Raw genomic sequence first — 72,089 nt, 5'->3', positions numbered from 1 at the left:
TGTCTTTGAGCATAAAGAGGTCATTTATATAGATGATGAAAATAAGGTAAACCCATGTTAAGAGTTCTTGTGATTGATCTTGTCCCTTGACTTTAAATGGAGTTCAGAAGCCCTGAATCTACTTTCTCCTCATGTCTGTCAAGTATCTCCAATAGACAACAAGGGCAAGGTTAGAAAACATTTTCATCTTTCAACCTCTAGTTCTGATCTTCTAACTAAAGCTTTACTAAAGGGCCAAAAAGTCTTCCTCAATAAACTTTCTATTTTCTGGAAAAGACAGAGACTCTTGGGTTAGGTCTTTTAAACTCTATTCCCATCATTCTTTCATTACAATGTTCACTGCCCTGCTTGAGGTCATGATCACAGGAATTGTTGGTACTTATGTCACCATGCAATTCAGAACAATCCAGGTGCAGATAGCATTCAGAATGTTCTTAGGCCCTCAATCACCTCCCTGTTCCTACATCCAGGAAAAATCGGATCAGAAACTTACCGCCATGCTTCCAGACTTGTCAAGAACTAAGCACACAATTCTTTGACTGATCTTCAGCAATGAGAAGACAGGTGGAGGGGGTGGTGCCACCATAGATGTTGTGTTTTTAAAATCCTCAGAATTGCTGATCACCTCCCATGTGCTTCTGAAATCGCACATTTTGTTTTGTAGGCTTGGAGCCTCTCGGTTATGGTTGTTTTCCTTACAGAATTCAACGACCTAAGGGGTTGATAAAATTTAAAAAATGTTTCTATATGATGCCTTCAGAAATCAAGTACAAATCTGAAAAAAGTTAAAAATCTATTCTCCAAATATGTTGTTTAGTGAATGAAATTGATTCACCGAGGAGTCATATAATAGTAAAGTGGATTTTCAATAATAAGTAATGCTACTTGAGTGCTTACTATGTACTAGTCAGCGTTCAAAGAACTCTATACTAACACATCTAATTTCTCACATCACCTGCACAGATCTTTTATAAACATGATAACATGTCCTTTGATTATAAATATACAGTCTGAAGCAATGATTGGTATACTTACAGAATCAATCCCTTGCATGAACATTATGGATGCTTTTTCAGTTTGATCTTGATCAGGGAAGAATTGACAATCTTTTTCATACAGTTTTGTCTTAGAATCAATTCTGCATCCTCTGGTTATACAGCTGTCTCCTTGACATGTATAAACTCTATTTATACCAGTAATGCCCGTGGAACACCTGAAAGTATATGACAGTTAGTCTTTGAGGCAACCTAACAATTCAAATTTTTAAAAATATCTTGTGTCTTTATATCAAGGTTTTTTAATAATGACTTTTATATCAAGGTTTTTATTCTTATTTATGTACCACACACATCCTGTTTTGACAGCAAAGTTTCAGGGTTCCTACCAGAGCAGTTATCTGTTTTTCAAGAAGTGGCAGAGGGAAATGTTAAGTGGGATCTCCGGTGTAGGCAATGGCTGAGTTCCCTGCTGGGATTCAAGCTCCTGCTGTCCTGCTCACACTAATGGCTGGAGGCTCCCCTTTTCCAAACACCTGTCCTGGTGGCCTTGTGATGGTAAATGCACTGCAGGAGTCTGGACAAGGTGACTTGTGAAACAGTTGCTCTTGGTACCACCTTAGCTTAAGGTTCTTTGTAGATTTCTGTTCAAGAAGATATCCCCAAAGAATGGGATGAGGCATGACTACAAGTGTTTGATTATTCAAGGAGCATTTGTATCCAAGGTGAAATGTGGCTTGAAGGAAAGACTGAGGTACTGCCCAGGAGAGCAGAGTAAAGAATGGTGGAGGCATTTTATGTGTATGTTTTACTGCATGGAATTGGCCACAGTGGCAGTGATTACAACAAGTATGCTGGGATGTGAATATATCCCATCTTTTCAATGTTTCTCCAGTTTTAATCCCAGAAGGAATGACTAGATTTTATTCAGTCATTTAGGGAGACTCCTACATATGTGTATGCTTCTATTGCCCCAAACTCAGTGAACATAACGATGTTATCTATTAACAATCGTGTGAATATGCTGCAGCAGAGACTAGACATTTAGGAAGAGTATGATGTGAACAAATGTAGTCAGAAGCGCCTTTGCTGAAATTATATATTTTTCAGTTTGTACAATTTTTTCTTTTAAAGATTAGCCCTGAGCTAACATCTGCAGCCAGTTTTTTTTTTCTTTTTCTCTCCAAAGCCCCCCAGTACATATTCTGGTTGTAGATCCTTCTAGTTCTGCTATGTGGGAGGCCACCTCAGCGTGGCTTGATGAGGGGTGCAAGGTCCGCACCATGGATCCGAACCAGCAAAACCCTGGGCCACCGAAGCAGGGCACACGAACTTAACCACTTGGCTGGGGGGCCAGCCCCCAGTTTGTACATTTTTGATAAGTCCTCAGCCCCGGCAAGGCAGCTCAGATTGACTAAGCTGAAGGTACCTAATTTTAGATCAGCTCTTTCCAAACATTCTGCTTTCTTTATCTCAGAAGCAAAAGGATTGTCTATTATTAAATGTGATGTTAGGTTGGTATTTTAAGTGATCTTTATAAATCCCAAGAAATTCCTGTTTGGTCCCTTGAAGCTGATTGATTTCTTACTTAGCCCACATTTACCGCTACTTCTAACCATTGTTTTTTTCATTCTTGTGTAGTGTAAATAATTTTGATCTGCTCTTATAGTACAAGCTTTTACACAGAGAACAACTTCGGTGTGAATGAGTCTGGAAGCTGTCGTAGAGAGAGATAAAAACATGTCAAATTGGCAACCAAATGCTCTTGACCTTATCTGTATTTTAAAAGGGCAATTAGCTAATTTAAGGTACATTTTCTAAAAAAAAGCACTGTTTTGTGATATAGCATCCACTACCTGCATTGGGACAAAAATGAATGACTGGCTTTTGAAAGAAATCAAACTAAGGAAAATAAGAAGTTACAGCCTGAGGTAATTTAAGAAAATTTAAATGGTCATGCCTTGTTGCTTCAATTTTTTTTGATGTGGCGCTGTAGTAAGGCTCATCTTCGTTGTATTCGTCAAACACTCCCCAGCGGAGAAGGGCCCACTGGTGGACAAACAACCTCCCTGTGGGAAAATATTCCAAAAATGTCATCATAATTCAAGTGACAAACTTTGCCCTGCAATTATTTTAAGCAACTTTTTTCCAATCAAAAATATTCATATTTAGGTTGTAAATAACTGCCAACATTTATATTTTTCTTTATACAAAAGTATATTTCATTGCTTTGTATTATATTATGTTACATGATATAGTGTATAATCTTTTTATTCCACAGCATGTTAAATCAGCAAAATATTTATGACGTATACGCTATGGGCAGAATAGACTGGGATTTGGCTTTTCATTCTTGGGAGGCAAAAACTCTTAGATATTACAGTAGTTTTTGGCTTTTTGGCTCTACAGTGTTCACTCCTACCAACAACATAAACAGATGTGTAACAAATCTGTGGCATTAAAACTTCATGAGGATGTGATTAGTTAAAAAGTGTCTATAAAATGCTCCCTAGGAGGTTGATAACGAAAAAAAGATTGAAAAACACTGTGATAGACTGTACATAATCTTGTGGGTGTCTAAGTGAACTGATTAATGTATAGTACTTAGCATATATAAGCATTAATTATATGAAAAAATTTTTATTGATTATACATATTCAGCACTGTAGTAGGTATTGGAAATATAAAGATGAGTAAGATATAGTCCTTGACTAGGATAAGCATGGAGATAAAGAATCAGAATAAAAAGGTTTTCCTAAGAATTTTAGAGTGAATGTAAGAATAAAGGTAAATCCAAGCTTGATATGCGGGAAGAAAAAACAAATGGAATTTTTGTTTTAGGAATATTAGTAAAAACTTCAGAGGAAATAGAAGTGGAGGAGAAGTTGGAAATATGGCCTATTCTGCTACAATGTGTGTTTCTCTAACTCAGATTAACTCATGAGACCTGAAAAATGGGGGAAAATTCAGTCTTATGCAAAAGTCACGTTTCTTCTTCAAATCCCTGCTTCTCAAAGTGTGTTCCTGGGACCAGCAGCATCAGCATCCCCTGGGAGCTAACAAGATCTGCAGAATCTTGAGCCCACTCTAGATTACTGAGTCAGAATCTGCTTATTTACAAGATCCCTAAGTTATTCCTCTACACTTTAAACTTTAGGAACTCTGGTTTCAGGCTTCCTAGGCAAATGGAGGCAGATTAGTGAGCCTGGAAACCTTCAGTATGGGAGGAAAAAGCCCTCATATTAGCTATTGCTATAGAATTTGGAGAATTTTTAGAAAACTTAAAACTGCCTACACAAGTGGCTCACTTTTTACAGAGCTGTGCTTCCTTCTTAGGTCATGGCAGTTTGTCCTGCCCCCAGTGCCCACCTTGCTAAAGGGGTAGATTTCAGGATCTCTCACCACACACACATACACAAAGGTAACTATGTAAGGCGATGAAATGTTAATTAGCTTGACGTTAGCAATCATTTCACTACGTAGATGAATATAAATCATCGTGATGTAGACCTTACAGCTCTACAGTTTTTGTTAAAAACAAAGCAGCCCCTCTGACTTAGAATTCCATTCCCATGTATATCGTCTCAGTTCCCACAAATCCTATTTTCATTTCTAAAAGCATTTCCTTCGTGCGTGTGTGTGTGTGCGCATGTGTGTGTACTTTTAATATCTGCTATGATGGCCGCATCTGGCCAGGCTGAGCTGTTGCCCAGGGTGATCTAAATGATCTTCCCAGGTATCTATTATTATTATTGTTATCATTTTTATTACAAATTGCATAGATTTTAGAACTGTCTTCTTAACCTTAATTTACCAAAAGCCTTGTTGTTATTAGGGCATTGTTTTGCAGAATGTGAGTTTTTTCAAAAACACATGGATCCCATTATGGCAGAAAGACCTGTGTAAGAGGGAAGGGTGAAACTGTCAGTTATGGGCTTGGGTTGAGGTTGAGGGATATGGGAAAACAACAAGAGCTCAGGAGGGGACCTTGGCTTTAAAAACTGTAGAACATCCTCCTCTTCTAAGACAGCTGGAGGTGGGGAGAGATGAAGGTGGACACGAGTTTGAAAGTAAAGAGGAAGAAGGTAAGGGCCTTTATTTTCTCAGTCAAAGCATCTGTTGCTTGATGGGATTGACAAGAGTGACTAGAGATCTTGAGAAAACTGGTAGAAGTTTTACAACAGCTGCTGTGGGGAATGAGAGAGAGAGCTGAGAAGAGGCAAGTAAAAATACTGTTGAGTAACTTTGAGTGCTTCCCTGAGCTTGGAAGATGTGTTTTTGTAATGATACCAATTAGTTTTGTAATTTTGTTTTACATCTTTGAAACATATTAACAGGAGCCAAAGGAAACTAGCCGGAAACTCAGTGCAGAGAACTTGGCAAGTCAAATGAAACTTAAGGATAAGAGTGTTGAGCTATTTATACTTGTAGTTGAATTGACTTTCTGGACATGCCAGATAGGAAAGAAAGTATAGCTAGAAGGGCACAAGGCATTAGAGGTGCCAAGGAGAACAAACATGGTCAGGCTAAAGTGTGGGGGAAATGTAAGATTGGGATGGGGTGACATGATGTAGCTTTCAAGATTGCAGTGGGGAACAGGCCCAGGTAATGATGAGGACCAGGGCCAGCTGAGTGTTTAACAGAGACAAGAGACTTCATGTGTGCTCGTTGAAGGGCAACAGAAGAGGGAGATTCTGGAGTATGCAGATTCAGGAGGTTTCACTGAGTAGTGACATGTGCGTTGGGCCCTCCTTTAACAATGATTTGCATTTTAAATGAAAAATAATATGCTTTAGTTCATTTGAACCAATAATGTTAACTTTTAGATGGAAGTAGATGAAACTGTCACTTTTATAGGTGAAAATGATGACTTAATGACAAGTTCATCTGGTTCAACCAAATAAGTTGAATAAGAGTATCAGCAACTAACAGCCTGTGAGTGTTTTCTCTTGGCCAGAAACTGGCATCTTGGCTCTTTCCAGCTTGCCAGGCATCTGCCTTCCATGGAAGCAGCACGTGATTGATTAATATCTGGCTGTGAAGAACTGAAAAATTAAAACCTAAAAATATGCCAAAAGAAAACGTTTATTACCGTTGTCCTGTGTTCAAATTTCTGTAGACACTGTACTGAGCATAGTTAAGTGGATTATCTAATTTAACGTTCACAACAATTGTATAAAGGAGAAACTCCTCTAATCACCATTTTACAGGAAATAGGCACAGAGAGGCTAGGTCACTTGTCCAAGGTCACACACAGCTGATAATTAGGGGAGTCAGGATTTGAACCGAGGGACTCTGGCTCCAAGGCTTGGACGCTTAAGCTGGATACAAAACTGCTTGTTGGAAGCACTGCAAAATATGTGTTTTAACCAAAATTCCTACCTGATGGTCCATACTGACTTTGGTTTTTTCCAAGTACAAAGTTGGGGGTGAGATGAATGTATTCTCCTTTCTCTCCACAGGCAGTGAACTGCTTGGTGTATGGTTCATCTCTACCTGGGAGGGTAGGTGGTGCAACTAAAACATCAGCCTGAGAATGTTTAAAAAGATTTTTAAAAGATCAGAAATAGAAATGACAGCATTTAGTCAGAACAAGTCTGAAACGATCGGTTTGCTGTAAAACTGAGGAGCAGCAAAAACTAATTTTTAAGAGAAACTTTTTGACTCACGTGTTCATAGCTTTCATGTTTCAGCCTCTTATATTCAGAGTTTTCTTTCCAATTCTCAGGAATTAATATTGAAACATTTTTGAAAAAGAATCTTTTTTCTGTGGCTTCAAACAGGTAAGTAGAAGCTGTAGTCACCATGTCCTATTGTTAAAGGAAACACATGTGAGGATGGCGAAGTGACAGTGGATTAAATGAGCAAGGGTTCAGCACAAGCATTTCCCAACTTAAGAGTGGATAGAGGGGTCGGCTCCATGGCCGGTGGTTAAGTTCACGCGCTCTGCTGTGGCGGCCCAGGGTTCGGATCCTGAGCGCAAACATGGCACCGCTTGTCAGGCCACGTTGAGGTGGCGCCCCACATCCCACAACCAGAAGGACATGCAACTAAGATATACAACTGTGTATGGGGTGGGTTGGGGAGATAACGCAGAAAAAAAAAAAATTGGCAACAGTTGTTAGCCCAGGTGTGAATCTTTAAAAAAAAAAAGAAAAAAGAAAAGGACCTTTAACCCAGTGTTGATGATGGTTATCATTAAAAAAAAAAAGAGTGGATAGAAAAAACAACTTACTGATGAGCAGGGTCTCTGCCTCACAATTCCAACTCTACCACCTGTCAATCCAAATTATAGCTTCATCCTGCCCATTAAAGGTTGAATCTTCCAAAATCCTTCATCAAAAGGCAAATGCTTGTGTTTGGTGTTAAGAGAAATTGTATAAAATGGTAAAGGCATAGACCTTAGCATCATCTGCTTGGTTCCAATACTGGCATCAGCACTTTCTGGCTGATAGGGCTTCGCCAGTTTACGTAACGCTCTGAAGCCCAGTTCCCTCATCTCTTAAATGGAGTATTGCAACCTATCTTTAAGGTTGGCATAAATATGAAATGAGTTGTATAGTACTCTACACATAGGCAGTCACAAACTGGTTGATATCATTACTGTTTATAAGTCGTAGTAGAGAATAGCCTTAGCTGATGCAAGCTAAGGAGAATATTCTGTAGGGACTGGTCATATACTCCCACTGCACAGGAGAGGCAGCTGGGTTGGGATCCTAGAAGGTGGGGGTGACGGAAAATTCATAGGAGAGGCAGAGCTTTTTGATCCTAGGCAGAGCTTATTGCTCTGCCAACAAGCTGAAAATAATATCACCTTATATTGTTCCATATCCTGAATCCAAAGATGCAACGATTATTAAGAGAAATAGTCCTTCCCTAGAGCTTACTATGTAGTGGGAGAAATAAATGGGTGAAAAAGTCCTATGGTAGATGATCAAACCCACTGAATATTTGGGGGATCCTGGATGCTAGATGACGGTGTTACCCTCTTCATCTCACTGGCAACGTCCCAGTCAAGAGTGTTGTTTTCTTCAAGGCAGGCTCCAGTCCTCCAGGGTGCTTCCTGACCTAACATAAGCCCATCGTAGAGCTGTTCTATTTCAGGAGTTCCAGAGCTCTCTACCCTGTGTTCTTGAAGAGAGTTCAGCGTGCTGACTGTAATGTACTGAGGAGATCAGCAAACTGATTGGGTTCAGAGCCATGGGATCAATCAGAAGCCAGAGTGCAGAGAACTGAAGGCCCAGAGGACTGGCTAGGAGTCAGGAAAAGGCCTTCAGAGAGCTCCTAATCTAGATAGGAGGTTACTTCATCACTGGCCTAGAGCAGATGAAAGAATTCTCTACCTGTTCCCTAAGGAGGCCTCTCTCTTTTATTGTTGTGGGATATTTAGGTCTCAACCAGTTACCTTCTGCTTGAAGTGATGGCTCTCTCTGTGGTTACGATATGAAAGCATATGTGGTGGTTTGAATTGTGCTACTGATTGGAAAATAGTGTTGCTGCATACAGTTGTGTTGTACATTGTACAACTCCAAGGGATTCCATTTTCTTTGTAGTCTCCATAGCTCTGTGCAGCTCCCTTGGTTAATGGAATGTTCTCGGTTCAAGGAGGGATTTCACAGACCCTATATCACATGGCCGATACCCTGGGATATACTAAGGGGCCTAATAAGGGTTCTCACAGTCTTTCTCAGCAGAATTCCTGTAATATTCCTTCGAAATTCCTTCCCAGAATTCCTCTAATATCCTAGTTGGATCAAAGAAGATTAAGACATCAATGTTTCCATAAACAAGTACTCTCAAACCAAAAAGACATTAATAAAGTGAATAATGAAAGTTGACAATTGACATCTTAGGTCATGAATTATGAGTCAATTCAACAAAAATTCTTATTATGGTCAGAGAGTATCCCAACAGTAAGGTTATCTCCACAAGTTGGTCCACCAGTTACAAAATACAGTGATTTTCGTCACATTATATAAGCCAGAACTCAAACCCAGGTCTGTCAGCCTTCAAAGTCGCTATGTTGGATCACAGCTCTGACTGTGCTATTTAATGGAACATTGGGAAAATTATTTACTTCTTCAAATACCAATTTTCTCCTCTGTATAATGTGGATGAGAGTATTTCACAAGGTTGCCTGAAGATATAAATGCAAGGACGTTGCAGAGGGCTAGGAGACTGTCAGGAAACTTTGTGTAATCTAGGCATTTCCACTAAAAATCAATCTTTTACTTGTAGTGTTCAAGAGAGGATCATTTCACAAATTTTTGCCCCTACAAATAATTCTTCCAAATATTAATTTCAGAGGTTCAGAAAAGTTTGAATCTGATTGGCTGTCCCTGGATACTAAGAAACCCATCAATCAGAATCAGCTATATTAATTGCTATTCAAGCCTGTGTTTTTCAGTATAGGGAATCTTTATCTTCCCCTGGAATTCAAAAGGTATCAATAAATGAACCCTGTTATGCTGCCAGAGTTTATATAGAATGAGTGACAAATGGTAGCCACAGAATCACCTGCTCACCACTGAGGTCATGCCCATCAGCTTCTGGTGGATAATAACACCCATGAGAGGGCTAAAGCAGTGAGTATAAGGACACAGTAGTGGAGGAATTGAATATAAGGAAGTAGTAAATGTCAGGGACGGGGGACCTAATTCACATGTCTGTAACACCAATCTCTTTCTTACATGGAATGTGAGAGGTGGAAGAAACTGCAGAAATGGAGTCCTTGGTTCAGTCCTGGAGACTCACTCTTCTCCATCTGCACTTCCTAGTGAACTTTATTCTCATGGCTTCCAATCTCGCCCACACACTGATGACTCCCAAATTTTCATCTCCCCCCAGATTTTCCCCCTGAATTCTGATTCCTGTCTCTATCCACGTGGGTGTCTAATAAGCATCTCAAATTCAAAATGTCCAAAAGTAACTGCTGATCTCTCAACTGCCAAATTTTCTCCTCTTCTCAATTGCTGATAATTCCCTCCTTCCAAGTGTTCAGTCCAAAACCCTTGAAGTCTTCTGTGACTTCTATCTTTCCCTCCTTCCACCTCTACCCCCCGCACATCTAAACCATCAGCAAATTCGTCTATGCTACCCTCAGAATATGCTCAGAATCACCCTCTTTAATGATCTCTACCACAATAGCCCTGTTGCTAGTCACCATCACTTCTGACCTGCGACAGCTTCCTACCCAGTGTCCTTCTGCACCTCTCTGCTGCAACAGATCCTATACAGGATGAGCAGAAGTGGAAACCCTCTCCAGAGTTTCCTCAATACTGCCTTCAGAGTGATCCCCGAATATGCAGGAGACAGCACACCCCTCCTCTGCTCAGAATCCTTTCATGGATTCCCATGGCACTCAGAGTAAAAGCCCCAAAAGTCTTTCCAGTGCTCTGGGCCCTGCCACCTCTCCAACTTCAGCCCACTCCGCCCTTCCTCCTGCTCATTCGCAGTTGTGTCCTTGGTCGCATCAAGCATGCTCTCACCTCCATGCCTTTGCGCCTGCCGTTCCCTCCCCAGAGTTTTCAGTGGGCTCTTCCCTCACTCATCTCAGGTCTCTGCTCAGATGTCACAGCAACAGTGAGGCCTTCCCTGAGTACCCGACATGAAACAGTAACCCACATTCTCCCCTACCCCAGCCCCACCAACACTCCCTATCCCCCTGGGCTGATTTATTTTACTCCACAGCAACTTACTACCGTCTGACCTGCTACACAGTTACATGTTTCTATTATCTACAGCGGCTGAAAAGAGTGTACACTGCACGAGGGCAGGGGCTTTTTGTTCACTCTTGTCTCCCCCTGACATGCTATAAACATTCAATAAATAATTGCTTAAAAATGGACAAGTCCAACTGCTTATTTACTGATAAAGACACTGAGGATCAGAGAGGCCCTGTGACTTGTCTTTGGGTTATGCTGAGACAGGGTAGAACCCCATCTAGAACCTTCAATTCCCACTGACATTGTAGCATTGTCTTCACTGCAGCCCACTGCTTTTAAGCCCCCTGAACCATTCAGAACTTTCTATAATAATTAACTTTTAACTTCTTGTCTTTTCCACAGTTTTAACGGAAGTAATCCCATTTCTTCCTTACCTTTATCTGTTCTATTATTTTTCCATCTTCTGGCACAGCAGGGTCTATAGCAATGATAACACCTTCGTAGCCATTGTTATTCAGCTGAACGAGGGAAGTATCAGACCCCTGCAGAAGGTGCAGCACTAAGAGGAAGAGAAAACTTCTGAATACCCTCATCGTTCCTCTGAGTTGTCCTGAGCCCAATGTCGGTTTGTTCCAGAGGCTTTTCTTTCACCACCTCTCTCTCTATATATATATGTACACTCCAAACCATTATCTTTGTTTACTACTGTGGGATGTTGAGTGTATAAAGGTCAATGTTACATGTATGGGAAAATATTTGACTTTAGTTTACAGAACGGTTTTATTGTATGTTACTGTGAAAGTGGATAAAATATAGAAGATATGAGATCCTTTTATAAAATACATTGCACGTTTTTATTTGGGAATTCTTTTCTATTCTTGCTAATTTCCTAAAGGTAGACATCTTCTTTTATTTTCTATAGAGTGTAAAGTGAAAATTAATAAAATTTCATAGTGAAACTAACAGAAACAGTAATGTTAATGTTGTTCTTCAGTATTACAAAGAAATTTAACTATTATTTAGATTATTTACCAAGGATTTAAATAATGGAAGAGGATGTAAGATTATTAAATATAAGTAACACCGAATTAGGTAAGATGGCTTTGAAACCTAAATTAAAATTTTAAATACTTTGAGAAAAGAAGATTTCATAAAGTTATTAGAGTAAATTAAAAAAAGTCCTGCCCAATAAAGAATGTTTTTATACATATATGCTGCTTGTTTTTATACAAACATATCAAAAATGTCTGGGAGTATGTTGGTTACTATTGAGGCAGAGTGAATAATATTAATAGTGAACATTTACTCAGTGCTTACCAGGGCAAAGATTCTCTCACTTAATCCTCACTGCAACTGTTAAGGTAAGATTGAATAGTATCTTCATTTTATGCATGGGGAAACTGAGGCACACAGTTTCAGTATCTTGTCAAGATCACATAGTTAGTAAAAGTCAGAGTGAGGATATGAACCCTACTTCTTACCCTGAGCCCACGTATTTACGTGGGAGTGGGAGTATTGTTTTAAAAGGCAAATAATGTAATAATATTTAAAAGAAAAGAGAACAGGGGCTGGGTTAGGAGTTTTGATGATAAATCAAGAGTGTCTAGTCCTAAAGCAAAAGGAGCCAGTACCCAAAATCCCAAAAAAGAACTGAAAATAGAATAGAACAACTTGTCCCATTCTAAGATAGAGGCTTTATGATACCTGCCCAGACTCTGCCTTCTTAGGCTGCATCCCACACCTTCCTTCCAGCCCTCAAATACATTATGGGATAATTGTACATTCATGGAATTAATATGTTTTTAAAGATACAGCATGGAGCTGTTACACTGGCAAACCCAGCAGGACCGTGATTACCTGGAGTGGGTGGGCATGGGTATTATCAAATACATCCTGGGCAGTCTTGTCCTGGTTGCCTCACTGACCTTGCTTCCTATGCCCTCTGCCTCTCCCTAAATTCCAGCTTGGGGGCTTCAAGCAAACCAAGAGTGCTCCCATCCCATAGACTTGGTGCTCAAGAAAGTGGTTTTGACTGAGGGACTGACTGAGTTAGCGAATGATTATCATTTTAACGACCTATCACAACCCCTAAACAGAAACTTGTCCAAGGCCTTTGAAATGTTGGAGAAACCTGGGGACTCAGATCCTCTCCATTGCCTGGGGGGTATCTAGGTTATTTTGAGGAGATGCCATTGCTCCCTCAGTAAAATCAGGAAGCTCATGGTTGTGAGGTTAGAAGAGAGATCTTTCCTCTTTGCCAGAGGAGTTAGAAAAAGCTCCCTTCAAGCACTGGGCACATGCAGCCCCATGAAAATAGACGAATATTTATAACAGTCCCCATCTACTTGTTCCTGGGGGCACAGAAAGGAGTGATGCTTCGTGGAACCTGAAAAAGGACCTTTGGAATTGGTGACAAATGTATGCCCTTGGCTGGTTTTCCATCTATCTCCCTTGCTGAGCGTGTAATACTCTTCCTAAAGAGAGAAGTGGGAGCTGCCGTGGTGTCTCAGAGCCATCCCTGTCCATAACTAGTCTGCCTCTTACAAGGACCACTGTCTCCATCACCTCAACCTCAGGTAGACAGTCTGGACAGACACTGGCTGGTCACAAATCAGAAAGGACTGTGCTAAGTGGGTCCAAATCGAATCCTGCTCATGGAAACAGGCTCATGCAGCGCACTCAAAACCCAACTGTAGGTTGTTTTTTGGGACAAGGGACAAGGAGGGGCTTTGAAAAAATTTAGTTGTTATCCAACATATCAAACTTATGATTTCACTAATGTTACTGTTATAACAATACCACGGTTGTTTTTTCTTTTTTCAATGAGTTGAGTTAAGATATATAAAGAAAATAGTAGACTGAGTCGATGAACATGGCAACAATCCTGAAGTTGGTATGTGCATGCATGAGGTTAGGAAATCATGTGTATGGTAGCTCATATAATTATCCAATTCACCTTAAATAGTAAATATAATTTTATAATATAGATTAACAATAATTTAAGAGTTCCCTAATTGATGAACATTTATAAGTATTTAGATTTCCAGTTTGGGGATTTCACAATGTAAGACAAAGTGTACTCCCTATACCTTCACTAGCCCTGGAAATTAGACATTTAAAACTTATTTCTGCTGCTTTGGGTTATTCTTGTTGGTGGTGCTCATTATTTCATTACTTCTTCTCTTATCATTAGTCATTGCTTTCATTACTTTTAGATTTATAATGTAACTCTTTTTCTAGCTTCTCAAGTTGATTTATAGCTAATTTATTTTATTTTATTGTTGTTTAAGAATAAATGCTCAAACAAGTGCACTGAGTACTGTTTTGGCCATGTCCTGTAAGTTTCACTAAATCATGTTCCAGTCCTGACAGTCTGTGTTGTTCCACTGATGTGTTTGACATTTATTACCTCATACTTGTAATTTTAATTTTGATATATATATATTTTTTTTGGCGAGGAAGATTTGCCCTGAGCTAACATCTGTTGCCAATCTTCCTCTTCTCTTGCTTGAGAAAGGTCAACCCTGAGCTAATATCTGTGCCGGTCTTCCTCCATTTTGCGTGAGGGTCGCTGGCTCAGCATGGCTGATGACTGATGTAGGTCTGCGCCCAGGATCTGAACCTGTGAACCTGGGTCGCTGAGGCAGAGTGCGCCAAACTCAATCAATATGCCACTGGGTCAGCCCCTGAGTTTTGATTTTGATTTCCTCTTTATTTGTACACCAGATTGGGGATATCTGGAACATTTAATGCTGAACCTGTTTTCTTAAATTCTCCCAATGTCCTTAAATATCTTACAGTAATTTCAGATTTGATTGTTAATTTTTATTTCACTTCTTATAAGATCTCTATGTTGATGTATGCAATATTACAAGATTGGAAAATGTATTTTTTTGCAAATAAAATTACTATGCACTGTTTCTGTATGAAACATTTATTATGTACACAAACCTTTATTCAACTTAAAGTACAGTTTTTGTTAAGTTTAGTTTTCAGATCATAACCCCAAAAGGAAAATAGTTGGTAAATTTGATTAGTAATTGATTCCAGCGGGTCACAGGCTCTGTTATGTAGTATTCGCAGTTTAGGTGGGCATTTAGGATTTTAGGAGAACCTACCTGTACTTTGTTAATAATTCCCTACCCTCCTCTCTTTCTATCTCACACAGATATTTTATTGGCTGTCATATGCCATGGTGGATTCACATTTGAATGAGTAACACTGTTTTCCAAGAGCCATAAAAGAAACATAAAAGCCGTAAAAGAAATTTATCAAATTACTGGGAGAATGAATATGGCAAGTTAAGAAAATAGGATATTAATTATATGTTCTTTTTCTCTTTTTAACATCACCTCCCAGATTCTCCTCTTCTCTGGGAATTTAGCTGAACAACACTGAACTCTCCAGGGAGAGTCAGACTTCTGATTACCATGGTGACAGAGAGGTGTCCTGTTATAGGACTTTTCAATCATGAGTCAGTTACATACCAAGAGAATAATTGCTGGGTTTTTTTTTTTTATGAGAAGTGGCTTTGGATTATTTTTACAGAGGCAGGCATACAGTCTATGATCTCACTTTTGATTTCCTGGAAGGAATGGTATCTGTCAATTTTTCATTTAAAAAAATCAAAAGAACATCTTTTTGAACTGCAAGGCTGAGTTAACCTTATGTAATTTTCTGAAGGCAACGCTGAATTTCTGTTATTATGAGTTATTCACTATGAACACAGAATCTGGGGTATAGTAGGTTGGAATTCATCATGTGAGACTTAGTTTCTTCCTCCTTCTTGTTTGGATCTCCCTGTCCACAGTGTGTGTGTCCTGTTCTAGATTCCTCGCACTAAGCAGACATAGGTCAGGGTCCCGTCCTGCTTTCTAGAGGGAGGTCTGGAAAGCAGTCTCTCTTTCCCTGCTGCTAGTGTCCAATCTGTGTGAGGTTCTGATTCCCTCTGTACCGAGGCGGAAAAGTATCTGCTTTGCAGACTATCTTTTGGGGATGGTGGAGGGAGTATCTTTCTGAGTTCCAGACTTGGAGAGAAGCATTAGAAATCTCAGTTGTGATATTTATTAATCCACCTTCACCATTGATATAGCCAATATTTTGATGATCTGACTCCTATGTCTATTTCCAAGTCAGTTCCAAACTCTGCAAGGAAAATACCTTTTTTTGTTATTTTTATTTTGTCATTGTAAATCCCAGTATATTACATAGGGAACAATGTGAAATCACATGTTCTTGTATATTTTTGGGACATCCGACCATTAAGGGGTTCTTTTTGGCCCTTTTGCTTTAAACAGAAAGTTTGTCTGAAGAATTTTGGCCCAGGAGTGAGTACGTACAGATTCATCTATTCACGTGATCTTTATAATCCATTCTTCATGAATACAGGGAATCCTACAAGGATTAGGGAGAACTAATGTTTACTGAGTCCCCGCATGAGATACTCTGATTGTTACTTTGCTTTAACTCATTTAGTTTTCGTAATCACTCTTCAAGACAGGTACTATCATCCCCTGACTATAAATGGTGAAAAAGAGACCAGAGATGTTAGGTAAATTGTCCAAGTTCACGTTGTCTGGAGAAGGGAGGACATAGGATTTGAACCTGTGTCTGTCTCTACATCCTGCTATGGGCAGCTGTATTTTGCCTGGTTGGTTACACCTTGGTAGTGGACATTCTTGGTGCTCTGCCCCAATCCCCTCCTATCCCTTCTACTCTTCCTGTATGCTCCTTCTCCCTGGGTCAGGGTGCTTTTGCTTCCAATGGCCCACACCAGCAACTCTTCTCTGAAGGATGGCTCACAGGCTACTGGAACTGCTTTGCCCATTTGTGCAGAGAGCTAGAGGGTGCTTCCGTCCTCCCAGGTGGTCCTTAGCCAATGACTGACAGGTACAGGGTTATGAAATCTCTGTGCCTTTGCTTTGTGTTGAGACAAGTCCCGAGGTGTAAGTTACACACTAGAGATCCCTGTGGGATCAGCCTGATGCCCCCTCCGTGGGACTTTGCCTGTAATCAACACCACACTTGACTTCATTTTCCCTGTCCTGCTTCACCTCCTCCCGTACCTTTTTCCCTTGAGAACTTCCTTAGTAAATTTCTTGGAGGACACAAATCCTTGTCTCAGGGTCTGCTTCTGGACCCCAGCCTAAGATATGGTGTCATATCTTAACTTCTCAAATAATAATATTTATTAGGCACTTACTATATGCCAAGCATGTGACATTTTTTAAATCTATCAACTCATTTAATCCACACAATACCCCTATGAATAGATACCATTTCTGATTTTACTATTGAAAAATCTGAGCCTTAATAATTTGCTCAAAGTCACACAGCCAGAAGATGTCAGAACCAAACTAAAACCCTAGTCTGAATCTCAAGCTGTATTTATAACCCCTATGCTGTAATCCTTGAGGACACATCATTTCTGCTGAGAAGGAGGCCGAGTGGGTCAAGCCCTCCATCTGTGGAAGAATAGTAAAAACAACTGAAGAAAATTCCAGTGCAAAAATCAAATTCTCACATATTTTACAATTTTCTTTACCTAATCCAGAAGACCTAGATTTCTGTAAGTGGGAAGAACAAGAAATCCCGTCTGGGCATAGCATATTATGAACATATCGTATAGTCTTTACAGAAGTCCCTTGAATATTTATGGAGTATTTGCTTTGTGATAAACTTAGGAGATAAAAAAGGGCTTGCCCTTAAATAATCCCCAGTTTAGGAGAAGAGTATGACATATGAAGATCTATTATACAATTTGAGGAATGCTGTAATAAAAATATATGACAGCAAGGAGGAAGGAGCATAGAATTCTGAATCAGATGGTGGAGTTAGGAATGATATTTAAACTGGGTCTTAAAGAATGGATAGGATTATAACATTTTTCTTTTATTTCATTTTAATCTAGTTGTATTTTACTTCTATTTTAATTAATTAACTTAATTTGTTATTTATGAAGGAAGAGCACATACCAGAATTATGTTTGAAATAGAGGCCAAAATCACAGAGGTAGAAAATGATCACGACTTGTAGTTAAAATTCTGACACAAAGACCTAGATCCTGCTGCGCTTGCTCAGGTGGGCAGGATAGCAGCGCTCCTTTCTCTGATTGATCTGTAGAGTGGGCTGAGTCACTGTTGTCTTTAAATAACCCAGAATTGTTTTCCAATTAGAATTTCGCTTCCAAACAGTGATCATTTATATTCATAGCTATATTCAACATGTGACTCTAAAATCGAGGTTTCAATTTTTCAAATGTTTCTAATCTGGACATGAGAACTTTGAGATGTTAATGGCAGCCCTGGATAAAGGAGAGTGATTTCCAACCTGTGGATTAAGTTTTTCTGGGGGACTCAAGTTTATTGAGATGGACATTCAAATCCACATGCATACACGCATTCCTTTCCAAGTCACAGATATTAGAGCTCTTATCTTGTGGGGCAGCAATGAGACAAAGTGGTTGAGCATATGAGTTTGGAGTTGTGCTGTCTGAGTTCAGACCCCAGCTTTGTCATTAAGTGGGTGAACATGGTTAAGCTACTGAAACTCTCTGTGCTTCAATTTTATCATTAGTAGAGTGAGGACAATAATAAATGTGCCTCAAAGAATAGTTATAAGTTGGGGCCAGCCCGGTGGCACAGCGGTTAAGTGCACACATTCTGCTTCAGTGGCCCAGAGTTCGCCGGTTCGGATCCCAGGTGGGGACATGGCACCGCTTGGCAAGCCATGCTGTGGTAGGCTTCCCACATATAAAGTAGAGGAAGATGGGCACAGGTGTTAGCTCAGGGCCAGTCTTCTTCAGCAAAAAGAGGAGGATTGGCAGCAGATGTCAGCTCAGGGCTAAGCTTCCTCAAAAAAAAAAAGAATACTTATAAGTCTTAAATGAATTAAATATATATACATATGGGACACTAGAACACTGCCTGACACATGATAAATGCTCAATAAATATCAGTTATTGTTATGTATGTGAATTGGGAAAGCAGATCACTCACATTCTTTTGACATTAATAATAATAATAATCCTTTCTGGATTATTTCTGAAAAAGCTAGGGATCACTAGTCGACAGTAGATCATTGCTTATTGAAAGAAGCTTATCTCAGTAGATTACCCAGATCCTTAGCTCCTCCTCCCACTCCCTTTTCTGATAGTTTTTTTGTCCATACTTCATATATTGGTACCTCCAGCCTATATGTATTCATTACAAGTGTTTTCAGTTGTAAAACCGAATTATTTGTGGCCTAACCAAATATGGATTTATTTCCTTACAAGGCAGTCCAGGCATTAAGCAGCAGATTAATGATGGCAGCAAGGACACAGGATCTTTCTATATTTCTTCTCCACCAACCTTAGATTGGTGGCTTTTTACTCCTGATCATAAGCAGCTGCTGCAGCTACAGGCCCCATATCCATGCTGTAAACAGAGGAATGTGGTGGCCCCAACAATCTTTGCTCTTTTATCAGGAGAGCAAAAGTTTTGCCAAGAGCCCCAGAGATTTCAATTTCCGCCTAATTTGCCAGACCTTCTGATTGTTTAAATCATGCACTAAAAGTGTGGGCTATGGACCACTTGCGTTGGCACCACCTGGGGGTTTGTTCTCCTACCACCTGGGCGAATCTACGGTCACTATCCCAGAGCTTCTGAATCAGAATCTCCATTTTAACAAGATTCCCAGGTAACACATACGCACATTAAATTTTGAGAAGCACTGGGGTTCATCGTATTGACCATAGTTGACACATTTTTACTTTGTGTGTCTGATGTGGATGCAAATGCATTTTTATTAATCACCTCTCTGAAAAGGTAAAATAGGCTTATGGTGGCAGCCCTGGCACCCACATAATCCTTCATGCTTAACCTAGTTTCTTTGCTAAACATTTACACCTTTGCATTTCCTGTAGCCGTGGACTTGATCTTGGTACAGAGTCAGTTTGCACCATTAATGTCTTATCATGACTCTAAAAATTCCTGTAAAACCTGCTCTGATGCTTGTCTTGCCCTGGTTGCTCCTTGCCACCTGGGGTAGGGATGGTTGGGAGCGGAGGTTCCTCTTTCAGTGAACTACTTGCCCAACTAATTGTTGGTTGGGCTGCTTGTTTTTCTTCTTTCTACCTATATGTGCTTCAAATTAATCAAGTTCAAAGTTATTATTGGGGTCCTTATTTAGTGAAATATATTACTTTGTGCATTGGATTCTCCGTCTAGATAGAGCACAAAAATTTAACTTGTTTCCTGCACACATGAGATACTTTTATTTAGGAGGTTGTCAAAAAACAGATCAATTTTAATTTTCTTTTAGGCAAAGAGCCTCTCACACATGAGTCAATAAAAATTTGTTCCATTCCTTTTTAAGAGTAAAGTTGGGAAGGGACAGCGATTAAAGGAAATATATCTGTGACTTCATAAAGTTATAATGACAATAGCGTAATATAAAGTGTTTTAAAATTTGCCCCGAGATTTTTAAAAATGAAGTTGGCAAGTAATATGTTTCTTTATTAACATGCTGGTGACTCTTGGATAGCGTTGCTTGGAGAACTGGATGAACAGAATGAAAGTATAAACAGAATAGGGTCAAAATGAACTATACAATTAAATAGAGAACAGAGACTAATTTTAGGCAAACACAGTAGGAAAAGCTGTGAATTTTGCATAGTAACCACAAATCTCCAGTATGTCAGCACCTCCATATCACCATGCATAAATGAAGAGAATATTATCCTGTGGGAAGTATCCCTCATTCATATGATTTCAAGAACATTTTCTTTCAGTTTAGGACTCAGGAATAGTATGAGATTTAGAGAGGATCTAGAGTGACCAGAAAGATACACACTGGACAAAAAGCCCAGGAACTTCACAATGAGCTACGACTTCACACGCATTGGGATGGCCATTATCAAAAACACAGAAAATCACTATTGGTGAGGATGTGGAGAAATTGGAACCCTGTGCATTGCTGGTGGGAATGTAAAAGGGTGTAGCTGCTGTTGAAAACAGTACAGTAGCTTCTGAAAAAATTAAGCCATAGAATTATCACGTGATCCAGCAATTCCACTCCTGGGTGTATACCTCAAGGAACTGAAAGCAGGGACTTGAACAGTATATGTACACCCATGTTCATAACAGCATGATTCACAACAGCCAAAAATGGAAGCAACCCAAGTGTCCACTAACGGAAGAATGGAGAAAGAAAATGTAGTGAATACATACAATGGATTAATATTATTAGGCTTTAAAAAGGAAAGAAATTCTGACATGTCCTACAACATGGATGAACCTTGAAACAATTATGCTCAGTGAAATAAGCCAGTCACAAAAGGACAAATACTGTATGAGTCCACTTACATGAGTTACCTAGAGTAGTCAAATTCATAGATACAGGAAGGAGAATGGTGGTTCCAGGGGCTGGGAGGAGGGGGGAATGGGGAATTGTTTAATGGCTATGGAGTTTCAGTGTGGGAAGATGAAAAAGTGCTGGATATTGATGGCGGTGATAGTTGAACAACAATGTGAATGTGCTTAATAATGGGACTGAAGTGGATATCTATAAGTGGTTAAAATAGTAAATTCTGTTTCTCTATATTTTTCCACAATAAAAAAATCAGAAAGGATGAATGAAAATCAGAAACTTAAAAGGATGAAGGTTTAACATTTTTCTCTTTTCTCACATGTTTAAGTTAATAAGTTTAGCACTAACCACAGTGTTCTTTCCTTTATTATGTAGCTTGACTGAAGCTGGGGTTGCCAATAGGTCAACGAGTATTTGTTGAGTCCCTACTGACTATGAACCAGGCACTGTGGTAGGGCTGAGGGATACAAAAACAAATCAAATATAGTCCTTTGGTTTAATGAAGTCACAGATTAGCATGGGAGACAGACAACGAGATCGATGATTGCGATTTACTGCAGTGCAATATACGACAGAAATATATATGACACTGTGGTTGAGGGTGCAGGCTCTGGAACCAGAATGCCTGAATTTGAATGCCGGAATGATCACTTTTGTCAGTCGTCTGATCTTAAGTTGCTAAATCTATTTGTGCGTCAGTTTCATATCTGTAAAATGGTTCCTACCAAACAGGGTTATTATGAGAATTAAGGGAGGTTCATATTCTAAAGTACTTAAAATAGGGCCTGGAACACAGCAAACTCTTTCAATCTAGCCAGGACCGGCATCATGCATACGGCAGTCATAGTAGTGGAATATAAGGTAGAGATTTTGTCTTTTTTATTCACTGCTGACCTCCAGTGCCCAGCAGACACCTGACACAGAGTAAGTGCTTAAGAAAAGCTTTCATTTTACTGATGAGGAAAGTGAGGCTCAGAACAAGTACAGAGAAGAGAGTTTGAGGCCAGTGGGATAAGTTGTTAGAGAAAACTTCAAGAGGAGGTGATGCTTCAACAGGATTTTGACAGATGACTGTGTTTTCCTTCTGACACTGAGGGGCAGGCATTGCTGGCAGAGGGAACAGTACTGCAGTCATGCAGGTGAGATAGCATCAACCGTCTGGGGAACAATGATCAGTTTGACCTTGTTAGATTGTAAAGGATAAGATGAGGAATGGCCTGAGAGGAAGCTGGAAAGATAGAGAAGTTTATTTTTTAAAAATTCTTTAGTAATTGCTATATGCCTGATACTATGCCAGGTGTCAGGATAGCAGTAGTGACCCTGACACCGTTGTAGTCCTCAGGAGCTTATAGGAAAGACCTGAACAATGATTTGATTTTAAAAGATATGTCTCCTTCCTCATTGTATTTAATCCTGATTTATGGATGTCCAGACTGTGAGACCTGGGCCAAGATGCCACACATCTCCAGTGACACTAATTTCACCTACGCAGCTTTGAACACAGAGCCTGGTTTATCAAAGGACGTTAATAAACGTATTTGTTGGTAAGTAAATGTGTGCCACATTCTAGTTTGTACAACAAGATTAGAATTTATAGAGTCAACCATGGAGTTGAGGAAGAACCTTGAAAAGCTTTTAGGAAAAGCTGTGACCTGGTTAGAGTGTGCAGAGGGATAGAACTCTGGCAGCAGAAGGAGAATGGACCCGGCAGGGGCTGGGGGTCCTGTTGCTGGTGCTGCCTGGAGGGCAACTAGTGATGAGATTTTGCTCTAATCCAGATAAGAGAGTGTAATGCCAGACTAAGGTGGTGTCAGTGGGGACAGAGAGGAGGGATGTGAATTTGAGAGGTAATTACAGAATACGTTCTCTAGAACTTGGTGACTGAGGGTGAAGAGAGAGAAAATCATGACTCCCACTTTTCTTGCTTGGCTATCTGGGTGGAGAGTTGGGACTCCCTACTCCCACTCACTCAAGGAAGAAAATAAGAAAGGGAGAGGGTTAGGGAGTGGGATGCAGAAACCAATTCAGTAATGCAGTTTTGGACAAATTGAGTGTGAGGTGTCAAAGGCACATCTAGATAGAAAAGACCTGTAAGGAGAACACTCACACACACACACACACACAGGTAAATAAATACGTGTGTGTGTGTGAGAGAGTATATCTAGGTACTTGGGGGGATTCCTAGAGACAGAGTCCTGGGATTAATCAGACTAGAATACAGCACACATTTACTTACTAACAAACATTTATTAACGTCCTTTGATAAACCTGGCTCTGTGTTCAAAGCTGGGTAGGTGAAATCCTTGCCCTGGATAAGTGTGGCATCTGTGCCCAGGTCTCAAAGTCTGGACATTCACAAATCAGGATGAAATATGGCGAGATGGAAGGCATATCTTAAAAGCAAATCACTCCTGTCCCGCTGTATTAGCCTGTTATAACAAATTACCACAAGCTTACTGACTTAAAACCATGTTGTCTTATGCTTCTGGAGGTCAGAAGTCCAAAATGCATCTCACTGGACTAGGGAGTCGGTGGGGCTGGTTTCTTCTGGAGCCTCTAGTGGAGGATCTGTTTCCTTACTTTTTCAATTTCTAGAGGCCACCTGCACTCCTTGGCTCCTGGCCTCTCCGTCTTCAAAGCCGAAAGTATAGCATCTTCAAGTCTTTCTCTGTCTCTGTTTCTGACTTCTGTTTCCATCATCACACCTCCTTCTCTGTTTTCCTGCCTCCCTATTTCCCTTATAAGGACCCCTGTGATTACATTGGGCCCACCTGCAAATTCAGGATAACCTCCCCATCTTAAGATCCTCAGTTTAATCACGACTGCAAAGTCCCTTGTACCATGTAGGGTGAAACATTCACAGTTGTGGGGATGAGGACATGGACATCTTTGGGAGGCCATTTTTCTGCCTTTCAATTTCACTTTTATTTGCAGAGCTCAAATTCACTTTGAATGGATTCACTTTTAGAATTTAGATGCCTCTCTAACTTGTCATGATGGTTGCTTACCTAGTTCTCCAAACTTGATCCGGTCTTTGTCCCACCTCAAGTAAGGCCATAACATCTTCCTTGACCTCCGGTCCAAAATATCTCTCTGCTTTGAACTCCCACAATGCTTCTACCTGTCCCATTTATTTGCATTAATCATTCACTCGTGTCAACTTTCAGTTCCAACAAATAGAAATTTACCTCAAATTGGCTTGGGGAATTAAGTAGAAGTTATTGACTCAGGGAATCCAAAAAAGGACTGAACTAGGAATGTGGGAAAGTCAAGATGTAGCTAGTTTTCAGAAGTAACCAAAACCAGGGACTTAAACATTCTCTCTCCTTCCTTTGTTTCGACTTCTCAGAGTCGCTTCCATTCTCTCCTCTGAAGGCTGACCTTGTCCATATGACAAGAAACAGAGCCAAGAAAAAAGCTAAGTTTTACACTTTAAAGCTTCTCTCACCAGAAACACAACCCAGAAGAGACTAAAGGGAAGAAATGGTGCTTCAATTCCCCTCAAGAGTTACAGAAAAGAAATATAATGCTTCAACTGCACGTGTAAGAACCTCTTGTTTGCTGTAGGAAGGTGGTTTTGTTCTTTGGCCTAATCTAAAGGGGTTTCCAATAATACTGGTCTTCTGTTAACTCACCTAATGCCTTGTGTGTGAGCCAAAGTCCTTGATTCCTACTTCACCAGGAAAATAGAAGCTACTGGAAGTGAAATCCCTCCAAGGCCAGACTTCGCATCTGCAAATATTTCTTTATCTGGACTGTCCCTTCCCCCCAGCCTCAGAGAACACTGATAATGACCTTTTAAAGGCTAATCTCCACACACTAGTGCTCTTTATCCTCCAGGCTATCCTCTGCACCTTAAAGATGCATCATTTGTGCCCTCTCTTTCCTGTTTCTCCCTCCCTATTGGCTTTCTCCTCCTCTCTACTCCCTCTCAGCAGCATTGGAAAGTGATAGAAAACTTTCTCATCTTAAAAAAGAAAACTCGGTGATTTGGATGTATTCTTTCATGCAGTGGACATTTTGGAGTACTTAAACTTACTTGACCTCTCTGTAGTATTTGATGTTGTTGATCATTCCTTCTTTTTTGAAACTGCCTCCTTTCTTGGTCTTCATTACACATTCCTGATGACATTTAGAAATCTCTGGCTGTTCCTTCTCAATCTACTTCACAATGCCTTTTTCTTTTTGTTTTTTTGCTCCGGAAGATTTCCTCTGAGCTAACATCAGCACCAGTTTTCATCTATTTTTTATGTGGGTCACTGCCACAGCATGGCCACTGACAAGTATTTTAATTTCATTCCTGGGAACCAAACCTGGGCCACCAAAACAGAGTGTGCCAAACCAGTAGGCCATAGGGCCAGCCACCACAATGCCTCTTTCTTTATCCCCTCATAAATGTTGGATTTTCTCAGGAGTTTGTTCTTGGCTCCCTTCCCTTCTCCCTCTCAATGTTCCAGTTGGTGATATCACCCCTACAATCAGCTTCCATTGTCCTCTGACCAACTACACATCTAGTCCAACTTCTCCACAGCAACCCTAGCTACAAGAAGCAATAGAAAACTATTTTCGAAAGATTTATACAAAAACTATTAAACCTAATATGTTAAATTATCACTTACATATTAGAGTGAAATAAAAGTAGTGTTGGAAATACTAGGCCTCAGATCACCTGATACATACTCTAAAAAATCTCTTTGAGGAAATTCGCCAGCAAGAAGCAAAATAAATAAAGAGGAATCAATTAGATATGGGAACTAAATATTAATAAATAATTTAGTAAAATTTCTTATCTAAACAAACAACAACAAAAATCTGTCAATTCATAATTTAAACTCCAGAAAATACCAACATCAGGAAAGTTGGTGTTGCCGTCCAGAGAGAGACAAGAGCCGGATAAGACATTTCTGTTGGGAGTGAAGGGGATAAGAGGACCAGAGATATTGATAAGCTTTTGACTTCTGTTACTATAGGAAATAAATACATGAATAATAAATATAAGAATGGATCTTCTTTGTTATTTTAAGATTGGCACCTGAGCTAATATTTGTTGCCAATCTTCCTTTCTTTTTCTTCTTCTCCCCAAAGCCCTTCAGTACATAGTTGTATATTCTAGTTGTGGGTCCTCCTGGTTGTGCAATATGGGACACTGCCTCATCGTGGCCTGATGAGTGGTGCCATGTTCACACCCAGGATCCGAACCTGTGAAACCTGGGCCACTGGAGTGGAGCGCACAAAGTTAACCACTCAGCCATGGGCCAGCCGCTAAGAATGGGTCTTAATAAGTTGAGATAACCACCAGAAGACCAAAATTGTAATGTGGGATTTTCAAATCAGCAGAGTAAAATTAATTTATCTAATGGAAGTTAGGAAAGGTGGGCAACAGAAGAAACAAAAAGGAGATATGTGAAATAGAACATATGAAAGAAGATGGCTGAAATAGTCTCTAACAAATAAACCTATGTGAATGTGTTAGACTCACTTTTAGTAAGGTGGGAACAGCCTAGATTTTGGTAAAATGCAACAATATGCTGTCTATAGAGAAACATTTAAAATGATAATGTTATAACAATTCCAATATTATCTATGTGTAAAAGAAGATGTAAGAAAGATGGGATATTTGCAATAGCAAATGAAAAAGACGAAATCAGTTGACCCTGAAAGGTTTTATTTTGCCTCGTTAAAATCTTGAACAGTAACTCACTAGCTCAAAGATCACAATCTCTGTCCTAACAGAGCTCCTTGTCTCTGTCCTGATTCCTCCCACTATAATCCGCAGCATGATCTTTCTACTAACAGCTGATCTTGCCCCGCTGCAGCTTTTTACTGCCATTCCCCCATTGCCTACAGGATAAAGTCCAGGGTCTCTGGCATTTTATTCAAGGCCTTCCTTGGTTTGTAGCTTAGTGCTTCCTCATCACCTCCCTGCTCCTCAGCCTCCTGCCCTTTCCTCTTCCTCCTTTGAGCATATAGAAACATTTACATTTTTCCAAATGGAACATTCATCTCTCATTTCTATGCCTTTGTGTATTCAGCTCTTTCTGACTGGAATTTCCTTCTTCCCTTTCTATTTGTGCTTCAAGACTCATATGAGGTGCCACCTCCTCCATGATGCTTTCTCCTTTGTGCTCCTGTGAGTATGTGATGTCTTATCACATCACATTGAATTACTTTGTCTGTCCCTCCATAAGTTACTGGAAGAGCAGCAACCATGTATCCCAGCCTCCAGCACAGTGCCTGCAACATAGTACAAACTGTGCTCGATGAATAAATGGATCCAAGGCAGCAAAGATTATGTTCCAGGTCCTGGATGGGGCTAGATTCAGACCAGTAGACAGAAACAAAAACTTAGGAAATAGGTTCTGTTTAGAAAGGTTACAATGGATGGTTCCTTCAGCTCAAAAAAAGATGCGAGATAAAGAAGTCATTTTCAGAAATATTAATTGTATTGGATGACTGTTTGAGGAAGCACTCTGGTTGCATGTGAGAGAAAAACCAACTCAAATAAGTTAGTTCAACATATTTATATTTATATTTGTATATTGGATGGGTATTGGGCATTTCTCACATAGCACTGCAAAGGTTCGGTGGGAACTGGGGAAGCTAGGGATGTGAATGTAGCCAGGCTTTTGCCCACCTCTTGGCCTATTGGCTTCATCATCCCATACCAGGTTCCCCCTTTCATTAGGGAAAACAGACAGACTAGTTCTGATCTTCCTCACACATAGCTTTGCTGCCAGAGAGACATTGATCATCTTCCTTGGTTCTAGTTCAGAAGTCCTGGAGAAGATCACTGATAGCTTGTTCTGAGTCAGGTGCCCACCCTGAATGAGTCAGCTGTAGTCCGGAGAAGACTCTGATCTGCCTGAGTCAGGTGTCCACCCTGGGTGAATCAATGATAGCTAAGAGGGCAAGGTCAGATAGAAAAAATATGATAAATCTGGGCAGTCTTGATCCTTGCCACTCAAAGTGAGGTCTTCTGGCATCATCTGGAGGTTGTTAGAAATGACGAATCTTGGTTTCACTCATAAGTGGAGGATAAAAATAACAACAACAACAAACAAACACATAGATACAGAGATTAGACTGGTGGTTGCCAGAGGGGAAGGGGGCAATGGTGCTAAAAGGGGTGATAGGGCACTTATGTATGGCGATAGATAGTAATTAGTCTTTGAGTGGTGAACATGATGTAGTCTACACAGAAATCAAAATATAATGATATGCACCTGAAATTTATGTAATGTTGTAAACTAATGTTACATCAATAATACACAAAAAAATTCTGATCAGAAAAAAAAAAGAAATGAAGACTCTTGGGCCCCTGAACCTACTGCGACAAATCTGCATTTTAACCAGCTACTCCAGTGATTTGTATACACACTCAAATTTGAGAAGCTCAGGACACATTAACTGGAAAGGACTGTTCTCTATTTCTTCTGAGGCTGGGAAAATTAGCACTGGTTTTAATTTGTAGCAGAAAGAATTTCAAGGAAATGTTTGCAAGATCATCCTAAGTGTTTAAAACATAAAATACGATGTTTTGAAAAGTTTGGGAATTTTCTTTTGGAGGAAATTTTACAGAGAAATTTTATTCCCTATTTTCCTCTGGGAGTTTGTCACGTGTGTAAAGAAACAGACATTTCAAATTCCTTTACTGTGGTATCATTTTTATAATCTCACAGCCCAAAGACTAATAACTGGCTCCTAGAAATCCCCATTTCTATACCAGTGACCTGTTTCCTCAGCCCCCACTCTCACTATGTTTTTCACAGTTGGTCTTGATTAAACATTTGGACATTGACCACGGTAACTTCTAGAGTGGTCCTGTAGTGGTATCGATATATTTTCTGGGCTTATTGTTATCTGACTCTGCAATCTCACTGACCTGGACTATTTTAGCTGTACAGTAATTTTAAGGAATATGGTTTGTCATGTCTATGTTGAAGCATTTCTCTTTCATTTTCTGAACACATGGTCGTACTGTTTCAAAGCAGCACTTATCCATTTGAATTGTGATGAAACTAGAGTAGCCAAAGGCCCTCTCCATCCGGTCCAAAGATTTACTGGAGGCAGCTGACTTGTTTTTCCTTTGGGAAGTCCCCGAGAGAACGCGGAACCAGCTCTACAGCAGATTATTCAGGAACTGATACAGAATCAGTTTGCGGACAACTTGTTCTATCTATATCAGAATCTGAAACTATCTGGGGGATGATTTCCTAAAGTCTGAGATGGTCTCAGGTGAAAACATCCTGGTTGGCAGATGCATTAGGCTACTATGTAGGCTGTTCTGGGAGAAGCAGTCTTAGCTAATTTGATATTTCTCACTATTCTTTGTATGGGTTTATGGTAGCCTTGATTGTTTGGCATCAGTCAGGAATAAATAATATCATTGAACTTTCCAGATAACTGAAGCCTAACTCATTTAGTTTGAAAACTTAATTTTAAGTATTTTCATGCCTGTCTTTCTAAAAGAGGATATATTGACTAGCATATATTGACAATAACTTGGGTGATGTAATGGGACCTGAGAGTGAGCGTAAGTGGCAGGAGTGTTTATGAATGCCCTCCAGGAGGCACCAGAATTGTATAATCCAAATCGTTATCCAAAGGGATGAATTTTCATTGAAGCACACAAATGTTTTCACAAAGGGAAGTGTCAGATTTTCTAATTTTTTAGTAATCAATTCCAAATATATCCATATAGTAATCAGTTATGGGGAAAGAAAGTGGAGAAAACCCATTTACTTGGCATCTTCTCTGAGTGTTTCTTGGGCTTGCCCTTCTGTGGCATCTTCTATTTAATGTTAGAATTAGTTTAGCTGCAAACTCTGGATCACCGTTCTGTACATCAACTTTTGGGGTCTCCTCTGGAGATCAATACAATGTTCTTGGAAATTTGCTCATGTCTGTAGAGGTGTGTGATGTCCCATGTGCCTTTAGCATGGGACAGTGGTCCCTGAAGACACTGGATACATGTTGTCCTTATGTTGTAGAGCTGTATATTCTCCATTTCCCTCATTTCTGGTTCTTTTCTACCTTCCCAGTGTCTATTCTTTGTTAACATTTTGAATTTCTGGCATCACCCTTCTGTTTTCTGTTTCTCAATGTGTTTTGCCTTTTGTACTATGTAGATTTTCTTTTTGTATGTAAGACTCTTTGTTCTGATTATAAGTAATACATGTGTATAATAAAAAATTTTAAATTTCAGATTTACAACATAATGATTCTGTATTTGTATACATTGCGAAATGATCATCGCAATAAGTCTAGTAACTTCCGTTACCACACATAGTTACAAATTTTTTTCTTATGATGAGAATTTTTAAGATTTACTATTTTAGCAACTTTCAAATATGCAATAAAATATTATTAACTATAGTTACTATGCTGTACATTACATCTCCAAAAGAAGGAAATTTTAGTTTCCTATTGTTTTATAAATATATATATACATATGTGTATATATGTGTATTTTTTTCTTAAACCATTAAGACAAAATATGTATTCAATTTGTAAACATCTGAAGACTGGCCATATTATAAGCATTCTACCAGAGGCCAGTTTTGAATGAGGATATAGATGATGATGGAGGTGATGAGATAATAAATATTGACTTAGTGATTCCTCTGTGCCAGACACTGTTCTAACCTCTCTGCTTATATTCGTTCAATTAATCTTCGCTTCAATCCTATGGTGATGCAGGACTGTTATTCCCACATTACAGATAAAGAAGCTGTAGAACAGAGAGATAGGGAACTTGCCCAATGTTCCATAACTAGTGAGTAGATGTATATTTTTAAAACATTTTATGTCAATAAGATATTTCATAAATCCCATTTTAAACGATTGAGTAGAATTTTATCATATAAATATATGATAATTTAGTAGTATTGTTAAATACTGATATTGTTCCCAATTAGAATATCTTTCAAATAATGCTGCCATGAACCTCTTTCTTGACAACTTTAGTTATTTCCTCATAATTGAAATCTGGACACAAGCTAATGTATCAAGGGGGGAAGATATTTATGGACTCTACATTGCCAATTGCTTTCTAGAAAGACAGTGCCTATTTATAGTTCATGAGATAGTATATGAGAGTATGCACTTCATTTCACTTTATCAGTATTAACATTTAAAGATATCTTTGTTGGTTTGCAAAGTAAAGTGTTCTAAAAATATTTTTAATTTAATAACATGGATTTTATTGTTGTTGTTGCTTATCAATGGGATGCTTATAGCATACAGAAAATTAGGGCTAGAAGATACTTTCATTCTCAGATGAGGAAATTGAATGAACTGATCAATCCTAGTACTTAGGATCTTCCCTTTGTCATTCTTGGTGACCTCTGTCACTACTTGTTTTTCAGGCCTGCTGACTCATTAACAGGTGTGAGTATTTGTTTGTGTTTTTATTATTTTACTTTTTTCATTTCTTATTTCAGTAATATTAGTTTATAACATTATATAAATTTCAGGTGTAGATCATTATATTTCTATTCCTGTGTAGAATACATCATGTTCACCACCCAAAAACTAATTACAATCCATCACCACACACATGTGCCTAGTCACCCCTTTTGCTCTCCTCCCTCCCTGCCTCCCCTCTGATAACCACCAATCCAGTCTCTGTTTCTGTGTGATTGTTGTTTTTTATCTTCTACTTATGAGTGAGATCATATGGTATTTGACTTTCTCCCTCTGACTTATTTTGCTTAACATAATACCCTCAAGGTCCATCCATGTTATCACAAAAGCCAGATTTCATTGTTTCTTATGTCTGATTAGTATTCCATTGTGTATATGTAGCACATCATCTTTACCCATTTGTCCCTTGATGGGCACTTAGGTTGCTTCCAAGTCTTGGCTATTGTATATAATGCTGCAGTGAACATAGGAGTGCATGTATCTTCACGCATTCGTGTTTTCACGCTCTTTGGGTAAATATCCAGCAGTGGAATAGCTGGATCTTATGGTATTTCTATTCTTAATTTTTTGAGGAATTTCCATACTGTTTTCCATAGTGGCTGCTCCAGTTTGCACTCCCACCAACAGTGTATGAGAGTCCCCTTCTCTCCACATCCTCTCCAACACTTGTTGTTTCCTGTCTTGTTAATTATAGCCATTCTGATGGGAGTGAGGTGATATCTCATTGTAGTTTTGATTTGCATTTCTCTAATAGTTAAGGTGGTGAACATCCTCTCATGGGCCTCTTGGCCATCTGTATATCTTCATTGGAGAAATGTCTGTTCAGATCTTTTGCCCATTTTTCAATTGGGCTGTTAGTTTTTTTGTTCTTGAGATGTTTGAGTTCTTTGTATATTTTGAATATTAACCTCTTATCAGATATATGGTTTGCAAATATCTTCTCCTTGTTAGGTTGTATTTTCATTTTGTTGATAGTTTCCTTTGCTGTGCAGAAGATTTTTAGTTTGATGTAGTTCCATTTGTTTATTCTTTCTATTATTTCCCTTGCCCAGTCAGACATGGGACTTGAAAATATGCTGCTAAGACCCATGTCGAAGAGTGTACTGCCTATGTTTTCTTCTGGAAGTTTCATGGTTTCAGGTCTTAGATTCAAGTCTTTAAAACATTTTGAGTTACTTTCATGTATGGTGTAAGATAATGATCTACTTTCATTCTTTTGCATGTTGCTGTCCAGTTTTCCCAACACCATTTATTGAAGAGACTTTCCTTTCTCCATTGTGTGTTCTTGGCTCCCTTGTCGAAAATTAGCTGTTCATAGATGTCTGGGTTTATTTCTGGGCTCTTGATTCTGTTCCATTGATCTGTGTGTCTATTTTTGTGCCAGTACCATGCTGTTTTGGTTACTATAGCTTTGTAGTATATTTTGAAATAAGGGAGGGTGATGCCTACAGCTTTGTTCTTTTTTCTCAGGGTTCCTTTAGCTATTTGGTGTCTTTTGTTGTTGCATCTGAATTTTAGGACTCTTTGTTCTATTTCTGTGAAAAGTATTGTTGGAACTTTGATAGGGATTTCAGTGAATCTGTAGTTTGCTATAGGAAGTATGCACATTTTAATTATGTTGATTCTTCCAATCCAAGAGCATGGAATATCTTTCCAGTTCTTTGCATCTTCTTCAGTTTCTTTCAACAATGTTTTATAGTTTTCAGTGTACAGATCTTTCAGCTCTTTGATTAAGTTTATTCCTAGGTATTTTATTCTTTTTGTTGCAATGTAAATGGGATTGTATTCTTATTTTCTCTTTCAGCTACTTTGTTCTCAGTGTATAGAAACACACTGATTTTTCTATGTTGATTTTGTATCCTGCAAATTTATTATATTCATGTATTATTTCTAAAAGCTTTTTGGTAGATTCTTGACTATTTCTAAAAGTCTTTGGTGGACATATATAAAATCATGTCATCTGCAAATAGTAACAGTTTCGCTTCTTTCTTTCCAATTTGGATCCCTTTTATTTCTTTTTCTTGCCTGGTTGCTCTGGCTAGGACTTCCAATACTATGTTAAATAAGAGCAGTGAAAGTGGGCATCCTTGTCTGGTTCCTGTTCTTGGAGGGATAGCTTTCAGTTTTTCTCCCTTGAGAATGATATTAGTTGTGGGTTTGTCATATATGGGCTTTATGATGTTGAGGTACTTTTCTTCTGTGCCCATTTTATTAAGTTTTTATCATAAATGGATGCTGTATCTTGTCAAATGCTTTCTCTTCATCTATTGATATGATCATGTGACTTTTATTCTTCATATTGTTAACAATAGTGTATCACATTGATTGATTTGATGATGTTGAACCATCCCTGCATCTCTGGAATAAATCCCACGTGATCATGGTGTATGATCTTTTTAATATATTGTATTCAGTTTGCTAGTATTTTGTTGAGGACTTTTGTATCAATGTTCATCAGTGATATTGGCCTGTAATTTTCTTTTTTTGTGTTGTTCTTGTCTTGTTTTGGTATCAGAGTAATGTTGGCTTTATAGAATGAGTTATGAAGCCTCCCCTCCTCTTCAATTTTTTGAAACAATTTGAGAAGGATAGGTATTAAGTCTTTGAATGTTTGGTAGAATTCACCAGGGAAGCTGGCTGCTCCTGGACTTTTATGTTTTGGAAGATTTTTGATTACTGTTTCAATCTACTTACTGGTGATTGGTCTATTAAAATTCTCTACTTCTTCTTGATTCAGGTTTGGAAGGTTGTATGATTCTAAGAATTTATCCATTTCTTCTAGATTATCCAATTTTTTGGTGTGTAGCTTTTCATAGTATTCTCTTATAATCTTTTGTATTACTGAAGTGTCTATTGTAATTTCTCCTCTTTCACCTCTGATTTTATTTATTTGAGTGCTCTCTCTTTTTTTCTTGGTGAGTCTAGCTAAAGGTTTGTCAATTTTGTTTATCTTTTCAGAGAACCAGCTCTTGGTTTTATTGATTTTTTTCTATTGTGTTTTTAGTCTCTATTTCATTTATTTCTGCTCTGATTTTCACTATTTCCTTCCTTCTTCTGATTTGGGACTTTGTTTGTTCTTCTTTATCCAGTTCCTTTAGGTGCATTGTTAGATTGTTTATTTGAGATTTTTCTTGTTTGTTGAGGTAGGCCTGTATTGCTATAAACTTCCCTCTTAGAACTGACTTTGCCGTATCCCATAAATTTTGGTATGTTGTATTTTCATTTTCATTTGTCTACAGGCATTTTTTAATTTCTCCTTTGATTTCTTCATTGACCCAATCATTGTTCAGTAGCATTTTGCTTAATCTCTACATTTTTGCAGCTTTTCTGATTTTCTTCCTGTGGTTGATTTCTAATTTAATATCTTTGTGATCAGAAAAGATGCTTGGTATTATTTCAATCCTCTTAAATTTATTGAGACTTGTTTTGTGGCCTAATATGTTATGAATCCTGGAGAATGTTCCATGTGCATTTGAAAAGAACATGTGTTCTGTGGTTTTTGGATGGAATGTTAGGTATGCGTATTTGATACATGAGTTTCCACATAGAACCAATCCTATCTAGTAGCAAAACAAAACAAATTAACTAGACAACTAGGTTATGTTATAGAGTAGTCCCCCCTTATCTGCAGGGGATGTGTTCCAAGATCCCCAGTGGATGACTGAAACCGTGGATAGTACGGAACCCTATATGTACTATCTGTTGTACACACATACCTGTGGTAAAGTTTAACTTATAAAGTAGGAACAGTAATAGATTAACAACACAAATTAATAATGAAATAGAACAATTATAACAATAAACTGTGATAAAAGTTACCATAGATCTTAGCAACCTCAGCATATGATTTTTTTCATTCTTTATTAATTCAAGAACTTTCTCCTTTTCACTTAGAGGAAGCCCTTTTCAGCATCTCTTTGGCATATCTGAATTGTCAGCATCATTACTCTTGCACTTTGGGGACCTTAATAAGTAAAATAAGGGTTACTTGAACACAAGCACTGTGATACTGTGACAGTGAAACTGGTAACCTAGCTACAAAGTGACTCACAGGCAGGTGACAGTGTGGATATGCTGGACGAAGGGATGATTCACAGCCTGGGCAGGGCGGAGTGAGAAGGCACGAGATTTCATCACGCTACTCAGAATGGTGTGCAATTTAAATCTTACGAATTGTTTATTTCTGGAATTTTCCATTTAATATTTCCTGATGTGGTTGTACAAGCATGAATAAAGGGAAACTATTAGCTTGGTTCATAGGTTATCCAGCATTAAAACAGAAAAACAAAACAAACAAGCAAGCTAGGCAGTTAACTCCGTAGGTTAAGTTAACAAATTTGATTGACACTCAATTCTAAAGTTAATAGCTATGTCGAGAACAGTCCCTTGTTACGGTTCTTCTGTGAGTCAGCAGGGTTTTCTTCTTTCCTGGTTCCTGGATGTACCATAAGTGTAGATAAGGAAGGTACATAGGACATTGAATTAAATATAAAATGTTTCCTGCCTATGGAACCTTGGCTAGGTGATAAAAAAACATTGGGTCTATAACAGGAGCATTTAACTATTCTTTTCTGAAATGTAAAATGCAGGAAAAACTGGTTAATGTGAGGTTTTAGTTAGTTATGGCAGGTAAACTAAAATGCTATTAAACTTCCCTGTACTATTATTCTAGAAATATTTACTGGTCATCTTGTGGGTCAGTTGGCTTAGTTCCACTTGGCTGCAAGTAGACCTCACTAATATAGGGATGGGTCTATGTATAGAGAGAGATGGTTCAAAGGAGCAGAACTGCCTGAGTTCCAGAGCTGATTTTGTCATTAATCAGCTGTGTGATCTCACTCAATTTGTTGGCCTACTCTTTGCCTCAGCTTTCTCATTCGAAAACTGTGAATGATAATACTACCACTTTATGGAGTTTCTCTGAAAAGAAAGAGATAATATAGCAGAAGGTTTTAGAGTGGTACCTGTCACATAGTAAGTGCTAAATAAATATTAGCTATTCTTATTATTACTATGAAATAATAAGTATTCTTCTTATTATTATTCTAAGTATTCCAGTTATGACTACTAAGAGCAGTAGCTTGCCTCTTCTCTCTTCGTCAAGCTAATGTTTTATGAATAGCATTAGGATAATAGTTTCTGGAGCCAGCCTGCCAAAGAATCAACCTGGAAGTGCTTGTTGGCTATGGGGAAAAGAACACCTGAGAATTTGAGGCTTGCATGGTGTTAGCCCAGTTCATAAAACTGGGCTTCTCTTTCCAAGTGGGAGTATAGTAAACTGATTCAAGAGATTGGTCTCTGGATTTTGACCGACTTCAGTTTAAATAATGCTTAAGTAACTTGCCAATTGAGATTGTAGGTGGATTATATAAGTCTGAGCTTTAGTTACCCATCCATACAGTCTTTTGATATGACATCCCTCCCCTTTAGAGGGCCCTGCACTGGCCCTTTGCTAGCTGGTACATGCAGGAACCAGGAAAGAAGAAAACCCTGCTGACTCACAGAACAACTGTAACAAGGGACTGTTCTCAACATAGCTATTAACTTTAGAATTGAGTAACAATCAAATTTGCTAACTTAACCCACAGAGTTAACTGCCTAGCTTGCTTGTTTGTTTTGCTTTTCTGTTTTAATGCTGTTTCTCTCAGGGCTAGCTTCACCGGTGTGAGACCTGTGTGGTCACATATAGCCCTGAATTCAGAAAGGCCCTGTGCTTAATTTAATGCTCTGCTATAGATGTCTTGAAATTCTCAATAATTTTGTCTTTGAAGTTAGGTCTTATAAGTGAAGTCTGATGGGACAATGGATCATGTATTTAAGTAAAGGAGATGCATGCAACATATGTGTTCATTGTTCCTTGCTACACTGTTTGCATATAGCATTCATGATGTCCTGTGAACACAGAATTCAGGTGGACCCACAATGCATTGGAGTTCAGAGAGATTCAAAGTAAGCACAAGGTAAAATTTTTACATCTGTGACTGAGTAAGCTGTACCCTGACAGTCCTGAGAGGCTGTGCTTTCAGTTTGACCCAGAGCTTTCTTTGAATGCAGAGAGAAGACAATGACATTCTGAGAAACACAAAAGACCAAGAAACTGTATTGGATCCTTTGTTATAATGTTATTTCTCTTTGTTAGCCAACTACTTACATTGAAAAGGATGACGTAGAAGAGGGAAATAGGGCTACCCATAGTTCCTTTTCCTTTTAGTCCTTCCTTACTCAGTGGTGAGCCAAAAGTAGAGGGCATATATACCAAGACTGAAGTAAAAACACTTGACTCAGTTTTGTGCAATATTCTCATTGTTCTGGCAAAAACCAAATACGTATGCATGTATGAGCTACAAAATACATATTGTGTATTCCACATACAAGTTAAATGTTTTTTTTTCTTCTTCTCCCCACAACCCCCCAGTACATAGTTGTAGGTCCTTCTAGTTCTGCTATGTGAGACAGCGGCTCAGTATGGCTTGATGAGCAGTGCTAGGTCCACGTCCATGATCCAAACCAGTGAAACTCTGGGCCACTGAAGCAGAGCACGCGAACTTGACCACTTGGCCATGGGCCAGCCCCATTAAATGTTATTATATTTGCATTTAGAACTGGTATTGTACGATATAAAGATGAATGATAAAGTTCATATGAGTGCTTTAAAATTGTAATTTTTCTGTATTTAGAGCAGCTTTAAATAACAAATAAGGAACACCATGACAAGCTGAGAAAGACTATGGAAGAGAGGAAAAAGGGCCCGGCCCAGTGATGTAGTGGTTAAGTTTCCCTCCACTTGGGCGGCCAGGGACTCACAGGTTTGGATTCTGTGCATGGACCTACACAGTGCTCATCATGCCATGCTGTGGTGGCATCCCACATACAAAATGGAGGAGGATGGGCACCAATGTTAGCTCAGGACCAATCTTCCTCACCAACAAAAAAAAAAAAAGGAAAAAGCTTTATGTGTTAGTAGCTTTAACAACATTGTTTTTACTGCTACTTGAACAGGGGTCTTGCTTTTCATTTTGCACTGGATCCCCTGAATTACGTAGCTGGCCCTATCCTCTTTCTATGGGGTGAGCAGTCCACAGGGCCAAGGGATTGTGCCCATGCACTGAGTGCCTGCTCCCTCTCCCCACCTTTTAGAACACACTTCACATGGCTGAAGGCTGAAATTCCCTGATAAATAACTGATCCTACTTCCATGGCCTGCATGGGCCAGAACTGACTTGGGTGTTGGGGTTAGTAGTTCCTAGTGTGGATTGCATCGAATGTGTGCACACTTTCAGGCTGGAGAGATAGATAAAAGGGCACTGTTGATGTGGTGTGTGGGCTGAAGGGGCCACACCTGTGAACATGAGGCCCCTCAGAATGAGGACTGGAGTCAGGGAGGGTAGGAAGAAAAAAGAGCGCACCATGGACATCTGTTCCTGAGCTGTCATGTCCCAGCATGATATTGAGAGGGGTCCAACAATTTTAAATTTGGACCTGGATTTCCAAGTCATTAAGAAGGTGTATTTTTTCAAGATAGAGGAGCAACACATTTCAACAGCTTGTTAGCCTGATTCATTATGTTTGCATATTTAGACACGTAGTATGTGGATCTCCACTTGTACTTTTGCTCCAGACCTCAAGAAGAGGACCTAGTTGTGAGCATGTAAAGAACTTAGTGCTTGGCACTTAATGAAAACTCAGTGTATAGTGGCTATCATCATATTTTATATAACAAATAATGATGGTAATAATATAACCTGAATAATGTGACTCTCTTCTTTGCCAAGGCCCTGAAACCCTGCTCACTTCTCCCTCCCCTTACAGCTCTCCATCACCCCTTAGTAGATGGAGCGATGGTGGTAACGGTAGTATTCTGCTTTCCAACTCCCAGATACTAAGGCCTTGCTCTAAATAGACTGGTTGCCTAGACCCTTGAAATGCTGCCCTGGGTCCCACAGCCACGCCCTACGAGTGGGATTAACTACGGTCCTGTGCCTGCCTGAATCTTGCATGAGCTTGTTCTGCTCTCTGCAGTCTGAACTGTGCTGTCCATTCTGCAGTTCATCACATATTTTTTTGTTTTTGTTTTTTTCCTAATGGATTTGGAATTACTTTTGAAATTTAGAAAAAAATATTCATCTCCAGTTACAGTTAAAATAGGCTAAGAAGAACCATTTAACATGTTTCCATTTTTGCATTTGGGTGCCAGGAACTGGGTGAAATAGATTTTTCTCAATTACAGTAACTATCATTGCTTAGGCTTTCTAATTCAATAACTTTTCCTGTCTCATTATTTAATTCTTACCTGGATTGTCATGTTTGACTGTTTCTGTGGAATTTTACTGTAAGCCTGCTTGAACACTGTTTTGTTGATTTGTCTTTTCTTTGTTTTAATGAATCTCTCACAAACATGCGTAGAAAGCATGTTCTTTGGAAAGAGTTTGGCACTTCTTCAAAAGTCTGAGACCACGTGAAATTATTGGGGGGTGGGTAGAATGCACTGAGGCCAGATGTCAGGTCATTTTTTAAAGGATAATTTTAAAAACATAGTTCTTATGTTTTCTCTCTTTCTCTTATTCTTTTGCTGGTATTGATATCACTGGATTATCATCAAGTGAGTGAAAAGAATTGGATCCCTAGAGTCACTGCAGAGCGCATCTGGCAGTAGATTTTGCCCAACATGCCAGATGTAGTAATATTTGGAATGGAGATTTGATTAGAGTAATTTTGCTTCTTTTTGTTCTCTTAGTTTTCCCTCTTTATTTTATACTTATAGCCAGACATCAAGAAAATGCAAGCATCACTTCTTCTGACAGTCACCGCATGTGGATTAGATATCATACATGGGTTCTGAAAATAGATGCTTCCCCTAAAATAGTGCCTACAACTGTGCATTGTTAATTGTCTGCTTGCTTATTTATATGTTGGCTGGGTATAAACTCCTTTAGAGTAGAGACCCTACCTGCCTTGTTTACCCATTGTTTCCCTGGCATCTAACACAGCACTTGGGATACCCTGTGGGTACCTAAAAATATTTAGTGCATGAATAAATGAATGCCTGAAGCACACAGACAATATACTTAATGCAAAGCTAGGGATTCTCAGGGCAGTTGTGATAAGAAGCTAAAGAGATACAGGAGTTGAAGGAGTTGTCAAAAGAGGACATCAAGTGACACACCAAGACACGTATGGGATGTTTAGAGAAGGAAATAATGGACTGGGTAAAAAAAAAAAAAATGGCAATCAAATGATGAGAGGTCATTGTGAAATTACAAAGCCAGTTCAGTGGGAGTAGTAAGTGAAGAACTCAGAGGAGGTTGTGGCCAGAATCAGATATTAGATTTTAAGATTTCATAGGTGGAACTATTCTAGTCATTACTATGTCTAGACCGTGGCCTTGGAAGTATTAGGTCAAACCCATATTCCTCCTTTTTTTTTAATTTATAAAAAGACACTTTCATGATCCAATCCAATAGTTTGCTAATGTTTAGTGGTGATGGGATGAAGATCAAGGAATTTTGAGTATAAGATATGTATTGCTTCATTCATGTAGATTCCCATACCAGGCAGAGTGATTTTAGAAGGTAAGAGAGGAGGAGTCTTATGACTCAGGTGCCTGTCTTGAGTGGGATTGGTAGATGGCAGTGAAGAGAAGGAATGAAGGATGGCTTAGATCAATGGCACAGGATGGAGGCTTAAAAAAAACCAGACATGAGACTAGGAGTAATGGTCTAGTTGGAAGTTGCAAATGGGAGCTTGGAGAATATTTCTCCCCACCAACCCTTGGCACTTGGGTACTGGCAGAAGGAGCAGCCTCTTCTAGGGAAAGGGAGCCTTCCAATAAGAATTCAGGCTCAGTTAAGTAAAAAGGCACAGAAGACATTCACAGAGGAAGCAGAATAAAGCTGTGGTTCCAGATGAGAAAACCTGGGTAGGATGTAGACCTTTATTTGAAAGTCCTAAATTACCAATGTCTAGGATATATTCACCAGATTTACCCAATCACTTAATTGGCCTATCAGAAACTAAAAGAACTAAGGTTATTGTGGAGTAGTGGTGGCATAAAGCAAAATTTTGGCTTATTTTATCACATATGACAATCCCAGTCCATTTTGCAGCAAGCTGCCTTATAACCCAGAGTACGTAAGAATGTTTTCCTGTGCTGTTCTCTACTTTGTGTCTTGTTTCCATGATGACATTTACCTCTTTTCTCTGAAGTAACATCACACATTCCTATGCAGTTGCCAACAATATTCCCTAGTACATTCCATTGAGTTCACCCAAATGGGATATTAAAATCTCAGTGAGTGACTACTTAGAAATTTTCTGGGCTAAACCCATGGCAGTTATGTTCTATGTGAATGAGATAGAGGCCTCAGACTCATTTGTCCACATGGGGCATGTTAGCAGCCTTCTCATCAAGCATGTGCCCTAGTTTGGTTTTGTAATTTCAGAAGAAGACTTCAATCTGACCTTCTGTCTATTTGATTGGCAAAACACCTGGATGTGCCCTGAAAAACTGGTCATAGAAAATAGCCTAGAGGACAGGCAATCCCTTCACTCCAAATTTTATCTTTGGAGCAAACTCAAGAGGTACTTGCTAGACTTGCATTGTTTGGACCCCTGTGTAATTGCTTTTCCTGAACAATGCTGGGGTGTTACTCCATTGTAACACCACTGTGAAGTGTGATTACAGTGAAGGATGTTGTGATCAGCACTACATTAAACTAGGTGTGATTGTTATATGTATGTTGATGAGGCCGCAGCCCTTGACATCACAGTATCCTAACTTATTGAGGATTCATAGGTGAAACTTCACTTGGGTCTCAACTGGGAAAAGCCATGCTCCTCTTGAGCGTTTGGTTTGTTTTGCATTTTAGACTCTATTAATTTTGTTGATCTATATGTCTGCTTTGTTCTGCCTGCTTGGAAGCTCAAAATGAAATGTGTGACCTGACTGTAGCAATTGTACAGAACATTATATCAGGCATTGCATGTGCTAAACTTTCCTCTAGTTTTTATTCTATGTCCACTACAACCCATTTCTTTATTTTCTATATTTTTAAAATTATGTTTGTTGTATGTATCTCTAAGATGCCTCAAATTCTGCTTTGAAATAAGTCTATAAATAAAGAAACAAGTTTGGAGTCTATGTGGAAACAATCTCCTAGATATTTTGTTTTCAGTAAGAAAGCCACCCATATCTTGAACTCATTATGCTAATGAACTGAGAACTTGAAACACCTTTCACAAGAATACTTTCCCTTGGAGGCACTGGAGTCTGTGATTAGTCCTTGATGGGGACCACCACACTGTCAAGTCTATTTGGCTCCTTTCATCTTCTTCCCCTTTCATCTGTCGTGCTCCTAGCCTCTTCCACCTTTATTCAGTGCTTCACATGGTCCTCAAAGGCCCACTTCTCAAGCACAGCTCTGATTATATCTGCCTCCAGATTTATTAAAAAAAAAAAATCCTCAGATCTTCTTCATTGCCTTCAGGAAAAGGCCAAATCTTACACTTGTTCTTGGATAATCTAGTATAGGCCTGGAATATAGTAGGCAGCTGATGAACATTTGTTAAATGAACTGAATTGCATTACAGGAGATAATGCATACAAGGCAGAGCACTTGGCACAAAGTACACAATAAATGTTTATTTCTTAATCACTCTCCCTTCACACCTGGCCTGAACCTACCTTTCCTACCTCATCTACCACCACTGTGGCTTTAATCATGACTGACCCTTGTAATTTCATCCAGATGACAGACATTCCTATGCCTATGGAGCCTTCACCACACTGTTATTTCTTTCTACAGCAATCTCTTCCCTAAATGCATAATCTTTGCCCAAACCTAGAGAAAAGAATACATCTTCCTGGTGATGTTGGTCAAAATCTCCTCTAACAAGCCATGCCTTCTATATTTATACAGTTTGACCTGATTGGGCATTTCTGGCATCTTTCACATACAATTACATGTTCTTTTTTAATGAGCAAAGATCCTTAACATAAATTAAAACATAATTCCATTTGTTGATACGCGCACCCCTTCTTTTTGGTATTCAAAATCATTAAGAAATGACTGAGCGACGATTAAATTTTAGATTTGAATGGATAGTTTTAATACATACGTATCCAGTTGTTTAGCACTTTATTTCATTCTATTACCCCCTACAAGAAATCAAAAATACATTTTAGAAAATTTTATAATCAAAAGAAGGATGGGTGATTTATTTATCTCATGAAAACTCAGCCCAAGGCTACTGACAGCTGCAATTCCCCTAGCCACTTCCACATAACTTTTAAAATGTGAATGCCAGGAATGGTGCTGGTGATATTACTATCAGGACAAGGAAGAGAAGGACTAGGTGTCTCTGGAGGAGTCTGTGGGGGAAGAAACAATGATACTTGTGCAATGTTGGAGATTTCTGACTCCAGGTCGACCTCATCAACAGCCTGAATAGCAATGAAAAGATCCGTGCCATTTTCAAAAGCAATGTTTTCTGGTTTGAAGACAAAGACTTCCTCAGAGGTGGCCTCCTTTGGGATGAGATCAGTAGTGTTCACTTGAAGCGAATCATTGAACTTGTCTCTGAGATCAAGAATATTTGTACTTATTCTAATGATGTACCTGTCAGCTAAAAAAAAAAAAAAAAAAAGAGAGAGAAGGACATGGCTTGTAATTCTTAAGTCTTAAAGAAGTTTTAAAAGTCTGTTAGAAACTCTATCACCATCCCATAAATTTCCAATGAATAAATGTAGTCGATGGTCCGTATTTATAAGCGTTCGCATCCTTTTTACACTCTTGTGTGCATCTCAACACAGGGATAGATGTAGAACTGCATCGGGCTTGACTGGAAGCCTGGGCGGACTTTCCGGGCATGATGCCTGGCTGAGAGAGGATGCTGTTTAATTACTGCTTATCATTTTATTATTTATAGAGCAGTGTTCAGTACCAGTGCTTCTCAAACTTTAATGTGTATACGAATCACCCAGGGATCGTAAAATACAGAGTCTGGTTCAGTAGGTCTGGGGTGGGGCCTGAGGCCCTACGTTTCTAAGAAGCATTCATGTGATTCCCATGCTGCAGTCTACAGACCATACTTTGAGAGCTTTCTTCCAAAGGACAGCTCTGCTCCACAGATATCTATGCTCTATTCCCAATCCTCTCCAGGAGTCATTACTAAAAATGGAGTTTATTAAAGGACAGTTTGGCAAGATTTCAGAAAAAGGCTGAGGATTGCCTTTTCCTGGTTGGAACCTCTTACACCTAAAGTATACTAGTTTTTCAGATTCTAAACCTCTCATATTAAAAACTTTCATTTCAGAGGAAGCTCGAGATCCCTCTTGCCTTCTGCTCTCCACATGCATCACAATGTGCCTGCCGGCCTCACTCCCTTCTGCACTTCTGCTTGGCTGCTAAACTCCTTTAGAGAGAGTTCACACCACGTTCAGCTTACCCCTTCCATGATCGTAATCGTCCCCAGGAGCTGTCCAAGTCAGATTAATGAGACTGTCTCCTTGGATTTTTGCCTTCAGGTCGGTGATTTGACAAGGTGGGAAGAGATCAGGAATGGGAGCGTTTGGGACGTTGGAGGCCACAAATGAACCTCCCGAGGATGTTCTGCTGAAATGCACTTGCTTGCTCAGAAGGTCATCCATATTGATTTTAGGTCTCGGTGGATTCCATATTATTTCACCTGCGTTAAAAAATTCCTCAATATGTGGTAAGCAACACCACCAAATGTCTGTACTTCCCTCCGTTTTGTTACCGGGTTACCCTCTTCCTACTCTTCCTTTCCCCTTCATTCCTCCCACACACAAAATGCATTTCAACTGTTTGGTGTAAAGATCCCAAATCAAGTTGAATCAGAGTGAAAAAAATCAAAGAGAGAATCACAGTTAGCTCACAGGCATTTCCTGGATATTTAGTGGAATAACGTTCATAATTTCTTTTCATGATGTTTTTCCTGGAATTGTTTCTTTCTCCATCTTTTTGCCTATTCTTACCCTTTTTTTACCCTTTCTCTTTTTGCCTGATCTTACCCTTCTAAAACGTCAGTTTCAATACCATCTCAGTTCCAAACCTTGTCAGAATGCCTCAAGAAATCTCTTCCACTCAGATAATACTACAGGTTTCATTATCTTTCTTATTTATTCAGAATTAATCATCTGGCCCTTCAAGAATTTCATTCATTATTTATTCTGTGCATTTTTCCTTCTCTTTCCCCACGTTTGTGTTTTATCTTTCTTATTCGATTGCTATTTCTCATGAAATGCTTTATGTCATGGGTTCTAAAATTTTACGCTTTTGAAAAACTTCTGATTTTGTCAATGAAATAACGGGAACCTAGTTCTTGTAGCAATACCAATTTCCTTCACCTTCTTGCTGAAATATTGTGTAAAAGTAATCTTGGAATTCAAAAATACCCTGAACTCCTCAATCAGTGGAGTTCTCAGACTCTCTTTTCAATAAAAATATTCCATAATACCCTAACATAGCATTACTTAGAATTTGTTTTCTCATAAACTCTACGTCTTTAGCCCTTGAAATTTTTGCTGTAAAGACAAATTGATCTCCATACCATTAATCTGGTCTTGGGCAAATATGAAGTGAGTTCTTTAGCAAGATCAGGGTTAGTATTCAATTCAACAATAGAGACCATCTCTGTTGGTATTAAGGCTCATCAAGGGATAGAGGGAGGAACATGGCTTCCTAATGCCAAGCCAGGTACTATTGTATTAGTTATGAGGACCAATAATCCCTCTAGCCTCTGTTTCCCCATCTGTAAAATGGGACGACTAGGAGAATGAGATGTACTAATGTAAATAAACCACTGAGCATAAGGCTGGATATAGCCCCCAAACCAGTCCCCTCCTGCCTTCTTCCCCTAACCCAAAAAAAAGGAAAAATGAGTGAAATATTTGAAAGAGCTTTGGAAGCAACACTGTCTTTTAAAGCATTTTTTCCCTATAATCACTTTGGCATGAGGAGACACCTCTTGCCTCCCAGTCCTCTCTTTATCGAGCACACACCTAAGTAAAGAGAACAATGGGAAGCTTCTTGAAGGAGCTGTTTTTATTACACATCAGTGCTGGGAGAAGACCCGCCCGGACGGAGTGGAGACTGATGGGAGACAAGTCCTGGAAGCCATCAGGACCCAGTCTCTGTCCCAGTTCCGGCTCTAGTCCAGGGCAAGTGTTTATCACCAAGAGTGGTGTGGGACTGTCTGTTTCCTGAAGCATAATTTTCCCGCCTGCTTACACGTGGGCTCAGTGTGCTGGCAGGTGTTAGTTTTGTCTACTATTCTCCCTGGTCTAAGCAGGAGGAGAGAGGAGAAAAAGGAGACAGTGGGTTTATGGTGATATTGAGGTAGTTGACAAGCCCTAAATTGTTATTTTTTATTCTATGGAAAAACCTATATCAGTGAAAAGAGCTTCATTACAAAATGTTTTAAAGTTAATTAAATAACAAACATTTATTGAACACTATTTACTATTTACCAGCAATAGCTTACTAGATGTATTTCCTTGTTTATTCCTCATAACTATCCTATGAGGTAGTTACTATTATTATCCTTATTTTATAAGTGAGGAAAGTGAAGCACAAAGAGATCACCTAAAATACTTTAATTAGTAGAGGCCAGGGCTTTGAACCAAGGCAATCAAAACTATGTTCAATCTAGTTGTTTTCAACTGAGGGTTATTTTGCCCCCTAGAGGACAGTGGACAATATCCGAAGACATTTTTGATTGTCATGACTGGGGGCCTACTTCTGATATCTAGTGGGTAGAGGCCAAGGATGCTGCTAAACACCCTACAGTGCACAGGATAGCCCTCCACAACAAAGAATTACATTGCCCAAAACGTCAATAGTGCCAAGGCTGCGAAACCCTGATTTAAGCCTGCACCATTCTCCCCATAGGCTTAATGGTTTTCTCTTGATCCTAAGCCTCTTACTCAAGCCAGGGGTGTTATTACAGATTACTTACCATTCTTCATCCTCCCAGCTCTGTACATGGCTCCATTCTGCTGGGATATCCCCATTTGTCTGGCTGCGTTCACTCCTCCAAGAGCCCACACTTTTATACTGTATCTACCATTCGTATTGTAAGCCGTAAAATACCTTGAATAGATACCGTCATCCTTAGTAGCATCAGCACCTTGACACGGAAATGAAGGAATTAATGAATATCCTAAAGGTAACTTGGGATTTGTATATTTCCAAGTCATACGTGGGTAAAAAAAGCAAATTTTCGAAGCAAAGATAATCCAGCATTATCTCCAAGACAGTTTAGGATTTGATTATGTTAAGGATGAGATCTACTTCTTCTTTTACCAGTGTGTGGGGTGTGTGTGTATGTATAGTTTCGTATATGTACATTTTGTCTTCCTGACTTGTCTTTCTTTGTGAAATCAGAGATCACGTCATATGTCTCTGTTACATCCAATATAGCACAATGTAACTACTCAATAAGTATCTATTGAACTGAATTGAATTGCTGTACATTACTGGAGAGAAAAAAAAATGTTATATGATTATTTTTAAAAATCCATGACTTCCCAAGGTAGATTTAGGTAGGAAATTCATTTACAGAATTTGTTCTAATGAGATTACTTGCATCACAGTAAGCAGTCAAGTTCCTTCTAAAGAAAAATGTAGAATTCTCTTTCTCTCCCTCCCTCTTAGATTTCCTAAGTCCAAAGATAATGGGCAGGATTTTCATTTTGGGGGCAAGATAATAAAGAATCCATATGGATATAAGAGTCCCATGGGACTGTACTTGACTCCCCCTGTCCTGCTTTCTACATGTGAAAGCCTCAGTTTCTTCATCTGTAGTGCAGGGATAATAATATCTCAGACGTGTGTGGTGAAGATAAAAATGAAGATATGTATCTACATATATCTTCATACAAAACACTTAACACAAAATAGCTATTAATTTTCCTCTTTCCCTTCTGGGGGAGTGTAGAATACCCTCTGACAGCTCTCAGAGTCTCTGAGCCTATGGAGCTTGAGCCACTAACGTGTGTGGGCTTTGCAGAAGCTAAAGGTAGGCTCGTCTTCACGTTTTCCAACATTTTGAAATATAGGAATTGTGGGGAAGTAGAGAGCTCTCCCAACCAAATGCCCCAGTGCTGGACTCCTTGCTTCTAATTGTCCTCACCAGACCATGCCCTCTTGCTGTCCCATGGTTGCTTCTTGAAAAAGAAAGATGTATTTTCCAATTTCTTGGGTGGTTACCTGCTCCATTGTCCAATAATTCCAAGGTAACTGTTTTTCCATCCACTGATTCTATCAGGGCTGTGACAGTGGCCCTGAGAATTGGTAAGCCTCCTTGGTGAATCTTTGCATAAACCACCACAGGGCTAGGGAATTTGCCTGTGTCTTTGTTCACTTTCGAGGTCACTGTAACTGGAGGCAAGGTAGCACTTGATGCACGGGAGGTGACAGTCAGAGTCAGGGTTTGGGAGCTTGCTTGCAGACTGTAAGTCCAGGTGCCAACCTAACCAAAACAAATGGAGACATTTCCAGTTAGTAACTATAGGTGACACAGATCTGACTTCAATGCCATCTATAGGAACAGCCCATCTGATACAAGCACTTTACAAGCATATCTAAGAAGACCTTTGATACGCTGTCAGCCAAGGGAAACTTTGGTATGTTTGGACTAACTACATTGTTCTTATCATCACGAAAGTCCTAGTTGGGGAAAATGAAGTCTGAAAGCCATGTCTTTCTCTCCATCTCGGTTTCTCAAGAGCAGGATCAAATTGATGGGTTCCTGAGGTAGAGAAAACAGTTTTCATGATCCCAAAGCTTCAAGGATCATTTTGCATCTTGACTACTACATAATTTGAAGGTTCTCCTTTTAATACCTGGAGAAAATAATACCAATTTCCTTTCTTTTGACTCGCTGTTATACTGAGTGATTTCTGTTGGATGGAGATTTTTCCTTGTTCTCTCTTTCATTCAACATAGACTCTCCTTTTGGCAACCACCCACATTTAAAAAGCTATAATTATTCAATAAAAACTTTATTTTATCTTGTCAAATAGTGGCAAGGAAGAAACCTGACCCCATACCTTGGCAGTGCCTGGGACCTGGAGGTAGGCCATTTTGGTATTTGTGTCTACTACAAAGCCATCTTGTTTCTTTCCACTGGGATCCCAGAGAAGGATTTGAGGAGGTTGTGATGTCCAGGTGATGAGAAACAGAGTGTCATTTCCCACAGTGCTATCCACAATCACTGTTCCGTTCATCCACTGACTGTTCTGGAGGGTTGATCCCCTACTCACAAGCTGGTAAAAAAAAAACAACTCTTTACTTTCTGGAGAATACAGCTTTCATCACATAGTCTCTTCCATTCTGCCCCCAACTCTGAGTTGCGCCATTAGAAATCCTCCAGTGATGCCTGAGTCCTTGGTTTGGTATTTAGGACCTATTATGATCTAATTCCAAATTACCTTTCCAGCCTTAGTTTCTACAATGTTGATTTCTACACCCAAACCAGACTCTCTCCCCAAATGATCCTTTGACTCTATGACTTTAACATACTCTCTGCTTTTCCTGTAAGTCCGTAGATTCATCTTCATTTGTCTAAGCCTCACCCGTCCTTCAAAATTCAGTAGGAAAATCGCTTTCTCCATGAATCTTTCTCTGATGTCCATCTCACTTACCAGCTGAAAATGATCTCTCCCTCCTGTGAGCTACCATAGAATCTTACTTCTATCAGTCCTTTGACATCCTCACATTGTGTTTTGCTTTATACCTACTAGTGTACACAGTTCATCTCATTTACTGGACTATACACCCTTAAGGGGGCTGACTAGGACTTATTTTCACCCACATATGGTTTTTCTGAATTGCAAATAACTAATTGCTAAGTCAAGTATCACTGCAGTCTCTGTGATGACAAATGAAAGAAGTCAATGGCCAAGGCTGATTTGTTTGGAGTAGAATGAAGGAGCTGTGGAGCAGGGATTGAGGTGGCAAAGGGGTAACAAGACTTGTAGAAAGTGTGATTTTTGAGGATTATCTCCTAGATAATTATTTATTATCCTTAAATTGATATTTATTAGAAGACAAGGTGGCCTGTCATGGGGCCAGACTTTCTAGTTTCATAGGTAGATTATGATCTTGGATGTGGAGAAAGTGAAGCCTCTTAGATCTCATTCTTATGGCAGGTGAGTAAATGAGTCCTGCTTATTTTTCTCTCTTTCTCTCCCTGTTAGGTTTCTTAAATACAAAAATAATGGTCAGAAACTGCCTGACTGTGAACTTGTCCTTTCATCAAAAGTTTATTACTTTTCTAAGATGCATTTCTCTCATTTCCAAATCAGGCTGAAGAGTTTAGTTTTCCAAATCTGAAGTAGGATAACCTAAATGAGTGTAATTGCTGTCTCCTTTGATTGAATAAATACTACATTGATAGGCCAGAAAGCTTATTGTTTTGAAATCTATTATTTGGCTTTGATATTATGTTATTCCTTTACTTTTATCCAAACTTTCGCAATAAAAGTTACAATTCACACATGTGAGTACTGATTGTTCACTCTCTCTGGTTTAAAAGCTCATGTGAGTAATTTTTGCAAATGTTAGAGATGAGCATTTTAAAATACACCTGTCCTTTTTTTTAAATAATCTCAAGACATTTAAAAGAAAATTTGGATTTCTTGAAATTTTGGAACCAGAAGGCCCCATAATAGTTTTATGGTTCATATCTGGCTGAGAAACTGTGGCCTAGAGAGGTGAAGCTCTTTTCCCAGGGTCACAGAGTTAATGGCAGACCCAGGACCAGGATCCAGCTGTCTGGACTGACACCATGGGCTTTTCATACTACAAAGAACTTCCTATCCATTATATGAAAATCTTGGCAAATATTTCAGGGAGTTGAGGTAATGGGAAAATAGAGCAAGTAATCCCTGAACATATGTCCCAGAAAATTTGTGTCAAGATGATCTACTTTGGAGAAAATTTCAAGTCAATTATATTGCTATGAGTGCTTGTTAACAGATGTTAAAAAATAATTCTTGGACTCATTATTTTTTATGTTGCCGATTTTTATGAGGCAGTTATTTAGTATTGTTTCCAAACAAGTAAACACTAGTTGCCTTGTTTAAATGAGCATTATTGCATTTTAGGAATGTCATCTAATATCAGGCTAAAACTTCTATTCTAATTTCAATTCACTACTAGAAGAATGTAGAACCTAAAACTTTTAGCCATCCAACTCTCCATCTTTGCTATGATATTTATGAACACAAAAAAACAAGGAGGAGCTCTGACCTGGATGGAGCGCTGAGAGACAGCTCCGTTTCCTGACGAAAGGGCTCCGAAAGCATCAATGAGGCCATTGTTCTGAGCCTGATCCGAAGCATATGTCTGTAACCCTCCTAAGATGCAATTACATTACCAGAAGTTATTTTCTAGAAAGCAAGTATTTAAAACATTTTAGCTGTTGTTAAGGTAGCATAATACATGAAATAAATACTGTTGTGTTAGTAAAGTCTTAATAGACCGACATCAAATATGTGTCCAGATTAACTCAGAAGTTGACACTAATTTTTTAATTCTACTGAATAATAGCTTCAGCAACATCTCAGTCATCTGGCTACTTCAACTATCTGCAAAGCAGCCATGAATCTCTGATAGGCCAAAATTAATGTCAGAAAATTCATGTTTTAAAGATCATGCAACTTCATATGAGAGACTCCATTAAGCCTTACTCCAAGCCTATTGATTTATCCTTATTTTAAACATAATCCTAACAAGCTTGACTTTTGAGTTTCTCCTAAATTAGAAAAAATGTGTATGTGACAACAGCAAGAAATAACAGCTGACGTGGCACAGTTATAGAAAAGTAAAATATATAGTAAAAATGAGATTATACAACAGGACCAGCAGTCCTGGGCTATTTAGAACAGATGCAACTAAGATAGTTGATGTGAAAGAACATTTAACTATTAATGCCATCTGAAGTCTAAGGAAGGTATTTCAATAATGCTGCTGGTGCCCTACCCAGATCCCCTTATCTATGCAAGTGCTTCTCTCCCCAGCTGCTTTAAGTGTTAGCTGCTGATGGCACATAGCTACCTCTTTTCCAGAGAAGTGCCTTACCCAAAGGGGCCACCCTAGTGACAGAAATAGCATGGTCTCTCACCTCTGCCCTGCCCTGACAATCCACAGCTACTGACTGATGGACACGGTGATACAAAAGGCCAGCTCTCTTGCTTCAAGATTGGACCAACTCTGTGATGCAATTCCTAATCCAGAGCCCTCATGGGGTCAAGCTTCAGCTAGACTGTGCACTCGTTTTCCTGTCCCAGCCTGCTTCCCTCCCTCCCTTTCTCCTGAGAGCTCTCCGTTACAAATCACAGATACGCAAATCCCTGTCCCAGCTTCTGCTTCTAGGAAGCCCCGCCTGAAACAGGCAGTATTAGGAGCAAACAGTTCTGCCGTTTAGCTGCCTCAGGAGGCAACTCGGCATAATAACTGATATCCATCATGCTGGCCCTGAGGAAAAAAAAGAGAAAAATATGTCCACTATTCTGCTACAGAAGCCAGGGACACATGGGATCTATTTAACCATCTGACTGTGTATGAGAGTTAGAAGCACAATATATTAATGTTTGAGAGAGAAACTGCACTGTATTCTACATTCTCGGAGTGACCCGTGAGGCTCCGCAGGCCCTTCTCCCTTCTCCTGCTACTCCTTGTTAAACTCCCAACTCAGATGCATCTTCCGGGACCCTTCTCCTTCCCCACACACAGTTAAGGGCTCTTGACTTTGTGCCTCGTTGTACTTTCTGTTGCTAATAGAGAGCACTTGTCTTGTGGTAGTATGTAGTTAGTCGCTTGTCATCTGTGGTCCCTGGGTCTCTTGGCCAGCTGCCCACTGGAAGTGAGTGGTTAACCTATTAGATTCTTTCCAGTCCTTATAAAGTGTCTGGGAAGAGAGCCCCAAGTTCTCACTGGAGTGCTATGCTGGTCCCATCTTCACCAGACTGCCCTAATCCTAGAACCAAGGCCTTAAAATAAATGGGTGGAGTCACTTCTAATGGTCATTTGGGGTGAGGGCAGGTAGATGGCCCATAAGATTACCCTTGTCTCTCCCCATCACACCCTTCCTCTGCTCCACAGTTCGCTGGAGCTCACAGTTCTGTGGAAAAGACAATACAGTGGAACCCAGCAGACCATCCCTCACCTGTCATTTTAGACAGCTCCTCTAGTTCTGCTGCTGCAGAGGGCCCCAGGGCCACTGTGTGGATGATGGCTCCACTTTGCTTCACCTCGTTAAAGCATGAGCTTATAGTGTTGTCCTCTCCATCAGTCAAGAGCACGATTTCAGATCCATCTGTTTTGTATTTCTTCCTAATTACCTGAGGACATAATTCAGGCCATGAGTTATCAGACTCAGGGTGGCCAAGGTGTTTGGGAAAACCACACTTAAAGGGAATGAGAAGAAAAATTCCAGAGGGAATAAACAAAAGTGTCTGGGAATGGTCAAACATCTCTTTGTCTTGAAATGATACAGTTTTAAATCAGCAGTGTTCATGGAACCTGAGGCTGGTCTTTTTTCTTGGTTAGCCTGCTGCAGAGAGGGCTCTATAAAGAGGATGCAGGGCAGTTCCAGGGAGGGACAGGCCTGGAAGAGCAGCATAGAAGGTCTTTCTAGTTTCCTTCACATGATCCCTCCTTGGCAGACTTTTAGAGGTTCCCAGATGCCTTCAGAAACCACTGTCATTTAAGGGTGATAATATTCGTGGGATATTAGACTCAGGGCAGATGTTAGCTTGTATGATGTTCCCCAGTCTGACCATGCCAGCTGTTTGTGGTTGGCATTGTTTCTGATTGGTCAGTACCCAGGTCACATGAGTTATTAAAATTTTTAATATCCTCTTTGATTAAACGGAAATATTTGTTCTTATTAACCCCCAGTTCCTAACTATCTTATGATAGCTATGTCTCAACTATTCCTAATAGATACAGATTACAGTTTTTTACATGGTGTAGAGAAGATGGTCCTTCTGCCAATGTTGGATAAGATTATGATAGAAGGAAAATTAGGTAAAAGAATAATGTTATCCATTTAAGAAGAGGAAGGCAGGAGCCAGCCTGGTGGTGAAGCTGTTAAGTTCCCGCGCTCCGCTTTGGGGTCCTGGGTTTTGCCAGTTTGGATCCTAGACGCAGAGCTCACACCACTTATCAAGCTATGCTGTGGCAGGTATCCCACATATAAAGTAGAGGAAGATGGGCACGGATGTTAGCTTAGGGCTAAGCTTCCTCAAAAAAAAAAAAAGAAGAGGAAGACAGACATCCACTCTTCACCTAAAAAGAGTGGAAGGAGACACTCGGAAGTAGGAGAAATAAGCAGTCAAGCCTAAGTAACCTCCCCTCTCTGGACCAGACCTTCAGAAAGGGAAGACATCTTAAGTAGGTTGAAGTGAAAGCTGAGAGCAGAGGAGACTCCCACTCCACTCTGTTTGAACTCTGAGAAAGGGCTGCCACACAAGGGAAGAGAGAAGAACTGTGACTGCTACTGTGTGAAGGGGACCAGAGCCCAAAGCCTGTCAGGTGTGGCCATGGCCTCAGACTGACCAAGCTGAAGGGCCTGGGAGGCCTGAGAAATGGCTCAATTTGGATTCACTTGCCCCTCTCCCCATCACTGCTACGTGTCCTGGAAAACATGCAGAAGTTCCCACATATCCCAGAGGGAAGACAGAAGGCAGCTGACTTGAGAGTTGGCAGGCAAGAGAACAGATTGTCTTGCCATGGGGATTGAGGGATGTACAGCCTGTCCGGGGGCTGCATGGAGGACATGGGGTTGCTCATGGCACTGCTCCAGCAGTGAGAGCTGAAGTGGGACTGAGTCAGCCCAGGAGGACCACTGGGTCCTGCTCAAGCCAAGAAAACAAGCAAAGTCTAGTGGTCACACCTCCTCAGACATCACTGCCAGGAGCCCAGGACAGACCTGACCAGGGAGGGTCCTGCAGCACGGATCAGTGGGGGTCTTGAGGACAGTGTAGGATCCAAGACCATTTACCTCATCACCCTGAAGTCACACACCGGCTCCTCCCACCCCACACCTGGACTCCATTGGGCAGGAGGAGCTTCTAAATTTCACAAGTATCCCTCACACCCTCTCTCACTCATCTGAGTAAAAAATGCAAGACCAGAAGCTCCCTCTTCACCACCAGGTCATCTGGCATTAGGCATCTCCCCTCGGGTTTTGCATAGCAGGAGTTTAGTATGACACATTCAGTGATTTCATTGTCAGTTTCCCTCCCTCATTTGCTTCTTTAGTCAAAGCTTGGATGAGTGGCAGAAGCAAAAGAATCCAGATGCACACAGGCATCCAGAGAGGGGTTTTGCAGCTGAGTGTGTACATGCTGGAAACCACTTTTAGGGAACTGACCTTCAACGTGGAACAGAAGGGTCAGAGGAACAGATTGCATTTGAGGAAATGGTTGAGTCTGTTGTCCACGTGAAACAGTGTGAGCTGGAAACAAAATGTTCCTGCCGCTGCTTGGGAGTCTGCAACAACCCCATTCATGTGTTGTGATCCACAGCAGGCAGAGAGCAGACCTGCCCAAGACGCAGTGGAGATTCTGAGACCCTAGGCCAGCCAGCCTCTTTCAGCCTCCTGTTCTTTGTTTCACGGAGCTAACTAGCCTCTAAATACATATAGAATATTGTATTCTACATTTGGAGCAATTAAGCATCAGCTGCATCAAATAACTCAATTCACTTTTATTTATTGAGAACCTGTGTAAAAGTTATTGTGCCAGCAGCCTGGAAGGTAAAAAGATAAGTCCTATCTCTAACGAAATTTTGCTTGAGTGAAGCACGTGATTAGAAAACAAGACAGAAGAGCCTAGAAGTCACAAGAGATACCAAAAAAAAAACCACCAAAAAAAGATCATAGGATTCAGAGAGAGAGATATTCTATACACTTGAAAGGATCAGGAAAAATGTTGAGAAGTAGGTGGTGTCTGTGATGGATCTTTGAAGAATGTGTGCGATCTGACGCACAATGGAAGGAGGAGAAAGTACTCTAAGTGGGGAGCTAGCTTGGCAAAGTTGTGGAAACTCTCAATGTCGGTATCCAATTTGCTTAAATATAGGCTACCTGGAAGAGAGTCCCTGGTACTTAAGCCTGGAAAGGAGCTATATTATGAAAGAACTTAAATGCTAGATACAGAAATTTTTACTTAATTTTGTTGAAAATGGGCAGCCATTGATATCTAAGTAGAGGAATGATGGAATTGGATGGTCAGGTGGGATCTTTGGATACACCACCAATACAATTACATTTACAATTCCTAAGGGCTCCTGCTTCAATAAATAAACCATTTTCTTGCCCAAAAGGAAGTCGTATGTACCCTAAGTTTGGAGTGTTATGCTGTCTCAAAGTTTAACCATACTCCTGAGCTCATTCTTTTTCCTCTTGGAAGATACTCTCTTATATCCCTGTGGACCTTTCCTTCATAGCACTCATTACACTTTGTGAGTATACACTTATTTGTGTGACTACGTGGTTAACGTATCTCCCCCAATAAGATTATAAGCTCTGCGACAGGAGGTGTGGTGTCTGTTTGGCCCTCCTGATGTACTTAATGCCTAGCACAGAAGGCACACCATGAATATTTTTACTGTAGGCATGCATGCAGAAGAGCATGAATGCACAGATGCAGCAAAAGCACAAAAGCACAAGTGAATGAATTAACAATAGCTTTGGGGCCCTGTGTCTTTGCATCATTTGAACCATTGCTCTGCCCTTGGTTGTCTAATTCAATTAGATACCAGCCACGTATGGAAACACTGGAAAGGGGAATTTCTTAGGAAGCATAAATTGTAAACATTGGCAAACTACGATAGGGGAACTTATCTCACAGTAAAGGCTGATCGAAGCCCGGAGCAGATGGACGTTCCTCCTGAGGCCACTGTGGGTAAGCTTTTGGTGAGCGCGTCCCTATCAGTGCCACCTTTTATCTGTCTGAGTGCACTTTGTACATAGGCAGCACTGTCAAACGTCACCATTCCAACCCAGGACCCTTGCTCAACCGTCTGCAGCAGGAAAAGCTTGCCTGCTTGATTCAGTCGTTTAAGGCGGTCACCAATCTGAATGGAGAATCAGAAAATAATTAGTCGGCTTGGGTTAAAATAGGCAGAAGTAATAATGAAACAGGCTAGAGGGAATTTGGAAGTGGCTGCCTCAATGTAAAGTACAACAAGCTTTCTCAAGGCATATCCTTCTATGGGGGAAATTTTCTTCTTTATATTTAATAGCATCTCTGGGTAGAATTTTAGGGTCTTTGTGTAAATAGCCTTAAAAAATAAAGCCAGATTAGGCTTTACTTTAATTATTGGTTCCATGCTTTAGTAATAGTTCCATAGACATACATATTGTCAGTGAAACTTAAAAAATGTTAAGGCTAAGTGATTCATCAGATCTTTGCTCATAAATTGAAAGCTAATTTGTCAAATGAGACACTTGATGCTGAATTTTTGTTGAAGAAAGTTGAGATATGCAATTCTGATGGCAACGTTATCATAACTGTTGTGACCTTTGGGACTTTCTTCCTAGCCAGTTCCCCGTTGTGGTGCAGATCATATGGTGCACAAATGTGAGACCAGCATCCAGAAGACCAAGACTCATTGAACGTACCGCCATGCTTCCGGATTTATCAAGGACTAAACACACAATTCTTTGTCCAATCTGCAGCAGTGAGAAAGTGGGCTGGGGTGGCTGTGCTGTCATAGGAGTGGTTTTCTTAAAGTCCTCAGAATCACGAATCACTTCCCATGTACTTCGGAGATTGCATCTCTGGTTTTGCATGTTTGGGGCTTCTCTATTGTGGTTTTCTTCTGTACAGAATTCAACCACCTGAAATTGTCAATTGATAGAAAATGATAGAGATAGCAGTAAACTACTTACGAAAATCTTTAATAATTTGAATCTACATCTAGCATTTGGGGGATGAAAAAATGAGGCACAGTATACAAAGAAGTTCCTCCTCTCAGTGACCTTACAGTATTGTCATTCAATGAAAAATCCCAGATATTTGGGATGTTGGTAATTTAGAAAGTGATGATTAGCTGTAAAATGCTTATTTTTGTCTTTATTTGCATTTTTCAGGTTGTTTTGGTAGTGTTCCATATTATCAGTATGGCTCCTTTTGAGCAAGGAAACCTGAAAAACTTTTGTGTAAACCCCAGGCAGAGGTTCCCAAACCCAACTGTGCATCAGATTTAACTCTGTGGTTAATTTAAAACACATAATCTGGGCCACCTCTTGGAAGCTTGGAAGCTTGGAAGCTTGGAAGCTTCTGAGTAAGTCTGGGAACAGATTGCAAAGCCAGACTGAAGGTTGGGCCTCATGAACCACAGTACATCACACTTTAAAAACTTACACCCTTTAAAAACTTACACCATATTGTTATTGACAGACTCTTGCAAGATACTTCATCCTTTATTCCAAAAGAAACACATAATTCTATGTAAGAGACTGGGTGATGGGAGGGGCTCGCCGCTAAAGTCACTTGCCTGATGCGTTTGATCTTAGTTTGTGCAAATCTGCACTAATATAGATAATTAGTCAACTTCATTTTATGACCAGTTAGTCATTTTAAAAAATTAAGTATTTTAAAACTATTTAAAGCTATTAAAACTATGTACAAACTCCCTAAAGTCACCAGCACTCTTAAAAAGATAGAAAATTTCAGTTAACAACCAAAAGCCAATTTGCAGGCTGGAAAGAGATCCCTAAAAGCTAAATTAAAGGCTACTGATCATGCCCTTATTAACTAACAAAGAGAAGTGCCTGATGCCCATGGGTAAATTTCTTATTTAACTAAGAATTTTTGTGCTTGTCTGCCTTTAAGGACACTTGAAGTAATTCTAAGCACTTCAACTAAGAGCTAGTGGGAGGGAGGTGACAGAGAAGCAAGAATGGATCTATGGAAGGGGTGAAGGGAAGATGAGACTTCATCCCTGATTCCATACTCCCAGCTTGTCCCCCAGAGAATCAGCTGCTCATTGATGATTTTCTGAAATTTATCCTCTCTTGCAGCTTCTGGGATAAAAACTTCACTAAATTCCTAAGTGCCAAAAAATAAAAAAAAAAAAAAAAGAACAAGGTACTTACAGAATCAATACTTTGTGAAAACATGATGGAAGCCTTCTCAGTCTGCTGTTCATCAGGTATGAACTCACATTCTTGCGCGTACAGCCCTGTTACTCTGTCGCGTCTGCATGGTTTGGTGGCACAGCTGCCTCCCTGACAGTGGTTTACCACATTTTTACCAGCAATATCTGCTGAACATCTGAAAATACATGAAGGTTAGATGTTTAGGTGATGTAATCATTTCAAAAGGTTAGACTCTGTGATCAATTTCTGACAGATGGCCTTGTCTCTGATCTCCTCTCATAATCCAAGAAACAAATACATCCCCTTACAGAGCAAAATTAATCAATTCTCATCAGAGTCATTTCTGTTTGCCAGACAGTTATCTGAGGGGTTCCCAAAATGGTATCAGAATTTGTTTCTACGCAGCAGGAAAGCTAAGTCTGGTTTATGGTTGCTGTTAGAATGAATACGGATCGACGTCCTGAGGCACCCCCTAATCGAGTCCCCTCATTCCTGGAACGTCAGGAGCCCTCTTTTATTTCCCTCAAAAGGCTTGCTCACATTCTCTGTTTTGTTTTTTTCTAATTAGTTCATGTCATACATTTTTTGCACAGTTCTTGTATGTTCATAGGTATTTTGGATTTTTCTTTATGTTACATGCTTACGATTTTTGTTGCTATTATAAATGGAATGCTTTTTCCTTACATCTTACTTTTTTGAATATATAAACAATATATGAACACCATAGAAAATTTGAAAAATAGCAAAGAAGTGTAAAGAAGAAAAGAAAGACAATCATGTCCCATGATCAGAAATAAACAACTGACAGGTTGAAGCATTTCCTTCTCTCTCTATGCACCAGCGTACCTTTGCACATGCAGCTGTGCTTCCTGCTTTTAAAAACTTAGTATGCTAGTATATTTAAAAATTTAATACATTATTATAGTTCATAATATTCTTTAAAAACACAATTTTATTTTAGCCTAATTTGTTTAATTTGGTTTCCTCCCAATTTGTCAGATCTAAGAATAAAACTCCAATGAATAAATAAAATTTCGTATAAAGTTTTGGCTCTATTTCCACATTTGCTGCATGATTGAGTCCCAAAGTAAATTATCAGAACCAAAAGTGTGAATGGTTTAAAGTCTGTTGCTACAGTTGGTTCCATCATTTCCCTTAAAATGGATTTTCAAACACGAAATTACTAGATCAAGAAATAGGAAAAATTTTAGAGATTAGATATGTGTCACAAAATTGCTTCCCAGGGAAGTTGTGCTAATTTATGCTTCTCACAACCATCTGTGAAAGCGCTCATCCCACTGAGAGTAACTGAAAGGCAACCAATGATTCTTATCTTTGTCCAATTTGCACCTCTTTCATTACTAGCAAGTATGAACACTTTTTATATGTTTACTGGCTGTTTTTACTTATTCTTTGGTGAATTATTTATTATTCTCCTGTGTCCATTTTTCTATTAGGGTGTTATTATTTTCCTACTGGTTTTTAAAGGTTCCTTATATGTTACAATACTAAGCTTTTAAAAGCCTGGTTTTCTAATTTTTGAAAATATCTTTTTCTGCTTTTTATCTTTTTACTTAGTTTATGTTTGATTTGTGTGCAACAAAATTTTTGGTTTATATTTAGTCAAATGTATTATTCTTTTAGTTATGTCTTTTTCCAATTCTTGAATGCATAGAAAGATGTTCACCATATAGGATTTTAATATTTATTAATATTCTAATTTTTGTTATGATTTTGTTTTTTATATTTAATGAGTCAATCTCATTGGAAGAGGGTCTGTTAATTTTTTCCCCAAACACAGTTAAAAATTGTCCTGATATCTTAAGAAATTCTGCCTTTCCTCATAGATTTGTAATTCTAGTTATATTAAAAAGTAACTTTTTATATATATCTGTCAGACCACATTGTTTTAATTAATGTAGCTTTATAGTATATTTAAAATTCAATAAGTAAATGTCCCCTCTATTACTACTCTTTTTCAAAAATGTTCTTAGCTATTATCTACTGAATGAAATCACGGATTTTAAAAATGTGGTAAAAATGGATGTACTTTTGACTAGAGTTTCATAAAACCTGTATTAATTTGGGTTGAATTTACAGCTTCCGTGAATTGAAAGCCTTTCAATATATCTTGATTTTCTTTTAAATCTTTTAGAAGAATTTTGTAGTTTTCTTCAAAAATGACTTCCACATTTCTTAGTTTTCTCTACTTTTATTACACCTTTAATTGCTATCTTGAATGAAGTATTTTTTCCATTATATTTTTGAACCTGTTACTGTTCATATATGGGAAGGAAATTTGAATATTCATTTTGCATCTCCTCACCCTATTGACTTTCCTTATCAATTCTAACTTCTATTTGTTCCCTTGGGTTTTCTAAGTGAACCACATATCATCTGCCTAAAAGCAATTTTCTCTCTTCTTTTCTAGTGGCTCCTTTTTTTTACCTCTTCAGTTTCATGTGTTATTGCATTGGCTACAACTTTCTAAATAAGGTTAGATAACTGTGCTAATAGTGGCCATCCTTTTCTTATTCCTGAGTATGTCTCTAATGTTTCCTTGTTAAATATGATGTAGGCTATTGGCTTTTAATTAATGTTCTATATCATATGAAGGAAGTAACCTTCTATTGTGGGCGGTGCTGTCATTTTTGTGATTGCTTCTAGGCCTTAAAAATAATCAAAAAAATTTGGACAAGGAGCAATATTATTAATATGTTATAATAAAATTTCTTTTTAAGAGGGCATGGTCATCATGTCAACTTTCCTAATGTTATCCATGAAATAAGCAACATGCTGTATATGTAGATATTTCTAAAATATCTCTAGAAAGGAATATGTACTGATCAGCTTTTCTCTTGAGGGAGTATACAGTGTCTAACTGTCTGGAAGCATAGAAAAGAGTAGTGGGAAAGGTAGACATCAGGTTTGAAATGGCATCTTGGCTGAGATTTGGAAGGTCCATCCAACATATGATCACATTGGGGAAGTGACCCTAAGGTGTGGTCTATGTAGTGCAGAGGGAGCAAGCTAAAGGAATCTGGTATTCATGGCTCCAGGAGGCATTTAGTGTCTACTTATGCCTGAAATGATGTAACAATCAGGGAAAATATAATGGAAGTGAACCAGGCTGACAGACTTTGAATGTACTAAAGAAAGGGAAAAGTGGAGAGTAATAATGTTCCTGTGGGAGAAATGGGAAGCCAAAGCTGAGCTCTGAGCCCAGCACAGCTCCCCTTGGAAACAATTGTACCAAGTAAAGACAAGAACAGAACCAAAGCTGAGTGCATCTCCTTAAAGAGTCATCAGGCAAGCAGAACTGAAAGCAGAAGTGGAGGGGCATTGTACCAACTTCTAGTCTTTACAAAGAGATTGCTATTTTTTAACTAGGCATAAATGTGCAAGGTTATCCAATTCCTTTTGAGAATCTATTAGAATAATCATTTATTTTTCTTCTTTACTCAATGCCCTATATTAATTACTTACCTAATACCATAGTGTTTTCGGATTTCTGGGAGACTTCTTACTTGACCTTAGCATGTTTGTTATTCTCTTAATTCTACGAGATATAATTTACTATGCTATTATTTAAAATCTTCTTAGAAAGCTGTATCTACAGAATTCTTTTTCATGCCATCTGTCAGATTTTAGTATCTGAGTGATGTTAGCTCTCTAAAATAAATTAGGATGTTCCCTATCTTTTATGTTTGTACTAAAGCAATTTGTATTCACTGAAACTGTTGGTTGCAAGAACTCGCTCATAAAATCATTGCAGACAAGAGCATTTTCCAAGGATTCGATCTGCTTTCTACTGACACTGTACAGGGTTTAATTCAAATTGGGAGATGTTTTCTGTTTTGTTTTAATATTTAGATTGTCTTTCAGGTAAGTTCCACAATCTCTCCCAGGTCCATTCATACTGACAAAGTCCACATAGACATCATTCTGCCCCCAAGGCATGGAAGAGCCCACTAGCTTTGTTTATGTCACAGATTCTGATAGAGGAAGATAGAGACACCGAACATACCCCTGTGGATTTCTTATGGTTGTACACACACAAAAAGAGGCAAAAGATTTGTAGCTACAGAGTAAAGAATTCAACTGAAGCACTTGTAAAGTGAGCAAAAGTGGTAGTTTTGTGGGAATCTGAAAAAGAAGGCGCTAAGAGAGAATGAGAGAGAGAAAATAAGACAAAAGACTGATTTTTTTTTATTGTGGTAACATTGGCTTATAACATTGTATAAATTTCAAGTGTACATCATTACATTTTGACTTCTGTATATCGTATGGTAATGGATGGAAACTAGACTTTTGGTGGTGAACATGATTCAATGTATACAGAAGTTGAAATACAAGGATGTACACCTGAAAGACTGATACTTTTGAAGTAATCAATTCAGGAAAAAATTGGTTGCAATTTAAAATAGTTTGGCAAAAGTTAAAACAAAATATAATACATACTTTACTGCTTTGATTTCTTTATTGGATAAGTAGAATTTCTGGTCATCATTGTACTCATTAAATAGTCCCCATCGTAGATGAGCCCATTCGTGGACAAATACCCTTCCTGTGAGAAAATATTTTAAACACCTGATTACAATAAGAATGGCAAAATTAGCTTCTCACACTGGGAGAAAGCAGTTCTTCTGAACATTATTATGCTTTGCTATGTTAATTTTTTTAGTTAAAGGTTTGAAAAGTTAAAGGTTCCTTAGAAAGAAAAATCTAATATGACAACGGCACACTTCTGTAAAATGTAACTACTTGTGTTGGCTCATCAAATGTTAAGTAGGCACCAAGTAAGCACCAGACAGCTGTTCATACAAAGATGAAACAGCTGCCCTGTTCTGACATAGCTCATGATCTAGCAGATGACACACGTGATCAGATAACTAAAATCCCTAATGATGCAGGTGTAATCGTGGAGGTCACTATGGACCTCTTATAGGAGCCAGAGCACTCACAGGGCAGCCAGGGCAGCATCCCCAATAGGTCTTCTCTCGTATGGCTCATATCTGGTCAAACCTCGAGGCCTGCCTACTCTACCTCTGCGCTTGCTTTGACCTATTCTCATCTTTCCAGTCTCATTGCCACTTACTCCTGAATTACTGCAATAGCCACCCACCTGGCCTCCATGTCTTCAGTTATCAATGGCTCCCCTATGGTGCTCAGGGTTAAGTCCAACTTCTCAACATGGTACACAAGGTCCCTGATGATACAGGCCCTGCTCCTCTTTGCAGCCAGATTTCTTGCAGTTTTCCACCCAATTCCAAAACTCTATAATGAATTCCTGAATTTCTTTTACTTTCTAAAGCCACACCATGCTTTTGCTTATCTCTGGTCTTTTTATATATTTTTTCTTTGCTTGGAATACTCTCTCCCCATCTCTGCCTGGACAACTCTTACTCTTCTTTCAAAATCAAGCTTATATCTACCCAGAAGCCTTCTCTGACATCCCCAAACCAGTCCAGGTCACCCTCCTTTGCACTTTCATTATATTCCATTATGGCACTTGTCACATTATACTGTCATTACTGCTTACTTGCCAGTCTCTCACACTAGACACTTGTCTCCATGAGGACAGGCACCATGACTTCATTGTCATGTCTGGGCACATAGTGTCTAGAATGTAATAGGCACTCAATGAGTATTTGTTAAATTTGGATGAATCTTAGTGACTTATGCTCAGTTTTTCTGGAAGGTAAATTCCTGGGTAGGCTGAATTTGGAGGGTTATGTGAGGGGGTACATAGTAAGGAGGCCCTAGTATCTCACACTAAGGCTTTGGACTTTATTCTGTAGGTGCTGGGGAACACCCAGTGGCCTCTTAAAGCAAAGGCAAGATTGTGAGAGAGCAGATGTGGATTACAGTACAGAAAGGAGAGATTAGAAAGGAATGACATTATATATGATGACCACGATGCCCAGGAGTGGGATGGGGCAGTTAGGTAAATCAATTCAACACATATTTATTGAGCCATACATTGGGAGTTTTCTGTTCCCGTCATGGAGGTGAAATGGAGTGTTGTGGAAGAACGATAAAGAAGTATGTTTGGCAAGGCTTTATCTTTCTGATAAGGTCTGTAAGGATTTGGGGGTGAGGTCAGAAGGCGCAGGGCTCTTTCGTTTGCTTGTTTCTTTCCTCTGCTTTGACTATTTAAATGAAGTAAATCAAACTAGTTCCAACCTGTCTAAGATAGTAAAGAAACCTACTACTAGTTATCACTTAACCTTATTAGTTAATATTAATCACATTTGATTCAACTTGGAAAGTATATATTATATATACTCCATTGCTTGTTTGTTTTCCAAAGATTGCTCTGTATAGCTCATATGGGAATGAAAAAGAGTTCATTTTGTGAAGGAAAATTGGACTTTTTTCCTTAGTTATAGGTTTTGAGAGCTGAACTCCAAGGATGTTCTTTCTGCTACTCAAAATGTGGTCCATGGTTGAGTATTATCATCATCACTTGGGAGCTTGTTAAAAATGCAGATTCTTGAGTCCCACCCCTCACCTGCTGAATCAGAATCTGCATTTTTAACAATCCGTTTATAAATATGAATGCACATAAAAGTCTGAGAGCACTGTGCATCTGTGTCTGTCATCTAGTGGCTACAACCTGAATTTCAGGCAGGAAGTTTAATTTGTTCAGATGAGTTTCCCCACAGATTCATAGAAACCTGATACTACAAATTAACTTATTTTACAATTAATTTCTGATACTAATACTATCTGATAATAATTTCTAAAGATTAAAAATGCCATATTTACACAAGTATGCAGAATATGAAGAAATTACATTTTTAACAGAAATGCACCCTTCTGAATCCCTGTTTTAAGTGAAAACACATGCCAAAATAGTTTATTTGGCTTATATGTGCTTACTCAGAAAGATAATGCTAATTTTGATCTACTTGGAACATAAAATTATTCAATTATGAGAAACACAACAGAATATTTCACCCCTACCCATACCTTGTGGTCCATATTCATCCAACCTTTTTCCTGCTAAGAAGTCAGGAGTGAAATAAATTCTTTCGCCCTTTTCTCCGCATTTTCCCATCTGTTCAGTGTAGGGTTGATCATTGCCTGGAGGATTAGGTTCAGCAACTAGAACATCAGCCTAAAATTTAAGAAAAAGCTTTTATCATTACAAAATTTCAGTAAATGAATTGACCTTATTCACACTGGAATATTTTGAATCAATTTCATTTGCTTCTAGAACATTTTGATTGAAAAAATCTGAATCACAAAAGCAAATTGAATTTGAAAAAGGAACTTGATGTTCTCACATTTTTGTAGGTCTCGAGTTTTGGTCTCTCATACTCAGGTTTTGTCTTCCAATTTTCAGGAATCAAAATGGCAACATTTTTGAAATAGAATCTTTTTTCTGTAGCTTCAAAGAGATATGGAGATGCCTGGGTCACCATGTCCTGGGACAAAAGAAAACATACATAAAAAGCACAGTTGTGACTGAAAACAGACAAACTTACCAATCATTCAAATTTACATCTCTATTTTGCATTGTGTTTTGCATCAGAATGGGAGGGGAAAATGTGGAAATACCTTTCATTGATAATAATAACTAACCTTTTTTTAGCATTTGCCACACACTCTGTGTCACAGTATAATGGTTGACAATGCAGATTCCTGAGGCTGACACTAATTCTGGCTCCACCACTTACTGTGGGACATCAGGCGATTTCCTTGAGCCCTCTTGAGCATCAGTTTCCCCATTTATAAAATGGAAAATATTACAGTGACTAGCTCATAAGTTTGTTGTGGGATCAAATGAAGTCAAAAAAGCATTTGGAACCGTGTTTACTTAGCACAAGTGTTTCTGAAATGTAAGCTATTAGTTTCATCTCGTTTGATCCTTTGAGGATCAATAAACCTTTAGACAGAAACTGAGAATTAGAAAGTATAAGTCTCAAGGTCTCACACCAAGTAGTACCGGGAGAGAAATTCAAATGAAAATGAATATGACTTCAATACCCTCTGACTCCTGGAATAATTTAGGGGCTAACCAAATGTTAGGATAGTATTTATTTTTAGTTTAGTACTAAGTGTCAGATATGAGGAAGTGCCAAAATTATGTAATTTCTTTTTAAATTACACCTAACTTCATTTCTCTACAATGAAAGAGCTGAGATGCATCATGACAAGATAGTAGAGAGAGAATTAAAAGATATTTATTATTGAAAGGGGCATTGGGTCCATTAGAAGTGAAACCACTGGCCTCAAAAGCAAGTGTAGACAGAGGAAGAAGAGGACTGAAGACTGAGTGCCAGGAGCCACCAGCTTTTAGAGGTGGGCAGACATGGAGCCAGCAAAGGAGACTCGGAAGGAGCAGCTGATGCATGGGAAGGAAATCAGAAGGCATGGGGTGAGAGTATTTCCAGGAGGAGAGAGTGATCATCGGTGTCAAATGCTGCTAAGCAATCAAGTAAGATGAGGACTAAGAACTGACCGATAGATTTGACGCCCTGCATGAGCCACTTAGTGGAATGGAGATGACAGCTCCACATGAGTGAATTCAAGAGAGGGGAAGGTGAGTAAGTGGAGGCAGTGAATACAGACAAGAGGTCAGGAAGTTTTTCTTTAAAGTAAAGGAGAATGGAGGAATGAAGCAGTCGCTGAAGGAGGACTTCAGGACGAGGGAGTTTTGTTTGGTTTGGTTCTTTAAAAAACGAGAACTATTATAGCATATGTATATGCTAATGGAAAAATCCCCAATAATCCAAGAGGAAAAAGGGATGTTGCAGGAGGAAAGTCCTTCCTGGAGCAGACCAGAGTGATTAGACTCCAGTGCCTAGTGGGGTCGGCCTTAGGGGCAGAGACAGTTCATCATTATGTGGGGAAGCAGGACTCAGGTGTTGATGCAGAGGTGAACCCTGCTGTGCCACTTCCTAACGGGATAAACTTGGGGGATTTATTTTGTCTCTCTGAGCCTCAGTTTCCCTCTTTTCCAGTAGTGATAATAATGGTTGCCTTGCTAGTTTTATAAAAGTTCTCATATTGATTTGCATGTTCTTCTTCCAAAAAGCCAGATTTTTAACAATCACTAGGCGAATTTAACATTGTATCATTTTGAAAAATAAAAACACTGAATCAGGATCACCAAAAAGTTGAAAAGTAGATATAAAACTTCCTATGTTGGAGTATCATATTACAATTTGGCTTGTGAAATGTGAATTTTCAGTGCCTCCCAGGAGGGAGACTAAGCAGCAAGGAATGCTCTTGTCTTCCGTGTTTCAATGGAAACATTAACTAGGGATCTTTGCTTTGGCATCTGTTCCAGATTTTGAGAGTGACCTCATATTCAAATAGACATTTATACTCGAGGCTGAGAGAAGGTTGAATATGACAGTTTATGGGATAGGCTGGAGATTCCTTAAGAATAGGGTTAGTATATTGTTCACCACTAGATTCCTGCTACCTGACATAATGTAGATGTTCTGTAAATACCTGCTGGATGAACGAACAAATCAATGAATGAAGCAATTATGACGCTTGGCGAGCTGTCCGGGAGTGCCAAGACAGGAGGTACCTGGGCTCACACGAATTGAGGAGACCCCAGACTACTCCCACTGTGTGTCTTGTGTGTGTGTGTGTTTGTGTGCACGACAGAGAGAGAGCCTGTTTCTCCCTGACCCTCACTCCCTCATCTTATGAAGCGTGTTTTCACTGCTTCAACTAAACCTGACAGGAGCGCAGGTGCAGCGGACGGAACTGCTGCAGCGCCATCTGCTGGACTTGTAGGTGGAGAAACGTTGAGGATTGTGCTGCCGAAGGAAGTATTTAAGAGCTGACTTAGAGACTTCTGTCCCCATAAGGGCACCAGGGGGAGAATCTCCCCTCAGAAAGAAGGTTGTTGGAGCAGACAGTGAGGAATGGCCAGGCAAGGTAGCAAAGCCCAAGATGAGATCCCTTAATTCTGCAGATCTGGAACATCAAAGAGGGAGGAACTCACTTTGATGAACTACTCTCTTAGGGACTCTGACCACACTACTGCCCGTGAACGTGTTCCAGTTACAGAGAAGCAAGTGTGGAAACCAACTTATCTCATACCATGCTCATTTAGGACTCAAACCAGAAAGCCAACTTAATAGTGAACGTGTTCCAGTTACAGAGAAGCAAGTGTGGAAACCAACTTATCTCATACCATGCTCATTTAGGACTCAAACCAGAAAGCCAACTTAATAGTTGTAGTGAGAAGTAGATTTCTCAGAAGGAAATCCCCAGAAATAATAGGGTGAAAGCACTTTGAAAGCTCTAAAGCACCATATAAATACAAATTGGCATTGTCATTAGAGATAAGGCATCTCTCTTCTCCTTCTGATATGTTCCTGAGCCCCACTGACTGTCTAGCCAGAGACAGAAACTTGCTAGCCACATTTTTCTCCCACATTTTCCGTGTCTGTTGCTCCAAGTGGCTCCTTCATTTTTGCTGATGCCATTTCTAAGTTTAGAAGCCATCAAAAACTCACCCAACGTTTCTGATTGTTAAGAAATTTCAAAAAGTATGAATTTTCCTTTTACCGATGGCAGTAATATCTGACAGTCTTCGAGTTAAACGATTAAACTTTCCCTCACCCCGCGACTACTGCAATTCTCCACCGCTAACCTCCTCTTGGTGGCTTCTCTCCAAACTGCATTTTTCTGGGTTTGCTCCTGCTCAGAGCAAGGAACCTTTGGGGCAACCCTTGGGGGTCCTTGCAGTCTTAACTTCCAAGTTCACACTTGGAAATTTTGCCCAGAAACAAGGCTCAGTCCCTTCGGCTTGGTTAGGACGGATGAGCCCTTTCCATCTAGAAGGATTAAAAGGGGGACTGATGACTGATTTCTGTGCCCACCATTTACTGAGCTCTTACTGTGTACCAGGCTCTGTGCGCGCATTTTTATAGTCTTTTTTTAAATTTTTGAGATAATTTTAGACTTACAGAAGATCTACAGAAATTGTACTGAATTCCCATATATCCTTCACCCAGCTTCCCGTATATGCGTGCACTATTAAATTTAATCCTCACAAAATCCTACGAGGAAGGTACTTGTGTTTACCCCCATTTTACAGACAGTACTTTTGCTTATTACACGGTACTGCCTCTGACATGCTACTGATCAGTGATAGTCTACTGATACGCTACAGTCAGACCCCAGGGTGTCTTTTATAAGGCATCTCCCTCTTATTCTTAACTGTTCAGTGTTGTACACGACCTCTCTAATCCCTCCACCTTATAACAGTTAGACACCCCTGCCAGGACAGGAAGAGCCTTCTTCCCTGGATTTCCTTCCCCCACAGAAGAAGTAACAAGCGAGATGAGGCCGCTCAGCAGCCCTGAGAGGATCCTTGCATTAGGGCTGGTCAAATGCAGGGTTTCTTCCCACTGGAAGGGTCAGGGTTATTATTAAGTCGCAGATATTATCCTTGGCTTCTTTATTAGGATCACAGAGAAGGGGGTTACAATTAGGAGAATAAAAGGAGAATTTGATATGAGCCAACGGTAAAACCAGGCAAAGGAGTGTATCCTCTGCCCAACTCACAATATCTGGCAAATGTTGTAGGCTCTGCCTTAGTGCTGAACAAAATAATTTTCAGTGAAATCATCCACAGCCAATAAATGTAGACATCATTTTAAGTGCCAACCATGTATCAAACTCTAAGTTACAAACGTTGCCTTTATTTTCTCTTCTCTCAAAGAATCCTAATGGTCAAGTATTATTAACATTTTATAGCTGAAGAAACAGACTCAGACATGAAAATAACTCACCAGTGTCACACAGCTGGAGTTAGAGAACTCATGTTCACTCTATCATAACGTTATGCTTAATTTTTTTTTTTTTTAAATCATGGGTAACTGCCATTTTGAACTTACCTTTATTTGTTGAATGAGTGTTTCATCTTCTGGCACATTAGGGTCAATTGCAATGACAATGCCTTCATAACCATTATTGTTCAGCTGAATGAGTGAATTGCTCAGGGCCCCTTCCAGAAGGTGAAGGACCAAGATGAAAACAGAACTCTTAAATGACCCCATTGCTTGGATTTCTCTCCTTGGAAAACGTTGGTTTTGGAGGCATCCTTCTATACCCCTATTTATATGAATTTATTGACATACATTCTTCCAAGTTATCAGAGGTAGTTTATCAAAGGACTTTAACCTCTTAGCCAAAATTGTTTCACTATTGTGTTTATCTCCGATATGAGGAATGATAGCTTAGTCTCAAATTCTGTGTACTTTTAAATATTCCATTTTAAACGGATCATTTACTTTGACTTCACCTGTGCCAGAATGAGGGTGGGGAGCCCACATCCGGTTCCTTGGAAGGACTCACAGGTGATAAGCAGCTTGGCTATGGAAAGATGTTTGCTTCTTACAAATGTTTGCCCATCCTGGGACACTGACTTGCCCAATGCCACCTCCAGCCCCCACCTGCCCAGTGGAGGCCTGATTGTTCTGCATATTCAGTAAGCATTCGTCAAGTGTAAATCATATCCAGTTATCCCTCATGGTGG

General features: G+C 39.3%; 2 protein-coding genes across 2 annotated transcripts in view; both read right to left on the bottom strand.

The window, feature by feature from the left end:
• Window positions 1–11,253, bottom strand: part of CLCA4 (chloride channel accessory 4) — a 75,809-nt gene extending 64,556 nt beyond the window's left edge. The window contains exons 1-2 of the mRNA XM_046645136.1: window positions 11,095–11,253; window positions 6,665–6,805 (exon numbers count right to left, since the gene is read on the bottom strand). Coding sequence (XP_046501092.1) covers window positions 6,665–6,805; window positions 11,095–11,253 — 300 coding nt within the window. The remainder of the gene's footprint in view (window positions 1–6,664; window positions 6,806–11,094) is intronic.
• Window positions 11,254–43,516: 32,263 nt separating this feature from the next.
• CLCA1 (chloride channel accessory 1) lies at window positions 43,517–71,710 on the bottom strand. The gene is made up of 14 exons (XM_046645454.1): window positions 71,449–71,710; window positions 66,865–67,005; window positions 66,548–66,695; window positions 64,034–64,139; window positions 59,570–59,747; window positions 58,091–58,309; window positions 57,316–57,543; window positions 53,627–53,801; window positions 51,709–51,815; window positions 49,506–49,721; window positions 48,664–48,925; window positions 47,411–47,581; window positions 44,879–45,118; window positions 43,517–44,056 (listed from the first exon to the last, which is right to left on the bottom strand). Exons 1-14 carry the CDS (start codon window positions 71,608–71,610, stop codon window positions 43,668–43,670), a joined length of 2,742 nt encoding a protein of 913 aa, XP_046501410.1. The 5' UTR covers window positions 71,611–71,710; the 3' UTR covers window positions 43,517–43,667.
• Window positions 71,711–72,089: the final 379 nt, after the last annotated feature.

This window comes from Equus quagga, chromosome 18, assembly GCF_021613505.1.
Source record: "Equus quagga isolate Etosha38 chromosome 18, UCLA_HA_Equagga_1.0, whole genome shotgun sequence".
In the NCBI taxonomy this organism is placed as follows: domain Eukaryota; kingdom Metazoa; phylum Chordata; class Mammalia; order Perissodactyla; family Equidae; genus Equus; species Equus quagga.
The sequence above is the reverse complement of the archived record's forward strand: the minus strand, read 5'-3'. Positions and strand labels throughout refer to the sequence as shown.

Excerpts from the sequence above, each read along its gene's own strand:
- CLCA1 (XM_046645454.1), bottom strand. The coding sequence starts at position 71,610 with ATGGGGTCATTTAAGAGTTCTGTTTTCATCTTGGTCCTTCACCTTCTG. Across the intron at positions 59,748-64,033 it reads AAAGAAATCAAAGCAGTAAA|ATGTTCAGCAGATATTGCTG; the intron begins GTATGTATTATA and ends ATGTATTTTCAG. Across the intron at positions 49,722-51,708 it reads TCTCTCAGCGCTCCATCCAG|CTTGTGAGTAGGGGATCAAC; the intron begins GTCAGAGCTCCT and ends TTTTTTTACCAG.